The 72,089-nt window shown below is 44.5% G+C and overlaps 1 protein-coding gene and 2 pseudogenes across 1 annotated transcript; all 3 read right to left on the bottom strand.

Annotated features, from left to right (window-relative positions):
- Positions 1-18,281: 18,281 nt before the first annotated feature.
- LOC136507530 (uncharacterized) lies at positions 18,282-20,383 on the bottom strand. Its single transcript, XM_066502222.1, has 2 exons — positions 20,298-20,383; positions 18,282-20,158 (listed from the first exon to the last, which is right to left on the bottom strand). The coding sequence occupies exons 1-2, from the start codon at positions 20,317-20,319 to the stop codon at positions 18,282-18,284; spliced, it is 1,899 nt and encodes a 632-aa protein (XP_066358319.1). The 5' UTR covers positions 20,320-20,383.
- Positions 20,384-27,363: 6,980 nt separating this feature from the next.
- On the bottom strand, positions 27,364-28,637 carry LOC136507531 (uncharacterized; annotated as a pseudogene).
- Positions 28,638-31,023: 2,386 nt separating this feature from the next.
- Positions 31,024-32,710, bottom strand: LOC136507532 (uncharacterized; annotated as a pseudogene).
- Between the last annotated feature and the right edge of the window lie 39,379 nt (positions 32,711-72,089).

Genomic DNA, 72,089 nt, shown 5'->3' on the forward strand with positions numbered 1-72,089 from the left:
ACTAGGACACCTGCTCTGTAGGAGAAGCAAACTATGATGGTGGCTATCCCTGACTTTGAAGCCCACTAGGCTATAACGCTAGAGTCATAGAGGTAGTGGCAGTCTGACTAAGCTAGGGCAAAGGCTGTGGCGGTGGAGCCCTAATAGCTATCACAACATGCTGCATAAATCTAGGTAGCTGCTGCTGCATGAGGATCTACTACTGATGCATGGCCTGCTACTGCTGAATAGCTAGCTGCTGTCGCTAAAACTCATCCTACCGAGTCTAGAACTATGCAAAGGTGGCAGCGGTCTCCTAAGCCTGGCGTGCCTGATCCTGCCTCATCCGCTCAAGTATAGCAAGGAGAGTGGGGTCTGTTTGTGGTGCAGGTAGAGCTGAACTAGAGCTGCCGGCCTCATGATCATGTCGACATGCAGGCATCTGAGGAATGTCCTGGTAGTCCTTGTCTGAGCAGTCACTGGGGTCGGTCTCGACCATCCCCTCCTGCTGAGCAAACTGATCCTCCTCAGTAGTTGCAATATCCCTAATAATAGCATCCTACTGGGCTGCAGTCTCTAGTACATCTGGACAACGGCATGGCTAACTAGGTGCCTGTGGTGTACTATGGTGGATCATCTGAGTTAGGTTGTATGTAGGGAATTCTATAGTAGCACCACTATACTCAGCTAACATCTCAGGCGACCTCACTATAACTGCCCTATGAATAAGAAATGTGATCCAATGGGCATAGGGCAACTGTCGATAACCTCTAAACCCCTCAGCAATAGTATCCTCCATCTCTAAAAGAAGGAGATCCCAAATGTCAAATATGGTCTACTGCATCAGGGAGTTGAGAAGTCATAGCTATAAGCGAGTCAAGCCCTCATGATACCCCATCCTTAGAATCAAGGTCCTCCTCATAATGGCATCCAACACTCTAGCTATAGGAGTGAGATCACCGGGAGTCCTGCTCGACCCCTTGCCAAAAGTCTCCTTGAAGCAGTGGTGAACTAAATATGTGGGAGGAACCATACCACCATGTGGGCGTCTAGGAGGTGCTGTCTATCCATAGCAAACATCATGTAACCTGATAGGCTACTCCTGAAGCCTGAGAATCTCCCTAACCCTAGTGCTCGTTAGCTTGTAATCTCTACCTTTGAATGCAAAGTGAATGTATCTGTGCTATGGGTCAATCCATAGTGTAGCATAGAACTGATGTACCCAAGATGGAACATATAATCCTATCCATCCAATCAAGTCTGTCAGCCCTGGCAGATATGTAAGATAGGGGCGAATGTGCTCTCCAGCTGCAGCAACTATAGACTCAATGTTGCACACCCTCTGAGGTCTTAATATAGCTCCACTGTTAAGATATGCATTGTAGAAATCCTCCTGGAGTGGTGTGTAAAAGTCCTCTAATGCTCTGTCATCCCTCCTCGGTGGGAACCACTGCTCAAACTCCACAAACCTGAGCTACTGCACCTGCTTGGCCGTGGTAGCCCTCAAGTCTAGGTGTGTCATAGGAGGTGGACCCTGTGGTCTGGGCGGTGGATGAGAACCCCTCCGCTATGTATCTGCCCTCAGCGTGACTGGAGCATGGGTATGACTAGAGCAGTGAAGCTATGGCTGAGATGCCTGCTCTGTCTCCTCGGCCAGCTATCCCTCCTGAGTTAGCTCTACTGATGGTGCCTACTACTGTGACTCCCCCTGAGGCTGACCCTCATTGATGGCAACACGCCATCCTCCAATCATGAGAGTCCCAGGTGGACCACCATGAAGGCGCTCAACCTACTCAAGTGTAGCCCTTGCTTCTAGTGAAAGCTGATATGCAATCTGGACTCCACTGCGAGCACCTCCTCTCTCGGCACGCTCTACAGCCTCTGCAACTGCGGCTGCTCTAGCTATCTCTGCATCTGGGTACTAAAGCTTCTTTGTTGCAGTCTTCTTCGTTGCCTTGCCTTTTGGATCTATAGGCAAGCGAGGTGGACACCTTGTATCCTCATCACCCGGACCGCCTCCAACATTCTTGATGCGAACCATCGATTGGATCTGAAAGGAACAACTGCCAACTGTCACTTCTGAGGCTTGGCCTCGATCCATACTCGCGAGCTTAGCCTCGAGTTGACTGATGACTATCACTGAGACCTCAATAGTGCTGACTCACTACATGATGGAATAGATCAGGTTTATAAATAATAACACTAAATCTAGAGATGCGAAACCCTAATAGAGCAAGCAATTGGGTATGAAATTGAATCGTGGGCTTGCTACCTGACGAACCATCAATCCGAGGAGAAGAGAAATGACGCGTGGGGAACCACCGAAATGTGAGGCTAGGGTTAGGTTCAAATGTCACAACTTGGCACTGGATGGATCTGGTGGCATGGGCAGTGATCAATGCGGCTCAAGTGCGTGGAGTAGAGGCAAATCCTAGGGCACGACGGTGGCACTGGAGCATGGGACGATGTCGGTGCTAGGGCAAGAAGTAGTGGTGCTAGAGCACGGGACGACATCGGCGCTAGGGCAAGCGGCGGCGACATTGGAGCATGGGACGACATCGGTGCTAGGGCAAGCGACGACAGCGCTACGGTTGTGGCACGAGTAGGGCGCTGCGGCGACACTGTGTCCTAGGGTAGTAAGCATGGAGATGTGAGGAGATGCGTAGGCATGTGGGGATGGCATCATGGGGTGCGGCGGCGCTGCTAGCATGGCTGTGCGGGAGCAGCGTAGAGGAGCATGGCACGGATGCGACTGCGACGGTGGCTAGGGCTGGATCATGGCGATGACGGCACGGATGCGGAGTTGGCCAAGGTGACGCTGTGATTATAAAGGGTCCCCCACGGGATTGAAAAGGAAACGGAGTGAGAGTCCTGATTATGCACGCTTCCTATTGAGCGGACGCTCCGGTGGCAACGATCAGACGCTACCACCCAGCGTCTGGTTGATTCCAGAGAGGTCCAAATCTTTTGGAATCGTGACTGGACGTGTCCGGTGGACACTGACTGGACGTAGCTAGAGTCCAGTCACCTTGCCTTGAACGCCTTCATGCTCAACTGGACGCTGAAGCTCCATTTGACCAGACACTGAAACACAGAGTCTGGTCACTCCTTCGCAGCGAGTTCACCTCTTGTGAACTCACCAGACGTTGGACATTAGAGTCCGGTGCAGCGTTCGGTCACCCCTTTTCCAGCGAATCTTCAAGGTCCTTCGTGCTGCCTATTCCTAATCAAGTCCCAACTCAAATAAGATCCAAATAAAGACCAATTGGGACTGATGTGAGTGACCTCTCTCAAACCCTCATGTTTTTCAAAAATATTTTGCCTTAGGCTATAATTCTTTTTAAGAAAATAGGCAATAAAAGGGCAATTTGAAGACAAACGACAAAACAACATTCATGCATATGCAATGCAATACTCGTAAGTAAATCAAGTTGCTTGTCAAGTTTGATCCAAGGTTAAGCTTCTTCACACGCTTTTCGGTGGTTATCTTAACCATGTTAGACAAGCCCTGTATGCATTACATAACATTAAACATGTTGTATATTACAATGCAATGCAAGGGACAACATAAGCTCATTTTTTAGTGAAGTTACTAAAATCAAGCACATTTAGCTCATTTCGCAATCTACAAAATGTTGTCTCATCTAGCAGTTTAGTGAAGATATCCGCCAATTGATCCTCGGTCCTTATACCTTCTAGTGATATATCATTTTTAGCAACATGATCTCTAAGAAAGTGATGGCGGATATCTATGTGCTTGGTGCGAGGGTGTTGAACCGGATTATTTGTAAGTTTTACCATACTTTTATTGTCGCGCAAAAGAGGTACTTTATCTAGAACTACACCATAGTCTAGCAAAGTTTGTTTCATGTAAAGTATTTGTGCACAACAAGCACCCGCGTCAATGTATTCCGCTTCGGCGGTGGACAAAGCCACACTATTTTGCTTCTTGGAGGACCAAGACACAAGTGATCTATCAAGCAAATGGCACCCTCCGGATGTGTTTTTTCTATCAACGTTGTAACCGGCATAATCCGAGTCAGAATAGCCAATTAACTCAAATATTGCTCCTTTGGGATACCAAAGGCCAATGCTTGGTGTGTGCTTAAGATACCTAAGGATTCTTTTAACGTCAATCAAATGAGTTTCCTTAGGATTAGCTTGAAATCTAGCACACATACACACACTAAACATGATGTCGGGCCTAGATGCGGTTAAATATAATAAACTACCAATTATAGAGCGGTAGAGAGTTTGATCAACTGGGTTACCTCCCTCATCTAGGTCGAGATGTCCATTAGTTGGCATTGGTGTCTTGATTGGCTTACATTCATCCATCTTGAATCTCTTGAGAAGATCATTAGTATATTTCTCTTGAGAGATGAAAATCCTTTCTCTCATTTGCTTGACTTGAAAACCAAGAAAGAATGTAAGCTCTCCAATCATTGACATCTTAAACTCCTTCGACATCAATTCACCAAACTCTTTGCAAGAATCTTCATTTGATGATCCAAAGATGATATCATCAACATACGCTTGACAAATGAAGATATACCCATTAAGCTTCTTGGTGAATAGTATGGTGTTGACCTTCCCAATGGTGAAGCCCTTCTTAATGAGGAAGTCCCAAAGGCGCTCATACCAAGCTCTTAGGGCTTGCTTAAGCCCATATAATGCCTTGGACAACCTATAAACATGGTTAGGATATCTAGGGTCTTCAAACCTAGGAGGTTGATCAACATAGACTAGTTCATTAATAAAGCCATTTAAAAATGCACTTTTCACATCAATTTGAAGTTTCATTTCATGATGTGATGCATATGCAAGGAGGATACGGATGGCTTCTAATCTTGCAAACGGTGCAAAGGTCTCTCCAAAATCCAAACCTTCAACTTGAGAGAACCCCTTTGCCACTAGTCTTGCCTTATTCCTCACAACAATGCCTTGATCATCTTACTTGTTTCGGAACACCCACTTTGTTCCAATGACTCTTGCACCTTTTGGCCACTCTTCAAGAGTCAAAACTTCATTGCGGGTGAAGTTGTTCAACTCTTCATGCATTGCATTTATCCAATCTAGATTTTGAAGAGCTTCTTCTACCTTAGTAGGCTCAAAGCAAGAGACAAAAGAGTGATGAGCGATAAATGAAGCAAGTTTTTGTGAGCGAGTCATTACACCCTTTGATGGACTCCTTATGATGAGATCTTGTGGATGATCTTGTAGTAGAGGTGTATTTCTTCTATTGACCACTTGATGAGGAGGTTGTGGAGCATCAACATCTTGTGCTTGTACCACCATTTGATCATGGGAGACATGAGTGTCTTCATTTTCTACTCTCCCATCTTTATCACCATCTTATGGCACACTTGATGAAGAAGGTGGATCAATCACTTGTACATCATCTTCATCATCTTTAGGCTTGATGTCTCCAACCAAAATGTTCTTCATAGCCTCCCTCAATGGTTCATCACCTACATCATCAAGATTCTCATGTGCTCCTTGGGAGCTGTTAGATTCATTAAATTCCACATCATATGTTTCTTCAACCAAGCCGGTGGCATGATTAAATACTCTATATGCTTTGGACTTTGATAAGTAACCAACAAGAAAACCAATATCACAACGTCTTTGAAACTTCCCTAAGTGTTGGCGCTTCTTGTAGATGTAGCATTTGCAACCAAACACCCTAAAGAAGGAGACATCTGGCTTCTTCCCATTGAGCAACTCATAAGGTGTCTTGCCAAGGAACTTTTGAAGGAATAAGCGGTTTGATGCATAGCATGCGGTGTTGATAGCTTCCGCCCATAGAGCTTCAGAGGTGTTGTACTCATCAAGCATTGTTCTTGCAAGAGTGATCAATGTCCGGTTCTTCCTCTCAACTACACCATTTTGTTGAGGAGTATATGTTGCGGAGACCTCAAGCTTGATCCCAACTTCATCACAATAGGCTTCTATGTTTGTGTTGTCAAATTCCTTCCCATTGTCACTTCTTATCTTCTTAAGCTTCACTTCAAATTCATTTTGTGCTCTCTTGGCAAACTTCTTGAAACAAGATGCAACTTTGGATTTGTCATGAAGGAAGAATACCCATGTATACCTTGAATAGTCATCAACAATCACAAGATAATAAAGATTTCCTCCCAAACTCTTGTATATTGTTGGTCCAAATAAATCCATATGAAGGAGTTCTAGCACTCTTGCGGTTGACATAAAGGCTTTTGTTGGATGGGTATTTGCAACTTGCTTGCCGGCTTGACATGCACTACAAAGCTTGTCCTTCTCAAACTTCACATCCTTCAACCCTCTCACCAAATCATTCTTCATTAGCTTCTTGAGTGAGCTCATCCCAACATGAGCAAGTCTTCTATGCCATAGCCACCCAAGTGTTATTTTGGTGAATAGGCATGTCTTCAAGTTTGCATCTTTGGAGGTGAAGTCCACTAGATATAGGTTGTTGTATCTAAATCCTTTGAATATCACATGATCATCATCCTTCTTGGATACAACAACCTCCTTCTTGGTAAATAAGCATTAGAAGCCAAGATCACACAATTGTCCAACGGATAGCAAGTTGAAACTCAATGAAGCAACATATAGCACATTGGAGATGGAATGATCATTTGATATAGCCACTTTGCCCAATCCTTTGACCTTGCCCTTTGAGTTATCTCCAAATATGATTCTTTCTTGTCCATCTACTTCTTCATCTAGTGAAGTGAACATATGAGGATCACCGGTCATATGTTGTGTGCAACCACTATCAATAATCTAATGACTTCCACCGGTCTTGTAGTTCACCTACACACACAAGAGATCAAGCTTTAGGAATCCAAACTTGTTGAGGGCCCTTCACCTTCTCAACAAGTGACTTTGCAACCCAAATTTTCTTAGGCCTATTTTTATTGGGAGGTCCTAAGAACATCACTTTCATCTTTCCACTAGAATCCTTTCTAAGCATGTAGTGAGCATTGAAAGCAAAAGGTCTAGCATGCTTGGGCAAGGGTTGTGGTGGTGGAGTTTGACACTCATGAGCAAAGTGGCCTTCTTGTCCACACTCAAAACATCTCTTTGGCTTTGGCTTGGACTTATGTTGTTGTTGAGCTTGAGCCTTCTTTTCTTGGTTTGCCAAGTACCCAATGCCACTTCTATTCATCTTCATGACGGTGTTCATTAGTAGCTCACTTTGAAGATGCTTGCCTCTAGTGAACTTGCTCAATCCAATCTTAAGATGCTCTTTCTCCAACTTGAGCTTCTTGTTTTCTTCCTTGAGAACATCATTGTTTTTCTCTTCCTTGAGCTTCTTGTTCTCATCTTTGAGCTTCTCATTCTCAAGGATCAAACCATCATCATGAACAATAGTTTCTAGCACAATAGACTTGGTGGTTTTGAGTTCTTCAAGATCTTTCTTGAGCTTCTCATTGTCATTCTTGAGCTTGACAAACTCATCATAATCATCGGCTTCAACCACTTGCTTGCCCTTGCTACTAGAACTTTGCTCAATGCTCTCAATAATCAAGTCATCACATGATGTAGCTATATCAATCTTAACAACATTGTTAGTAGCATCATGTGGCTCATTGGATAAGAATTCTTGAGCAATAACAAGATTATCATGATTAACCTTAAGAGTAGTATATTCTTCTCTTAGCTTGTTGTGGCTAGTGATGAGCTCATTATGTGTCCTCTCAAGTTTATCATGTTTTTCTTTAAGCTCTTTCTTAGAAGATTTGAGCTCCTTGAGTTTGGATGATATAGTATCATTTGCTTCTTTAAGCTCAACACTAGCCTTTTCCGCTATATCACATTTGGCTAAAAGAGAATCATTTTTAGCTTCTAGCTTTTCATTTTTAGCTCTAGTTTTTATAATGATCTTAGTGTATTGTTTTAGCAATCTAGCAAGATCATCATAAGAAGGTGATTCATATTCATCATCATCACTATCGCTATCATCGTCACTAGCATGCTCATCATCACTACTATCATCATTATTAGATACCTTGCGGTCACCCTTGGCCATAAGGCATAGGTGTGTAGAGGATGATGGTGGTGGTGGCAGTGAAGATGATGAAGAGTCGATAACAATTGCGGCCACCTTCTCGTTGTCACTATCATCACCGGATGAGGTACTAGATGAATCAATGTCCATGAGCCAATCACCGACAATGTATGCCTTTCCACTCTTCTTCTTCTTGTGGAAGTCCTTCTTACCATCTCTCTTCTTGTATGGCTTGTTCTTCTTCTTCATTACTTGAGTCATCTTTCTTGCCCTTGTATTTGTTCTTGAACTTGTCTTTCTTGGGCTTAGTGCATTGGTGTGCTAGATGACCAAGTTCTCCATAATTGAAGCAACCCATCTCGGAGATTGGCTTCCTTCTAGAGCTAGTGAAGAACTTCTTCTTGCCATCAAACTTGATGCCACTCTTGTTGAGCTTCTTTAGCATCTTGGCGGTCTTTTTCACCATGAGAGCAAGACTTTCATCATCACTTGAGCTCTCATACTCAAGTCTTGCTTTACCCTTCTCTTGGCTAGCTTTGAATGCTAAGTCCTTATCTTTCTTCTTGGTAGAGGATGAGCCATCTTGTGGCGTGATGTGCATGTACATCTCATGAGCATTGATCTTTCCCAAGATTTGTGTCGGTGTAGCGGTGGAAAGATCACCTTGATGAAGCACGGTCACAATATGCCCATATTTATCAATGGGGAAGACACTCAAGATCTTTCTTACAACATCGGATGGTTGCATTTGAGTGAGTCAAAGCCCATTGACTTCCTCTACAAGAACATTCAAACATGAATACATCTCATTAGCACATTTTTTAGGAAGCATTTCAAAAGAGTTGAGCTTTTTCATGACAAGATGATAACGTTCCTCATGCTCACTCTTAGTTCCCTCATGGAGCACACAAACGTCCGACCATAGTGCATGTACGTCTTTGTGGTTCCTCACCCGATTGAACACATCTTTGCAAAGGCCTCTCAAGATGGTGTTTCGAGCCTTTGCATTCCACTTCTTGTAATTAACCTCATCGCCTTGTAGGTGAGTAGCATCCTGAGGTTTTAGGAAGCCTTGTGAGGCGGCTCTAAGAATACCAACATCTAGAGCTTCTAGATATGCCTCCATGTGAATTTTCTAATAAGAAAAATCATCTTCCTCAAAGATAGGAGGAGGTCCATCCCCATGAGACATCATGCTCTAGGCGGTTAAGCCTAAATACGTGAGCACGAGGCTCCGATACCAATTGAAAGGATCAAGTTGCCCAAGAGGGGGGGAGGGTGAATTGGGCTAATTACAAATTTCTTTGCAATAATCAAATCCTATGGTTAGCCCAATTAACCCCTTATGCCTAGAAAGTGTTTCTATTGATCTAATGCATAAAAGTTTAGCACCCTAAGTTCCAATCCTACTCTAGCATGGCAATTCTAGGAATGTAAATGACAAGTATTGAATTGCTCAAAGTAAATGCTTAAAGTAAAGAGAGAAGAAGGAACGCGGTGATGTTTTGCTGAGGTATCGGAGAGTCGCTACTCCCCACTAGTCCTTGTTGGAGCACCCATGCAAGGGTGTAGCTCCCCCTTGATCCGCTCAAGGATCAAGTGCTCTCTACGGGTTGATTCTTTGACACTCCGTCACGATGAATCACCCATAACCGCTCACAACTTGAGTTGGGTCACCCACAAGCTTCGCCGGATGATCACCAAACTCCCAATCACCACCAAGCCATCTAGGTGATGATGATCACTAAGAGTAACAAGCACGAACTCTCACTTGACCATGACAAGCCTAATGAGAAGGGTGGATGCACACTTTGCTACTCTTGCTTCACTAATGAGGGCTCTCTTTGGGATTCTCAAATCTCAATCACCTCACTAGGACCTTGCTCTTCTTGGCACTCTCAAACATGTTTCTCAGCTGTTGGAATGAGCAAAAGTACCCCCCCACATGAATGGAGGTGGTATTTATAACATGGGCTAAAAAATGAACTATTATGTGCCTCTACGGGGTGACCGACACTCCGGTCATGTTGACCAGACGCGCCAGTCAGTTTACCTCAAACTACAGTGTTTACAGTGTAACCGGACGCTGGCCAGCATCTGGTCAGCACTAACCGGACGCGTCTGGTCGAGATTTTCCCTCTCTAGAACCTTATTGGAGTTGACCGGACGCTGGCCTTCAGCGTTCGGTCACTTGGCCTCTCAGCGTCTGGTCACTTCCAGATGACTTCACATTGATCAAATGAATTGACCGGTCTCTGAGCCAGTGTCTGGTCACACCGAAGCCAGCGTCCAATCAGTATTTGACCCTTCATTCACTTCCAACTCTCGATCATACATGAATGAAGTTTGCTCCATTGGATCTAAGGACTATTTTGGAGCTACCTAGCACTAGTTTTAGCAAGTGTGCACCACACCTAACCCACTAGACTTACCTAGGTCAAGCTACCCATCCGTACCCCACTTAATAGTATGGCCAAAGGAAAAACAAAGTCCTAAATTACTCTAAGTGTCACTCCAACTCCAATCGACACTTAGAACTAGTCCATCCTTAATCTTGTAGTCCATCCTTTGAAAACCGAAATAATTTCCATCATAGGGGCATGACCATCATGATAGCCCAATCGATCTCCATTTCTGTGACCTAACTTAATTGCCTCTACAAAACATATGTTAGTCATAGTAATCATGTATTGTCATTAATCACCGAAACCCAACTAGGGGCCTAGATGCTTTTAGGGAGCCGTCTCGCCCAACCTTGAGGGCGCGGGCTCTGTCTCGCCCGACCCGAGGGCGTGGGCTCTGCCTCCCCCAGCAGGGTCCATACCACCCCCAACCACTATGGGGCCAAGCATGTGGGCCTAGGTCAAATCTCTGACACCAGAAGGGCACGGGCACGCCTTGACGTGACTCATGGCCACGATAGGCCACACCCTAGGGGTTTGCATCACCAATAGTGATAGGTGCGTGGGCACTGTGCTGCCTAATCCCCGTACGACTGCTGACAAGCACGTTGGTTCACCACACCGTTCACTGGGATGGGATGGAACACCATGACCAGCTGATGACATCGAGGCATAGCACCAGTGGTGAAGAGGAGCCCAACGTGGAGCCGTCCCCGTCACCATCTATAGTGTTGGCGGTACCCGCATGAAGGAGAAGAAGGATGCGGCGGTTCTAGAGAGCTTCTTCTCCTCAATTTTCTCCCTCTTTCTCTCTCTCTTCTCTTTTTCTGATGTAACCTACATCTTCCCCTTCTTCTATAAAAGGGGAACACAACGCAACACAAACAGAGGCATGAGCACAAGGCTGAGCAGCTAAAAAAACTCTCAGCACTTTTCAATCCTTCCACTAGAGACATGGGATCCGTTCCCTCTCTCGCCCATCTATAACCCGTACTATAGACAGTGCCGGCGACACAAGCAACAGTAGACTGGACATAGGGACGGTCTACCTGAACCACTATAATCCTTGTGTCCTCCGAGCACACCATCCGGGCCAGACATGCAAACTAGAAATTTACTAGTTGGTGATCCAAACCACCGATAGTTGGCGCGTCAGGTAGGGTTTTTGCACGTCTTGATGTCCACATCAGGCCTTGGATGGCTAGTCACAGCGTTAGCTGAGTCCCGAGTGCGCACGTGCGCTTTGAGAGCTTGGACTTCATTGTCACAATGGAGGAAGAGTTGGCACAGGCTCCTGCCGCTGTCTAGCCTCTCCACTCCACCGGCCTTGACGCGATTATCGAGGTGCTTGAGGAGCTGCAGCTACATGCGCCGGAGGCCCGTGTCCTTAGGAGCGACCGGCTCCTCAGCTTCGACTATGGGAGGCTAGAGCACCAACTCAATGCCTTCTTAAGACCCCAACCATCCCAAGAGGAGCTACGCTGCCTTACTTTCTCCTTCACCAATGCCATGATGCAACTCGCTGGAGGGGAACTGCTCTCCCTAGAACACCTCACCCGGGGCACCCCGACAGCATTCCCGTTTGGCCTACGCAATGTTGTGGGGACCATTGGCCACCTCATGGCGCAGTGCATGCACCCATTGAAAGGTCCTACTATGGCTAGAGGGGGGTGAATAGCCTATTAAAAATCTTCAAACCAACTAGAGCAATTTGATTGGTATGACAAATAGCAAAAAACAAACTTGCTCTAGCTCTACAAGGGTTGTAAGCCACCTATCCAATAATTCTAGTTACTATGATCACTAGACACATAATTTACTAAGTCACTACTCACTAAGAGCTCTCACACTTGCTAAACTAAAGAGCTCCACTAGATGAACTTAAGCTACAAAGCAAGCTCTCAATTCTAGCTACACTAAAGAGCTTACTACAACTAGTTTATGGGTATGTAAATGAGAAAGTAAGGTGATTATACCACCATGTAGAGGAGTGAACCAATCATAAGATGAATACTAAATCAATCACCGGGAGAATACCAACAGGCAAGAGACAACCATTTTTTTCTCCCGAGGTTCACGTGCTTGCCGGCACACTAGTCCCCATTGTGTCGACCAACACTTGGTGGTTCGGCAGCTAAGAGGTGTTGCACGAACCTCGTCCACAGAATTGGACACCACAAGAACCTACCCACAAGTGAGGTAACTCAATGACACGAGGTATACACTAGAGTTATCTTTCGACACTCCGCCGGGAAAGGCACAAGACCCCTCACAATCACCGCGATCGAAGCCGGAGACAATCACCGACCTCCGCTCAACAATCCTCGCTGCTCCAAGCCGTCTAGGTGGCGGCAACCACCAAGAGTAACAAGTGAATTCCACAGTGAAACACGAACACCAAGTGCCTCTAGATGTAATCACTCATGCAATGCATTTGGATTCTCTTCCAATCTCACAAAGATGATGAATCAATGGTGAAGATGAGTGGAAGGGCTTTGGCTAATCTCACAAAGTTGCTATGCCAATGCAAATGGCCAAGAGAATGGGCTAGAGCGGGCCAAACGATATTTATAGACACCCCCAAATAATAGAGCCGTTGGCTCAATTATTGGGCTGACTACAGGATGACCGGACGTAGGCCTCCCCTTCCTACCGTGGGAGATAAAGTCCAGACTGATGGCGACCTCCTCTTGGTGGCGTGGTGCCTGCCATGGCCGCGACGAGCGAGGTGGACAGGGGCGTGCCGATGGATAGGGTCGACCTGCAGGATGGTGGCGTGGCACGGCTGGCGATGGGGTGTGATGCGGTAGGGGGAAGGGCGCTGCGTGCGTGGGGGGCGGGTGCGCGGTGGGGGAAGGGGGCGTTGTGTTGTGGATGGGTGGTGATGCTCTGCTAGCCAAATGTGAGTGCGATGGGGATGAGCACACCTATTGGGCTGTCTACTACACAGGCCCATGGAGAAAAGCGTTCGAATGGGGGCGAACGCCCGTGTCCATGTATTAGCGAAAATTTATTCTTATTATTAGAACCTAGTCCGTGGATGGTCCAACTAATAATAAAACTATAATTTGAAATGATGAACAATTTATTATCGATCTAATCTAAATAAATGTATCTGCAAGTTATACGCATATACTAGCGCAATCAAACCAGGGCTACCAAATGAAAATTGGGGTATCCATTATAATCATGAACAGACAGACCAATCCTTGATAGATATGAACTAAGTCCTCACTGACTATAATCCATATTAAAATTACAGATTTTTGTCGATCCTTAGAGAAGGTCAAGGAACTCAATATTTAATATCATCAATACGTGGGTATTATGAAATTTAAAGTTATGATATATTCATGAGTAAATATTTTTCTACCTTACAATATAGGGAAAAAAATCTGTCAAAATTATATTTAGTTCAGTACAACCTTAATAGGATATTGTCATATTAGTACCATCGATATTAATTTATATTGTGGATGCCATGGTCATCATAAAATAAATTATAGATTTTAAATTTTATAGAATGATATAATATAAAAGATAAATAGATATGTAACGTTTTCTTCCTTGCTTCCTATTAACATTGACAACTTTTTTCTTCCGTTGCAATGCACGGGCAATTTTGCTAGTAATACTAAAGAGGTAAAATTTCTGACTTCTTTTTTTTGTCCAACACCGGCTCGGTTTCAACATCTGTTCACGGTTAGGTTAACAATGCTGAGATTAGGAGTGGCTAAGAGAACATAAAGAAATACGACGTTTCAGATGTAAAGATGCTAGAGAGAAAGAAAAGGTGGAATGGCTATAAGCTTATAATAGTTTTTGAAATAGATTGGGGTTCCTGATGCAAAATATCTAGGTCCGAGTGGGCCTCCCCTAGTGGGCTTCTTTTTCAACCTGGGCTAAATCCTTGTAGTTGGGCCGACTTCGTTGTGGGTTGGAACAAGCCTATGCAAGCATGTTTCCTTTTCTTTGTTTTTTCTCCTTTTCTATAAAATTAATGATCTTGCAAAATTCGCCAAAAATCATAGAAAAATCAGAAAAATGACAAACCAATTTTGTTAGCTTCATAAAAATGTGATATATCCATAGATGTTATGAATCTTGTTAGGTTATGCTTTGTCTATAGGTGTGTTAAATCATCCTTGCATATGTTGCATGCATATAGGTTTGTCGATGACCGAGAACGTGCCAGAGGCAGACCCGAAACACGCGGAGGTGGCCGAGGTCGTCATCGGTGTTTCCAAAGACTTCACTAACTTTATGATGGTTTAAGATGGCTGATTCCTACCCAAGACAAGCCCCGGTGCATAACCCCTACTTTTCAGTAATTATTATGATTGTTTGCGCATTAAGTTTTGAGGAGAAAGATTTACACCATCTGATATAGTTTTGATTAGAAACAAAACTTATTTTTATTAAAAATATGGATTAGTCAATGGTACAACTAATTATTTTGTGAACCAGAATCTTGAGTAGATTATTGTCTAATGAAATCTAAACAAATGTATTTATGTAATCCCTAACGATGGCTATCGTGTGAAAAATAGAGGTACGAGATCATTGGCAGACAGACCAATCCTTTACACATCGACATAAAAGTTAAGGAGGTTGATATGATACATCAAAAAAGCTACAGAAGTCAATATTTAGAGTCATAGAAACACATGGGTAATATGGAAAATTAAAGTTATGATATATTTATATCTAAATAATTATGCACTTTGCAATAGAAGAAAAAATATACCAAGGTGTATTTTAATTTTTAATAGGACATTGTTATTTATTGTCAGCATTAACGTATGTTATGGACGTGACGATCATCTCAAAATAAATTTTAAAGCATAAAACATAAGTAGATATTTCACATTATCATTTTGCATGAATGTTTAATAGTTTTTTTCTCCTGTTGTAATGCACGGACATATTTGCTAGTATAGATTAATATATTAACCAAGTGAACGTGATTGGTAGGCTAATCTAATATTTTATATTAACCATCTATTAACGACATTTGTAAGGTGGTTCAATTTTTTTTGTACGACCAAACGTTCTCTCTTTCTTTATAACAAAAAAAGTAAGTTTACTGAAAGATCCATAAACGTGATGGGTCCTCATATTTTATATTAATATTAATACATTAACCAAACGTCTACGTGATAGATAGACCGATCTACTATCTTGTATTAACCAACTATGAAATGCATGTAATGCCATTTTTTTTCTTTTAAAAAAGATTTTATTTACTATAATAACAGAGGTGGGTAATTTTCTATTAAATAAAATAAATCTAATGGTTATGAATGGCTAGAGCCTTTTGATTTAACGGCCGGATATTTCTAATTAATGCGAGATATTCTAGCATTTATCTTTTTTTTTCTAGCACGTCTGATGAGGATTAACGTGGGGCTCCATTGGTTTGTATGACAAATCCAACAAAGAGATGACCCTAGATGAGGATTAATGTGGCCGCCTTCGGAACAGGGGGATGAGTGACGAGCACACAGCAATGGACCCATTGGCAGTCTTTGCTCAGGCGCACGGAGCGCTCGGTCATTGCACGATGTGCAGCATGACCCTATGAAGTCACTACTGAACCCCTCGGTGGGGGTGGGAACTCTAGCGACAACAAGGCTGCGAGCTAGTCACTCAGACCTTGCTAGGTTGGGTAAGCGGAATGCCTCATGAAGGCTCGAACCAGACGCCCTTGGCCGAGGGATTATTTGGGCCCTTCTCAGACTTGACCGGCTTGTGCTCGCCGATAGCGTTGCCTGGCCTCTGAGTTGGGTCCACGACCTTCTTATCCTCCAAAGGAGAACAACCCCAATGATAAGGACCTTGCGCTGGTCGATCGATCAATTGGAAAAAGTAGAAATCCCCTCACTGTCACTCCTAAAGACAAATCGGAGAGACCATGATGATCTCGGGGGGATCATAATGAATTTCTAGCGGTAGGACTACGTAAGCCCTCAGCTAAACATGCTCGCACCTGCATTAACCCCCTGGTTGATTCTACAAATCATCTAGGGGCTCAGGGGCTGCACCTAGCGGGTGTGCTCTCGCACCTAAAAGTCCATGTTTTGTTTTGGTAATTAAGTGACAACCTTGTTGGATTTGGTAATTAACCTTGTTGTTTTGGCTATTATTTGTGCAGTTTCTATTTTTTATGCTGAGCATAATGGCGCTTCAATGTGATTGAAACTGTCGTTTTAAACAGTAATAAGGTGTGTCAGTTTCTGCTATTTGATTGCAACATTTTATGTCATTCAAATGGGCAGTTTCTACTGCTTGATGAGGGGAATTGATGCACTATGAAGTCCTATAAAACCAGGAGATGTCCTAGTTGAAGGGTATGCTATCACACGCTCATCTTCCCACTCGCTGTGCCGAGCTTCTTGCTGTTGCGCCTCGTCGACCTTTGAGTTCGGCGTGCATGGGACTTGAAGATAGCGGGATCTCCGAAACCATTGCTGCGAGACTCCTGCACGGGGTGGCAATCAGGATTTTGGGCAACATCTATACGCGACCGCTTGGTGATCTGCAACATCTACTTCAACACGTTCAGCTACGTTCTGCATGGGATCATTGAGTAATTTCCTTGCGCAATCATGTTCTAGTCAGTATGTTGCCTGTTTACATGTTTTATATGCTTGCATCATTTTTTATCTATGAGTTTTTCATCCAAATAAAATCTGGAATGTATTTTAGGCACATATTTCCAACAAACCTTAGGTGGAATAATGCATCTCATGTGAGATGAATATGTACGTAGTCCACACAAACACACTGAGCAAGATATAGTAGCCATGGTAGAGAGATGGCTTATGCATTTGATGTAAGTGCTCAACTAATGAAGATGAAGGAGCTTATTGAATATATGAGACATGATCACATAGTCTCATATGGCTAGGTGGAGAAGGTCAAGGCAAGGATTGACTATGAAGGACCGGGTTGCAGGAGTGAAGGATAAGCTAGAGGCTCGGTTGCGATGAACTATTGAGGTGGTGAAGTGCAAGTAGATGGCTTGGCGCGGATAGATCAACAGTGAAGAACAAGCAAGGCTATAATCGATGGACCAATAAGGCCATGTGAAGTTATGAAGTGGATCATATTATCCATGGTATTGAACCAAGTGTTGATTTGTGTTGATGATCAAGTGGCTTGATGGAGTGATGATGAAGGAGCTTCTTGGTTTGGGCAAATGGTCAATGTAGCATGGTTGGATAAAATTGATGGATGGACATTATTGATCATTTGATGAAGATGGAGGTTGCATGCTTGTGTGGCATCACTGACATGGAGATGGAGTGGAATGCACAAGGCGAAGGCATATTTGCAAGGCATTTCATTCTGCCGGTCTAAGGTTATATAGAGAAGAGCTTGACTGGGTTTAGGATAGATAGTTGTACTATCAAGAGGGACGTTCTTGTTGGCTAATCAGTTGTCTAGTGCCACCAGGTGAGATCTAACTAGCGATGCATCTAGATTGAGTGGCGTGAAAAGGAACAAGATCAAAACCTTTGAAAGCGAATTTGCAAATGCTAACTTAGTGTTAAAGGAGGTGTTGTCATGTTATACAACATTTGGGAGTTAGTACATTTGAAAACGGTTTTGAAACGAAGATGGGTTTGTTATTTCAGCCATCACCAAAATTTCCCGGTGGTGTCTCGGAGGGCACCGGAGAAAGCGGCCTAGCTCTGAATAGCTGCTCGCTAACTTGGAGTTTCTGGTGATGGTCTCACCATAAAATCCCAATGTGTTAAAAATGCATGTCGTCATAAAATGCATCCGTATTAATAGAACCAGGAGATGTCACATATAGGAAGCAAATCTTTTATTTCATTGCATAGTACCAATCGATCACCATTACATAGTAATGCAACATGAACATGTTAGCAGCTTGATCATTTAGAGATACATGATGGCAGGCACCTAATTGCTGATGAAAATATAGCCCGAATGCCACGTTTCTTCTTCTTCTCCTCTAGTGCCGCCTTCAGTTTTCCAATCTCCCCATCCTTTTCAGCATTGTAGTTCTCAAGTGTCTCAATGTATGACTTCATGAGGGCTACCTCAGCCTTCTTAGTGTCCAGTGCTTTCTGGATTGAATTCTTCTCATCAGTCAAGCCTGAATGCTTGGCATCAAGTTTGTTATAGGATGCTTGCAGCTGTGACATAGTAACATGGAGCTTCTCTAACTCATCTCTCAAGTTATTGACCAAGGCATCCTTGTTGTGTACTGCTTCCTCAGCTAATTCCTTATTAGCTTGGCTTTGCTCTGCCTCTCTCTTAAGATCCTCTAATTCATTCATGATCTTTGTCTTCTCGGCATCAAATACCATTGCAGCTGCCTCCTTGGCCTCAGTCAATGCAACCATTTCCATCTTGAGCTTCTCAATCTCTGTTTCACACAAGCTATGTTTTTGCTCTATAGTGAGAACATCTGACCGAAGCTTATCATTTTCAACCATCACCAACTCCTTGCTGACCTTGATTTCCTCAACTTTTTTGTTGAGGTCCTCCATTTCCTTCATGATTTCTGTCTTTTTAGCATCAAACTCCAAGGTGGCTGCCTCCTTCACGGCTGCTAGGGCATGTAGTTCCATCTTGAGCCTCTCAACCTCTTCTTCAGATAAGCTAAGTTTTTGCTCTGTGGTCACAAACTCCGATCGAAGCTTATCATTTTCACCTATCACCAAATCCTTATGAGCCTGAATTTCCTCCACCTCCCTCTTAAGATCCTCCAATTCCTTCATGATTTCTGCCTTTTCAGCATTAAATGCTTTGGCGCTTGCCTCCTTTGACTCTAATTGTGCACCTAGTTCCATCTTGAGCCTCTCAATCTCTTCTTCAAATAGTCTACATTTTAGCTCCGCGGTCAAGACATCTGACCGAAGCTTATCATTTTCACCCATAACCAAATCCTTGTTGGCCTTGATTTCCTCAACTTTTTCGTTGAGGTCCTCCAGTTCCTTCATGATTTCTGTCTTTTTAGCATCAAACTCCAAGGCGGCTGCCTCCTTCACCGCTGCTAGGGCATCTAGTTCCATCTTGAGCCTCTCAACCTCTTCTTCAGATAAGCTAAGTTTTTGCTCTGTGGTCACAACCTCCGATCGAAGCTTATCATTTTCACCTATCACCAAATCTTTACTGGCTTGGATTTCCTCCACCTTCCACTTGAGGTCCTCCAATTCCTTCATGATTTCGAGCTTCTCAGTTTCAAATGCCTTGGCAGCTTCCTCATTCGCCTCCACTAGTGTAGCCAATTTAGCCAATTCCACCTTGAGCCTCTCAACCTCTCCCTCCGACAGTCTGTGTTTTTGCTCTGTGGTCAGAACCTCTGACCTAAGCTTATCATTTTCAGTGACCACCAAATCCTTGTTGGCCTGAATTTCCTCCATCCTCCTCTTAAGATCCTCTAATTCTAGCATCATTTCTGCCTTCTTAGCATCAAATGCCTTTGTAGCTGCCTCTTTCTCCTCTGCCAGTGCATCTAACTCCATTTTGAGCTTCATAACCTCCGCTTGGGACTGGCTATATTTTTCCTCAGCCGCCGAAACCTCCAACTGAAGTTTATCATTTTCACCCTTCAAGCTCCTCTCCACCTCTTCCTTCTCACTAGACAGCACCTGAGCCGCCTTGTTTGTCTCCTCCAATTGCTTCTCCAGTTTACCCTTCTCGCGGAGCAGCTGGGCGCTTTTGCTCTCCAAGTCCCACACCTTGTCCCGAAGTGCCGAGACCTGGCCGGACAGCGTCTTCACTCTCTCATCCGTGAAGAGATCTGCAGCTCATTGTTTAGAGTGGGTATTAGAGTAGAGGAGAGAAAAGGCACTGGACCATGGCATGCATGCATGCTACGTCCAAGTTGGAGGGAGAAAAGTAAAGAAAGAAAGATGACATCGATGCATGTCTTGGCGCACCTGCAAACCACGACGCCGCCATGTCCTGCTGTTGTCACACTCGTTCAGATATATACTTGGAGAGGCAGAAGAGACGTTCACTGCTGATCCGTCTTCTTTCCTGACACACTGACCCTGATCGATGCAGCTGCCCAGGGGTGCAACACATATATATACACAAAATGTGGAAGAAAGAAAGGACTGAGAGGATGAAGTGTAGATGAGGAAGATGGAAAGAGGAGGGGCGACAAGGGATGGAGTGCGGTAAAGAAGAAATGGGGACAGAGGATGAAGTGTCGGTGAGGAAGTGGGATAAAGGAGGAGCTCGTCAGTACTTGCTGGGGTATTGTGGTGGGTGATTGATGATTCTATGTACTTGATGCACTGGATGAACACTTCGTTACTTGCCATCACCTTTTTTTTCCATTTTTTTTTGCTTATTTAGTCTTTGCTGTACGTGATCCGTGAACTCTGTCCGGAAAATTTTAGTGCTAGCTAATCACTTACTACGTCCGAAGTCTTCTACTGGTTCTCGGCTCGATCTCCGTACCAAGTGTACGTTAAATACGTACGGGTTGTAAATCCAGCTTTTGATCGCATGACAAATACTGTATTTCAAGTGAATGTTCTGTAATTTCCAGTGGAACTTAGCAGAATTTCATGTGCAAACGTTCCATAGAGTTTCGTGTGCAATTGAGTTGAGCCTGTTTGGTCCGTATGGTGAGTTTCCAAACAAGAGGCCTAGTGTTATCTAAAATTAAGCTAACCTCATAAAAATTCTAGACCACACAAGTAAACTAAAGTGGTCAGCCAAGCTTTAGATCAGAGAATTCAAATTGGCCCTCAATGGAGAATGATTTTAGCCAAGGTCATGGATTTACCCGCAGAACAACTTCACTGAAAAATTGCTCTCCCGCTGAACGACTTTGTAAAGTCTTTTTCTCGTAAAGTGACAACAGCTTTTTTATGATATTTATTTAGATGAGACACGATATACTTTTTTAATATAGAGAAAAATTGTATTAAAAAATCCATCACAAAACATTGTTGCTTGCTCTACAAGATGCGGCTGGGAAAAAAACACTCAGAGTAGGAAATAAGAAAAGAAATTCCACGATCTGCGCTGTATTGTTGCACAGGTCAAAAGGACAACTTTTATCAGCACAACACTTAATGTCAGGTTTAAAGTTCATCATACATTTTTTTAAGAATTACAAACATGGTATAAGTTGTTTGGTATAAGGTCTGAAATTCATCTCCTTTGTAAAAAAACAATCACCCAACTCCTATTCCATTTGACAATCTAAACGGAATGCTCAAGGGAAAGTTTACTTCAAATTGTATGATGTACCATGATGTAGTAGAACAAGCACAAAAATCACCAGAACTGCAGCAGCAAAAATAAACGTGCATATTGCAGTCAATTTTTTTTCTCGAAGTGGCAAGAGAGCTGTGTCTTTGTATTGAAGAGAGAAAGAATGATCCCGTACAAACCAACCTCCTTAATCCTAAAAGAGAAATAAGAAGGGGCTGCCATAAAAAACTAGAAAAACAAACAAACCAAACGCAAAAAGTCATAGCACCCCAAAATTTCATAATGGAATTTAAGATTAGTACCTAACCTTGACTATTCTATAGGTTCAGACATGCATCTTCCAAACTATTTTTTTTCTCACAAATCTAGAAAACAAATGTTACACTAGAGATCTATATTGTAGTTTCCAAATATATCTAGTCACACTTTCAAAAATATTTGGCCAACTCTGAATCTAAAGAAACAGGATAAGTGGAATATTACAATCTAGCATGCGGCACAAATATATTAGCAAGCATGTGGCGGGCTACAACTACCTAGATTATATACAAACACTGCCATACCAGACAGAGTACTAATAAACCTATGGTCCTGTTGCCAGGTTAACCCGGCCTTGCTGGATTCTAGGCTAAAAGACAGAAGTAGCAATGGAACAGGGAAAGCACTGGTAATGCATAGAGTGACCACATCGCATTATTCAGCCAAGTGTCTATCTATATCACTTTTGTAAATCAAATTAGTTTCTATCATCTGGAGTTCTTTTAAAGTCCATTCCACTGCCAAAAGATTGTCACAACTGAAAAGATGACAACAGAAACTGAAAATGTCTATTTAACATTTTTCAGATGTACTTGACAGTTTCCATGGAGATCAACTGATATTTTTTTCCAAGCTCAGTGTTTAATCATGTAACCATTTTCTCTCAAGATGTTTATAAAACACACCTGCTAGGAAGAAAAAGTTTTTTTTTCTCTTTTGCCTATTTCTTCTCTGCCCTTTGCCCCCTTGAGTCTAGACCGAAGAACCAGGAAGTAGACATATACTGCTAAACATCCACCATATTCATACCATTTAGGCAAGCAGCTCTCGTCCACAAACACAAAACATTATCCTGTATAACATACAAAATATAGCATTCCGTGGTATATTTATGAGTTTGGTTCAGAGTTCTATGCCAAATCAATACCTGTTTATAATTAACAGTACTTATTCCATTCCTAATCAATAATTACTTCAAGATCTGGGCTCACGCAAATGAATGTCAATTTCGATAAGCAGCACCACACTATGCAGGTCTAAAATCATCAATTATCCGTTCCTCATTTTCCTTACCAAGAGGAGATCCAATGTAGAAGAATCTTGTAGTACCTGGTAATTTTGACAAGCGAGAATTACTATGGCTTCTCTTGATGATCTTCCCCGTTGTCCAATCCACCGTCTTGCAGCTCTGCTCCCCTGCTACCTTCATCTTTGACCACTAAGTCATAATTGTATATGGAGAGTTCAAATTTGGGACGTCCATGATGGATATTGCCTATGTTCAGGATGGCAGGTTCTGTTGCCTCCAGATTGCTTTTAGTCGCGCCATCACAATGAATCCCAACCTGGAGCCGCTCTAGACTTGCAAGGTGATTGAACTTGAACTCAAAATCCAGCTGTGACTCTGCTTTTTTTGCCTTGAAAACAATTAAATGTCTGAGACTTTGCATAGAATCTTGCTCACAGAGAAATCTCAGCCCACCTTCACCCCAGGAGCCAATTTCAAACTCCGCCAGGAAAAAAAATTGTTGGCTTCCAATACTAAGTTTTTCCGATAGTGCTTCCTTTAATATCAGCTAGATATAGAGCGGTATGGGGCATATGCCCTTATGGCAAAAACAACTTCGCAAAAAATTTGCCTTCAAGGGCATATATTCCCATGTGGATTACCACTGGATGTATATAGGGATGCTTGTGCAGCAGGAGAGAGAACGCATCAACTTTTGTAAAACGTGGTTCAAAGTGGGAAAGCTTAATAAGATCTGCTCTGAACCCGACTAATGCAGGTAGTGTATATGAGTTTTTCCAAACGTGGACAGTCTTTGCACAAGTTCTATAGGATGGCAATTAGATCTGTTATGTTGTATGGTGCAGAATGTTGGTCTACAAAAAGACGACATGTTCAACAGAGAGACGGGGATATTGATGAAGATGATAGCCATAGAATCAAAGCAGTGTGGATGAAATGGCGCCAAGCATCTGGTGTTCTATGTGGCAAAATGGTACCACAAAAGCTAAAAGGCAAGTTTTATAGGACGGCGATTAGACCTGCTATGTTGTATGGTGCAGAATGTTGGCCTACAAAAAGGCAACATGTTCAACAGATAAGTATCGCAGAAATGCGTATGTTGCGTTGGATTTGCGGTCATACAAGAAGGGATCGAGTTCGGAACGATGATATACGTGATAGATTAGGGATAGCACCAATTGAAGAAAAGCTTGTCCAACACCGGTTGAGATGGTTTGGACATGTCCAACGGAGACCTCCAGAGGCACCGGTGCATAGTGGAATCCTAAGCTAGGATAGTAACGTGAAGAGAGACAGAGGAAGACCAAAGTTGACTTGGGTAGAGGCAATAAAAGGAGACTTGAAAAGATGGAATATGCCCAAAGACATAGCCTCAGATAGGTGTGCTTGGAAAACAGCTATTCACGTACCTGAACCTTGATTGCTTCTGCTGGGTTTCAACTCTAGTCTACCCAACTTGTTTGGGACTTAAAGGCTTTGTTGTTGTTGTTGTTGTGATGGTGGTGGTGGTGGACAATCTTTGCACATAAGAACTAACAACTCATCTGCAGCCCAGTAATAACCGATGAAGATATCTAGCGATTTAATATTGTGCTTTCCCAATGTAATGAGAAACAATTCCAGTGATTCTCGGTACCTCACACTATCATGATAACCAAGTCCATCTCTGCCATGCCCGTTCCTAGGACTGGTCAACTTTTTTATTGGCTCCAAAAGGAGGGTGTGTTTAGTTGCGTAGCCTGGCTCCAATTTTAAGCTTGGCCAGCTGCAACCTCGCCCAGCAATGCAACCAGGTGTTGTTCGGTTACGCGTATAAGCTTAAGCTAGTATAGCAGAGTTGTTGTTTGGTTGCCTGGCTGCGCTGATAGAATGACCATGTACTAGATGGGGGTGAACGTACCCCCTGCAACCATTGGCCAGTGCCTCTTCACCGAGGAGACAACCTCGCCGCGGCACAGCCGGAGGCCATCTAGGCCTTGCCGCAGCACAATCGATGGCCATCTTTAGCCTCCAGGACGAACATCTCCTTTTCCCCGTGCTTCACTTCCACTAGCATCCATCCTAGCTGCTCCATCACGCCTCTTAGGCCATGAACCAGATCGCCGATGTGCTACTTCCAAGCTCCTCTTATGGTTGAAGACAATCAATTTGGACACCGTCAAGCTTCGATTCGTTGCTGATGAGATCGAATCTGACGATTTGGAGCAAATATTTGACGACATGTGGTTGTCCCTTCCGCACGGAGATGGTGGTGCCATGGGCTCGACGCTGTAGTTGATGCGAGCTCTATCGTCGTCCTCGTACGGCCTATTGCGAGCTCCAGCACGGACAACAACCACAGACGGGCATGGTGACTACAGTGCGGACGGCAACAACGACGTGTGGCCGTAGATGGAGCGGCAGAGGCAGAGCTTGCACGGCAGCCGGTGGTCGCACCGGAGGCTGGCGATGCTCGCCAAGGTGGCCTGAGACGAGCGCACAAAGGGCAGGCGGATCTGGCGTGGTGGTCAAAGATGAGCACGGGAGAGGTGGATCTTGTGCTCAAGGACCCAACGGAGCTTGCACAGGGGCCGCCTCGGACGCGCAGGGTGTAGCGGCCGATGGATCTCACGTAGGGGGCAGTGGAGCTCACGGCGACGAGCGGGAGGCGGAGCTCACGACATCGAGCATGGACACAGATTCGGTGACTTTCCTTCAGTAAGTCACAACGTAACTTTCCCTGCCACATCTACCGTCCGAGCAAGATCGTGAGGTTGGAGATGTTTTCATCCAGTGATTGGCTTGTCTCCTGTTGGGACACAGACAGCGCAGGAGCAGCTCTCCTTTGCGCGCGCCGTTCTGCCCTCGGCTGCATGCCCATCGCACCGGCCACGCATGTAGTGGGCACAGATGGTGGCGAGGCGAGCTCGCGACCAGTACGAAGACCAAAGCTACGAGAATCGGCGTGGGCCTAGAGCACAGCGAGCGTTTGCGGCCACCGTGCAGGGTGGGACGGCTGTTACGGAGGGCAGAGCGGTGAGTGTGCGACCCACGCTCCGAGCGGGCGTGGCTAGTGCGGAGGGTGGCATGGCCGGCACGGGCTCTAAGTTTTCACGATGCGGGAGCGTTCCAGACAGAGCATGCGAGAACGGGCCATGGAGCTACTCTTCTCCTCCATGACGCCGGTCGCTGGGGCATGCAAAGAACAGGCATGCTGCTACGCGGGATAATGACGGCGACCCGGAGCTAGAGTGGCACTCGCACAGGGCCACCAAGCTCATGCTGCTGGCCGAGACGATAGACGAAGCCGACGCCTGCCGGATGTTTGATGAAATGATGATCAAAGACCACGAACGCGACGGGCCTGGCCGCCTCCACGGACGAAGTCCCACGCGGTCGTGTTGGCGGCGAAGGCGCCACAGCCCGTAGCTCTACATCTACTCCGGTGAATTCTACTTCGGCGGAGGCGACATGGACCCTGGACCCTGCATGCTGGATTCTAGAATGCGAATGCATGGAATGTGCGGGGTGCCAACTGGAACGTGCGAGGAGCAGAGGCATTAGCCGATGCCGAATGCGAACTGGAGCGCGACCATGCGGACGCAGACTGGCCGATGGAGTGGGGCAGCGCGTCTCCTTCTCCCGCAGCTGCCTAGACACTGGGGCTGCCCCATGCCTCGACAACCCCCATTGGAGAGCAGGAGGAGCTGGCAGCGTCACCTCTGGCCACGTCGAGGCTGCCTCCACTGCGCTGCTCCCTTCGTCTCACGGGCGACCTACGCGGCGCCGCAGTGGCCGCAACCGACCTGGGCGGCTTGGCCTATGCCGACCTATGATCGGGGCTACTCTACTCCTCTCGTCTCCAAAGCTGCAACGCGTCGCCCCCTCGGTGCTCCTCTGCGTCGCGCTGCACGCGGCCCCCGATGCTACCACACACCTTCCGCATCCACACCTCCGCGCTCCGTCATGCCTGTCGGCCCTTCGCCGCCGTGGACCTCCTCTTCCGCATGTCGACGCTCCTCCTCGCGTTCCTAGACAATATGCGCGATGCGCCTGTGGGACGTCCCCTCATGTCTTTGGCGCCAGTTTAGTTCCCCAAAAATTTTGCCAAATACATGAAAGCCAAAATGGGGTAGCAGCACACCAAAATGCTGACACTAAAAGTTTTTGCATTTTGCTGTTTAGTTGCTAAGAATTTTGCATCGAGATCAGCATTGAATAGTAGATTTCAGTTGCATTAATTGTGTTCCATACAAACTGCTGGTGCAGACTCCATGCAAATTGTACGCATGGTACTTTCATGCAGTTACAAACTGGTTGCATGCAGATTATTGAACAGAATTTTCTCATTCAACAATTATTCAAACACATATAATGAACAGACTTTTCTCATCCAACATTCACAACAATTATTCATCCTTATTACATCATAGACTGTGCTCAAGCATTCACAGAAGCCGTAACACACTGTACTATAGAAACATGTACTGAACCACACAAAACTATCAATTACGATCCATCAGAGCATTAGCAAGCGAATCACGGATGGCATTCATGCATGACCACTCCTCATCCTCCACTACCTCGGGTTCAGGTTGATTTTCATAAGCTTGTCTCGACACAAAGTTCTCATTTCGGTCACACCTACCGAAATGCTTATCTGCTAAGCCACTAGTCCTCACAAAATTATGAAGAGCCATACATGCACAAATGATTTGGGCTTGCTTCTCAGGTGAATAAGGAGGGATCTTTTGCAAGATCTGCCACTTTATTTTCAGTACCCTGAATGACCTCTCAATAACATTCCTAAGAGAAGAGTGTGTTTAATTGAAGAGCTCTTCTTTACGTTGTGGCTCGGGCCGGTCGCGGAACTCCTGGAGATGGTACTTGGTTCCCTTGTATGGAGCAAGATAACCCAGCCGGTTAGGATACCCGAAGTCCACTAGATAGTATTTGCCTACAGCAGCAAACAAATTATGAGCAACAGGTACACAACCAACAAGGAACAATTGCACTCATGTGTACCTACGTACCATTTGGTGGATGTGGAAAGACTGCGGAGTATGTTGTTGTTGAATCATTGAACACTCTCATGTCATGAACAGATCCAGGCCAGCCAGCATTAACAAATGTAAACCTCATGTCGAAGTCACAACAGGCCATTACATTTTGTGTAGTGATGCTCTTGCGGCACAAGTGCTGAATAAACAAATGGTTTGGCACGACACAAGGGATATGAGTCCCATCTATAGCCCCTATGCAGTTCTTGAAGTAGGGATAACATCTAGTACTTCTTAGTCTAGGATGCATTGTTCTGAACTGTGGATCTACTGACTTAATAATGTCTGCAGCAAGTCTGACCAGACACCTCAAAACTTTGGTAAACATTGTTGAAACAGTGCCCAATGACCTCTCAAACATGTCCTCTGCTTGCCTAACAGACTGTGGTGCTCCTACCATCCAAAGAAACATCCCTAAAGCCTCAACAGATGTGGACTTAGTGGTAGACTTGAGCCCATATTTGTCCACTAAAAAAGTTATGAAGGCTATGGAACATTGTTGGGGTCATTCTAAACATGTTGTAACAAGACTTAATGTTGTCAAGCTTATCATGCACCCACTGCAAACCACTAACTCTTGGAGTCCTATACTGAGCCCAATTCATATACTTGTCAATGTGCATAGCAAACTGGTACATACCATGGAGAAACTCATCATCCTCGTCATCATTCATTAGCTCTTCCATCAACTCATCATCATCATCATCATCCAATATCATCTACAGCAACTGTTGTCTTCTTGAATCTTGATCATCATCACTAACCTATCATGGACAGAGACAATAGCAAGTTAGTCATTTGATCAAACAGCCCATGAATCCCATGCATCACTCCCTGTCATCCCACATGATCAAGTTTCAAAACAGCACATATATCCAATCCACAAGTTAATATAGGAAAACAACAAATAAACCCATCATACTGCATAACAAGTTCAAATTTAACTGACACACCACAACAGGACACAACAAATTCATACGCCCTGCACCAAATGCCCTACATGCAAATAAGGCTAAGTTTTCTAGTTGTCCACCGGGCCAGTCTGCGGGATATTCAGCTCGATGACGTGCATCTTCCCTTCCTTAGTGTCCTGGGCAAGGAAGAAGTCCATTTCAGTTTCTGATTGCACTAGCTTATGCAACCCAGAAAACAAAGTCTTTGTTGTAGTACTGATGCCCAGCTCTTGTAGAGCTATCCTGGTGCACTCTGTTATCTTCCAGGACTTGTCCTTAACTAATCTCTACAGCACTTCCTCCTTTCTGCTCTCTCTCTCCTTCAAGAACTGTAGCCTCTCTCTGCTTAAGTCATTGTGTGTGGTCATTTGGATGGTCATTGACCTCACTGCTGGGCTCTTTGACCTCTTGCTGGGGCTGGATGCAGTTGTGCTTGTACTGCTGGTCCTCTTGTTTCCAACACTCACAGGGGTCAGTTCATCCTCCTACTCTTGTCCTGCTTCTTCATCAGAATCATCATCATTCAAGTCAGTGGTCTCTCTTGCAATAGGAACAAAGGAGGTTGTCCCATCAACTGTGTTTCCTTTGAACATGCCATGCAGCTGGTCCAAGTATGCAGGCACACCATCCCTTCTAATCTTCAGCAAATCATTGTCACCCTGTACAATATAGACCGATGTAGTTGTCAAGCAATTAAGGAATTAACATTTGTTAATAACAGAGCAACCTATAGAACAAATTACCTGAGCATTGTCATTCCACCATTGGTCCGAAGCATGAATCTTTCCATCCGCATCTATACCTTAACCAGTGTGGTTTTGTGCTTTGTCACACAATGTCCATATTTTCCTGAGTGTCCTCAGCTTGCCTTGCAGCTGTTCTCTGTCATGCATCAAGCCTGATGCTAAATAGTACCTCCAAGTGACGTTCTTCCACCCAAATTTGTTCATCTGTCCTCCTGGACAGTTCCCAGCATGTATCTCGGCAAGGTAGGAGTCACAGAACTTCTCTATGTTCTCTCGGGCCAGCCTAACCACCGCATCGTCGTGGGCGTGCTCCTCCCTCTCCTAAGTCTCGTCCAGGGCGGCGCGGTGCTCAGGACATTGATGCCCACAGCGCACGGTAGAATGGCGCGCGCAAAGGAGAGCTGCTCCCGCGCTGTCTCTGTCCCTATGGGAGAGAAGCCAATCACTGGATGAAAACATCTCCAACCTCACGATCTTGCTTGGACGGTAGATGTGGCAGGGAAAGTTACGTTGTGACTTGCTGAAGGAAAGTCACCGAATCTGTGTCCATCGAGCATGGTGGCGGTGTGAATCCACTCGGTGGTGAGGCGACACGGATGGGTGGCTGGCCAAGCCTGGCTTCCTGGAAACGACCGCTCGACTCGTTTCCAGCAAGCCAGCCTCTTCCGCCTGGAGCCTGGCTTAGCACTTATGCGGCCATCCAAACACGAAAAAGTTGTATCGTGGAAGCTCCCTAAACTACCGAATCAAACGCACCCATAAAATATAAGATAAGACAGCACCTCTAAGCTCTACGGAAAATAGATTTAACAATCTATCTAATGATACTAGTTATATTATATACTTTAAATACTAATATTTTTTTGGTCAAAGTTAAAAATCTTTGACTCATCAGAATGCAAAAGGATAAAGATCGGATAGATTCGAACAACAATTGCAAAGGAAGAATGACACATTTTGGGACAGAGCAACCCCGTAGTACAAATAAATATTCAACACATTTGCAACAAAGGAGTAGGTTAATGTAATAGGTAAGTTTTTCTGGCATGAGAATGAATAAAAGGAGACTCTTAATAGCAGCGAAAACGAGGAATAAATTCAGATCCAAATTCGTACCGCTGCGCATTAAGTAGGTTAATTCACGCACCAACGCAATATTGAGCATGAGCACATGACACAAGGTTCGTGCAAGCTGGCCACGGCAACTGAAACTGAAAGTAACGGTGACTAAACTATTCAGGTTACAGTCACCACAATTAGTGGCTAAAGCAACCCATCGGTACGACACTGTCGTAAGAACTGCAGGCTGCAAGTTTGTGCAAAACTGAATTTTCACAACATTAGACTAAGGAACCTTACAGCAGAAAGATCTATACTAGATTTGGTCTTTGGCGCCAGTTTAGTTCCCCAAAAATTTTGCCAAATACATGAAAGCCAAAATGGGGTAGCAGCACACCAAAATGCTGACACCAAAAGTTTTTGCATTTTGCTGTTTAGTTGCCAAGAATTTTGCATCGAGATCAGCATTGAATAGTAGATTTTGGTTGCATTAATTATGTTCCATGCAAACTGCTGGTGCAGACTCCATGCAAATTGTACGCATGGTACTTTCATGCAGTTACAAACTGGTTGCATGCAGATTATTGAACAGAATTTTCTCATTCAACAATTATTCAAACACATATAATGAACAGACTTTTCTCATCCAACATTCACAACAATTATTCATCCCTATTACATCACAGACTGTGCTCAAGCATTCACAGAAGCCGTAACACACTGTACTATAGAAACATGTACTGAACCACACAAAACTGTCAATTACGATCCATCAGAGCATTAGCAAGCGAATCACGGATGGCATTCATGCATGACCACTCCTCATCCTCCACTACCTCGGGTTCAGGTTGATTTTCATAAGCTTGTCTCGACACAAAGTTCTCATTTCGGTCACACCTACCAAAATGCTTATCTGCTAAACCACTAGTCCTCACAAAATTATGAAGAGCCATACATGCACAAATGATTTGAGCTTGCTTCTCAGGTGAATAAGGAGGGATCTTTTGCAAGATCCACCACTTTATTTTTAGTACCCTGAATGACCTCTCAATAACATTCCTAAGAGAAGAGTGTGTGTAATTGAAGAGCTCTTCTTTACGTTGTGGCTCGGGCCCATCGCGGAACTCCTAGAGATGGTACTTGGTTCCCTTGTATGGAGCAAGATAACCCAGCCGGTTAGGATACCCGAAGTCCACTAGATAGTATTTGCCTACAGCAGCAAAAAAATTATGAGCAACAGGTACATAACCAACAAGGAACAATTGCACTCATGTGTACCTATGTACCATTTGGTGGATGTGGAAAGACTGCGGAGTATGTTGTTGTTGAATCATTGAACACTCTCATGTCATGAACAGATCTAGGCCAGCCAGCATTAACAAATGTAAACCTCATGTCGAAGTCACAATAGGCCATTACATTTTGTGTAGTGATGCTCTTGCGGCACAAGTGCTGAATAAACAAATGGTTTGGCACGACACAAGGGATATGAGTCCCATCTATAGCCCCTATGCAGTTCTTGAAGTAGGGATAACATCTAGTACTTCTTAGTCTAGGATGCATTGTTCTGAACTGTGGATCTACTGGCTTAATAATGTCTGTAGCAAGCCTGACCAAACACCTCAAAACTTTGGTAAACATTGTTGAAACAGTGCCCAATGACCTCGCAAACATGTCCTCTGCTTGCCTAACAGACTGTGGTGCTCCTACCATCCAAAGAAACATCCCTAAAGCCTCAACAGATGTGGACTTAGTGGTAGACTTGAGCCCATATTTGTCCACTAACAAGTTATGAAGGCTATGGAACATTGTTGGGGTCATTCTAAACATATTGTAACAAGACTTAATGTTGTCAAGCTTATCATGCACCCACTGCAAACCACTAACTCTTGGAGTCCTATACTGAGCCCTATTCATATACTTGTCAATGTGCACAGCAAACTGGTACATACCATGGAGAAACTCATCATCGTCATCATCATTCATTAGCTCTTCCATCAACTCATCATCATCATCATCATCATCCAATATCATCTGCAGCAACTATTGTCTTCTTACATCTTGATCATCATCACCAACCTATCATGGACAGAGACAATAGCAAGTTAGTCATTTGATCAAACAGCCCATGAATCCCATGCATCACTCCCTGTCATCCCACATGATCAAGTTTCAAAATAGCACATATATCCATTCCACAAGTTAATATAGGAAAACAGCAAATAAACCCATCATACTGCATAACAAGTTCAAATTTAACTGACACACCACAACAGGACACAAAAAATTCATACGCCCTGCACCAAATGCCCTACGTGCAAATAAGGCTAAGTTTTCTAGTTGTCCACTGCGCCAGTCTACGGGATATTCAACTCGATGACGTGCATCTTCCCTTCCTTAGTGTCCTGGGCAAGGAAGAAGTCCATTTCAGTTTCTGATTGCACTAGCTTATGCAACCCAGAAAACAAAGTCTTTGTTGTAGTACTGATGCCCAGCTCTTGTAGAGCTATCCTGGTGCACTCTGTTATCTTCCAGGACTTGTCCTTAACTAATCTCTGCAGCACTTCCTCCTTTCTGCTCTCTCTCTCCTTCAAGAACTGTAGCCTCTCTCTGCTTAAGTCATTGTGTGTGGTCATTTGGATGGTCATTGACCTCACTGCTGGGCTCTTTGACCTCTTGCTGGGGCTAGATGCAGTTGTGCTTGTACTGCTGGTCCTCTTGTTTCCAACACTCATAGGGGTCAGTTCATCCTCCTGCTCTTGTCTTGCTTCTTCATCAGAATCATCATCATTCAAGTCAATGGTCTCTCTTGCAATAGGAACAAAGGAGGTTGTCCCATCAACTGTGTTTCCTTTGAACATGCCATGCAGCTGGTCCAAGTATGCAAGCACACCATCCCTTCTAATCTTCAGCAAATCATTGTCACCCTGTACAATATAGACCGATGTAGTTGTCAAGCAATTAGGGAATTAACATTTGTTAATAACAGAGCAACCTATAGAACAAATTACCTGAGCATTGTCATTCCACCATTGGTCAGAAGCATGAATCTTTCCATCTGCATCTATACCTAAGCCAGTGTGGTTTTGTGCTTTGTCACACAATGTCCATATTTTTCTAAGTGTCCTCAGCTTGCCTTGTAGCTGTTCTCTATCATGCATCAAGCCTGATGCTAAATAGTACCTCCAAGCGATGTTCTTCCACCCAAATTTGTTCATCTGTCCTCCTGGATAGTTCCTAGCATGTATCTCGACAAGGTAGGAGTCATAGAACTTCTCTATGTTCTCTCAGGCTAGCCTAACCACCGCATCGTCGTGGGCGTGCTCCTCCCTCTCCTGAGTCTCGTCTAGGGCGGCGTGGTGCTCAGGACATTGATGCCCACAGCGCACGGCAGAACGACGCGCGCAAAGGAGAGCTGCTCCCGCGCTGTCTCTGTCCCTACGGGAGAGAAGCCAATCACTGGATGAAAACATCTCCAACGTCACGATCTTGCTTGGACGGTAGATGTGGCAGGGAAAGTTACGTTGTGACTTGCTGAAGGAAAGTCACCGAATCTGTGTCCGTCGAGCATGGTGGCGGTGTGAATCCACTCGATGGTGAGGCGACACGGATGGGTGGCTGGCGAAGCCTGGCTTCCTAGAAACGACCGCTCGACTCGTTTCCAGCAAGCCAGCCTCTTCCGCCTGGAGCCTGGCTTAGCACTTATGCGGCCATCCAAACACGAAAAAGTTGTATCGTGGAAACCCCCTAAACTACCGAATCAAACGCACCCATAAAATATAAGATAAGACAGCACCTCTAAGCTCTACAGAAAATAGATTTAACAATATATCTAATGATACTAGTTATATTATATACTTTAAATACTAATATTTTTTTGGTCAAAGTTAAAAATCTTTGACTCCTCAGAATGCAAGAATGACACATTTTGGGACAGAGCAACCCCAAAGCACAAATAAATATTCAACACATTTGCATCAAAGGAGTAGGTTAATGTAATAGGTAAGTTTTTCCTGCATGAGAATGAATAAAAGGACTCTTAATAGCAGCGAAAACAAGGAATAAATTCAGATCCAAATTCGTACCGCTGCGCATTAAGTAGGTTAATTCACGCACCAACGCAATACATTGAGCATGAGCGCATGACACAAGGTCACGGCGTCGAGCATGGTGGCGGTGTGAATCCACTTGGTGGTGAGGGGACACGGAGATAATTGGAATTTTGCCCTCACAAAAAGTGGTTTCGCTCGTTTGCCATCCCGCAAAAGGGATTCTGGACACACATGTTAAAATGTCATTTCAATTTTTTTCGCCAAATTTAATCATTTTTTCACGGCCTCTTTTCTTTCCTGTTTTGCCCCTGCTCACCAGCTTTCTCATCCAATCCATTCGAAGTCCCGTGAGAACGAATGGAGAAGAGGGCGAATGGTGAGGGAGAGGAGGGACCGCTTCGACGACGACCTGATCTGGAGAAAGGAGGAGGGACCGCCCAGATCTAGAGCATCCGTGGGGGAGGAGGAGGCGGCAGTGGCGTTGGGAGAAGGCACGGGTGGGGGGGGGGGGGCGGGGGCGATGAAGTTGTAGGGAAGGAGGGGCACAAGAAGGGGGCTGTGAGGGGACGGAGAGAGAGAGGGGGGGGGGGGGGGGGGCTAGGGGCCAAAAGGGAGAGTGGGGAGAGAGGGGGGGGGGGTGGCGACCGTGCTAGGGTTTGTTGTATATATATAAAAATAGAGTTGGGAAAAATGGTTTCTATAGAGTAGTGTTAATTTAGGAGGGAGTATCAAGTCTAGTGGCAGTAGGCTTCAGAAATATTATATACTACTAATAATAGCTACTTGTCCATTTAAAATTATAAGACGTTTTAACTTTCTTAGACACATTGCTTTTATTATATGTGTAGGCACAGTGTATAACGAAAAACTATGTATAAAAAAAAACAATCTTATAATTTGGATTGGAGCGAGCAGTATGCTAGATTTAGCAACAAGAGATCCAAACATGGAGTGCCAATGTCTAGTTTTTTAATTATCCTCTGTACCAGGAATCTATTAGCAAGAGAAATTTTTTTTAATTAGTAATTGCTAAGTATTTTAGCAAGGTGACTACTGAATAAGGGATGCAACTATGACCATGATCTCGACGGGATTAACACACAGCCAGCAATTTCCTGGTCAATTCATTCATCTGACTTTTGACAGCTCCACATCTACTGTATATATGAACACCAGAGTAATGTACTGTATATATGAACAGCAGAGTAATGTACTACCATGAGGACGTACAACAGCAAGAACCAATCCAAGGTAAAAAAAAACACCTCCAGTTATACATGTATATATGTATGTATACTAATTACCACCCAGTAGTGACCCATTCCCCTAAATATAATATATACCTAATAATAAAGAGGTAAAATTTCTTATCACAATTTTTTTCGTCCAACTTTGATCTCTATTCGAATTCTGTTTTTTTTTGTCTGGCGTATCCGTATATTTTCTTCTCTTTTTTATCTTTTTTCTTCTTTCCCGTATTCACGTTGGGCCCGTCCACCTCTCTTCGTATGAGAAATCTGGCCCACTCGTAGGCACGCGCAAGCGCAGGGCCCCACCCATTGCATGCGTGCGCGCAGCGAAGAAGCAAGCAGCCTCATGTGTGCCTCACTCCAATGGTCCTTATTAGCTTGATGACATCATCCTTATGTCAAGCCTAAATTAGTCCATTTCTTTTAGAAAAATAAATCAAGATATACCATCTAAATACAGATATAAATAAAGGCATACTTAGCCGTCCGTCCTAAGATCTATGCCCATGATTAAAAGAACTCATAACCCTTCGAGGTGGACATGGTCCGTGGTGGACCGCACCCTCATCCCCTCGCTAGTCCACGGCCCGTGGATGCCCATTTCTAAATCTAGCCCCTACCTATATTATATATGCACATACTAAGCTATTCTTTGAGTCTGGTACAACTAGCCAACAACCTCTGCCATCTATAGTGAACTACAAATAGACCCTCACCAGATTAAGAATACATCAAAATAATGTTCTAAGTATTTTATTTTTACAAAAAGTACTACTAATTTCATAATTACTTTATATGACAATATAAATAAGTTTCCACTAACAAAAAAAACACTTCCAAAAAAATTTAATGTTTGATTTTTGTGAGCAGATTGCAAATCTGTTGTTGTCGGGTATAAGTAATAGGGATACCTGAAGAAGGGATCTGAGGACCGCGGACGACAACTCGCCAAGATAATTATGGACGTATTTTAGTCTCGACCGACCCCGAAAGGACGGTTTCAGCCTCGCCAGACCCCTCGGGCACGGGCCCCGTGTCGCCTGACTTCGAGGGTACGGGAGCCATCTCGCCCGACCATGAGGGTGCGGGCTCCGTCTCTTCCGACCCCTCGGGCACGGGCTCCGTCTTGTCCAATCCCTCAGGCACGAGCTCCACCTCGCCCGACGGGGTCCGTACCATCCCCAACCACTACGGGTCCAAGCGTGTGGACCTGGGTCAAACCTCTGATCCCAGAAGGGGCGCGGGCATGCCTTGATGTGACCCGTGGCCACGACAGGCCACGCCTGGGGGTTCGTATCGCCAATAGTGATGGGTGCATGGGCATTGTGCTGCCTAATCCCTGTATGACCGCTGACAAGCACGTCGGTTCACCACGCCGTTCATCGGAACGGGATGGAACGCCATGACCAGCTGATGACGTCAAGGCAAAGCACCAGTGGTGAATAGGAGCCCGACGTGGAGCCGTCCCCATCACCATCTATAGCATTGGCGGTACCCGCATGAAGGAGAAGAAAGATGCGGCAGTTCCAGAGGGCTTCTTCTCCTAGATTTTCTCCCTCTTTCTCTCTCTCTCTTCTCTGGTTCTGATGTAACTTGCATCTTTCCGTTCTTCTATAAAAGGGGGAACACAACGCAACACAAACAGAGGCACGAGCACAAGGCTGAGCAGCTGAAAAAACTCTCAGCACTTTTCAATCCTTCCACTAGAGACCTGGGATTCGCTACCTCTCTCGCCCATCTGTAACCCCTACTACAGATAGTGCCGGTAACACGAGCAACAACAGACTGGACGTAGGGATGTTCTGCCCGAACTAGTATAATCCTTGTATCCTCCGAGCACACCATCCAGGCTAGACACGCAAACTAAAAATTTACTAGCCGATGATCCGAAACACCGATAGTTGGTGTGCCAGGTAGGGGGGTTTTTGCACGTCTCGATGTCCACATCAGGCCTCGGATGGCTAGTCATAGCGTTAGCTGGGTCCCGAGTGCGCATGTGCCCTTCAGGACCTAGACCTCATCATCACAATGGAGGAAGAGTTGGCGCAGGCTCCCGCCGGTGTCCAGCCTCTCCACTCCACCAGCCTCAACGCGATCGTCGAGGTGCTTGAGGAGCTACAGCTGCACGCGCCAAAGGCCCGTGTCCCCTAGAGCGACTAGCTCCTCGGCTTCGACTACGGGAGACTGGAGCGCCAACTCGATGCCTTCCTGAGACCCCGACCGTCCTGAGAGGAGCTGCGTTGCCTTACTTTCTCCTTTGCCAACTCCATGATGCATCTCGCAGGAGGGGAACCGCTCTCCCCGGAACACCTCTCCCAGGGCACCCCAACAACGTTCCTATTTGGTTTGCGCAATGCTGCATGGACTGTTGGCCACCTCATGGCGTAGCGCATGCACTCATCCCATGTGAACGTCGAGTTCATGGGGATGATCGAATACGTCACGGAATCTTTCCATGACCTTCTTGCAGGATATTCAGAGTCGCTCTTCGACTCTGACTCCAGTAGGGGAGCCATCACCCCTCATGAGAATATTTTATGACAGGTACTCCCAAGGGACGCATCAAAAGCATCCACGAGGGAGGGGTTACCCCACCGAACGACCTCAACGATGAGGTCATGGAAGATGCAGGGGCCCTTCCTCGCATGTGGGTGGAACAACTAAGGTCGTGGCACTAGGAGATCAAGGATGCATGACTCCAACTCAAGTAGGAGCGCGTATAGCTCGAGCGAGAGATTGAGCGCCACCGAGATGGTGGACGTGCACGTGCCATGGCTCGCGATGTGAACCGGGGGATCATCGAAGATGATGGAGCCCTCACACACTTTGCCCGGGCAAGCCAGAACATCGCTATCGCGGCGGCCTTGCTCCGAGCGCATGGTGGTGCAGCAGGCGGAGAGCTCACTATCTCGGCGATGTGAGCTCAACACCAGTCAATGGGTGCCCTCAGGATGACATGTCAGGGACATGTTTGTCCACCAGGCGCCGTGCGGCGGTGAGGGGTGCGCTATGGCCCTGGTGCATGAGCATCTCGTCCTCCACCATGATGCACGTAACACCCTAGATGCCTGTAGGCATGGATGAAGCGACGAGAGAGAGGAAGTCGGCCGTGGCTACCACCCTCATCGCGGTGAACGCTATAATAGCGATAAGGAATAGAGCCCAAGCTCTGACCTGCCGGGACCTCAGGCCTTCGGCCGACACATCCTCAACGCCACCTTCTCACCATGGTACTGACCTCCAACCAACATCCTGAAATACTCCAAGGAAACAAACCCTGGACTATGGCTTGAGGATTACTGGCTTGCTTGCCAAGCCGATGGAGCGGATAGTGATAGTTTCATTATCTGCAACCTCCTATTATTCCTGGCCAATTTGGCGCAAACATGATTAGAGCACCTTCCGCCCAACAGGATTCAAAGTTGGATGGATCTAAAGGAGATTTTTGTGGGAAACTTCTAGGGTACCTGCACGCATCCTAGGAACCTGTGGGATCTAAAAAACTACCAACAGAAGTCTAGGCAAACTCTTTGTGAGTAGATCCGACGCTTGTCCTGGTAGTGCAACGAGCTGCCCGACGTCGCCGATGCTGACGTTATAGGAGCCTTCTTATCCAGAACCACCTACAAATCCCTAGCTCACAAGCTGGGATGCAAGGGCTTGCAAACCACTAAGGAGCTTCTCGGCATCACCACCAGCCATGCCTTGGGCGAGGAGGCGGTCGGAGCGATTTTTGACCATCCCAAGGGTAAGGTGAAGGAGGATGAGAACATTGGCGAAGGCACCTCCAACCGCCCCAACAAGAAGAAGAACAAGCAGCGGCATGAGGGCTCGCTCATGGTCGCTGCCGATAGCAAGGAGTGTCGGAAGCCCGCTGATGGTACCCCATACCACTTTGAGAGGCTGCTCGATGGGCCATGCCCGAACCATGCCTTCTCCATCAAGCACCTATACAAAGACTGCGCCCTCATGAAGCGATTCCTGTCCGGTGGCTCCAATAAGGGGGTGCTCTATAAGTGAAGCCACACCAGGATCCTATAGCGCTGCATCTCCATTGAACAAGGGAAGTAGTTGCAGAGAGATATCCACGGTGGGGTCTATGGGCACCATGCCACACCTAGGACCCTGGTGGGAAATGTGTTCCTATAGGGATTCTACTAGCCAACCACAATAGCCAGCACTGAACAGATTATGCACACCTGCGAAGGGTGTCAATACTATGCTCGATTGACCCACCTGCCGGCCTACGCACTCCAAACGATCCTATCATGTGGCCGTTCATGGTCTGAGGGCTTGATATGGTTGGACCTCTCAAGAGAGCGCTCGAGGGATATACGCACTTGCTTGTCGCCGTAGACAAGTTTACAAAGTGGATAGAGGCTTAGCCGATCTCCGTGATGTTCTTCCTTGACATCATCCATCACTTTGGACTCCCGAACTCCATTATTACGGACAACGGCACGTAGTTCACCAGAAAAAAGTTGCTCCAATTCTGCGATGAATACCACATTCGTGTCTATTGGGCTGTCGTGGCATACCCCTGCACGAACGAGTAGGTTGAGCGCATGAACGGCATGGTCCTACAAGGCCTCAAGCCTAGGATCTTCAATTGGTTGAATAAGTTTGGTGGATGATGGGTCATGGAGCTCCCTACGGTGCTCTGGAGCCTAAGGATGACCACCAGCCGGGCCACCGGCTACACACCCTTTTTCATGGTCTACGGTTCTGAGGCTATCCTCCTGACCGACCTTGACTATGAAGTGCCGAGGGTTAGGGCGTACAATGAGCAGGGAGCCGAGGCGTCCCTCGAGGATGCCATGGAATAGCTCGACGAGGTGCGCGACATTGCCCTCCTCCGCTCGGCTAAGTACCAGTAGGCATTGTGCCGGTACCACAGCCATCAGGTGCGGGGTCGGGCCTTCAACGTCGGGGACTTGGTACTCTGCCTCATCTAGAGCAACAAAAACCATCATAAGCTCTCTCCGTAGTGGGAGGGACCATACATCATCGTAGAAGTGCTCCGACCTGGCACCTACAAGCTCAAGACCATCGACGGCAAGGTCTTCATCAATGCATGGAACATCGAGCAACTACATCCTTTTTACCCTTAGCATATGCATGTACCCATGAAAACTAAGAACGGTGTTTCTGAAATACAAAAATACTTTCTTTATCGCTATCTCATCCTCGATCCTTAGTGACACCTGACCCCAGCAACAGCATAGGGCTAGGCCTCACTCAGGGGCTAATAAGAGCATACCTATTTAGAAACAATCATTGTGTCCGACCCCTTCCCACATTAATATCTAAAAGCAAGAGCTGTTGAAATGGACACTAAGTAAAGTTGGTCAGAATACAAGGAACCTATGCCCCAGCGGCTATGATGTTCTTGCTCACCAGCGTGATCAGGGTTCTTTCGTCTACACCTTAAGCTTTATAGCCTTAACAACAGAAAAGGGTCAGAATGTGTCAGGTATTGATATTAGGGATACCCAAAGCAAGGAAGTTAGCACACACGCTGACTTCCCCAGAAGGGGCAAGGCGTATTAAAAAGTCTTGCCTGACCCCTAGGACACGGGCTCCATCTCGCCCGACCACAAGGTCGCGGGCTCCATCTCGCCCGACCTCTTGGGTGTGGGCTCCGTCTCGCCTGACCTCAAGGCTGTGGGCTCTGTCTCGCCCGACCCCTTGGGTGCGGGCTCTGTCTCGCCTGACCCCTCGGGTGTGGGCTCTATCTCGCTCGACCCCAAGGACGCGGGTTCAGTCTTGCCCAACCCTTTGGGTGCGAGCTCTGTCTCGCTCGACCCTAAGGATGTGGGTTTTGTCTTGTAACACCCCAGGTGTTTGTCACCAGTTAAGCAATGGGTTTAAACTCAACCATGGCATGTTAAGTGGTGATGGAGATGTTAGGTCGAACATATGAAAATGAGGCACCACTTAAACTTGGACCATGCACTATTGCTTACATGCTGCCTTTCTAAAAAGTATGCTTGAGTAATGCGGGATGTACTTGTTTCATGTGTCTCGCATCAATATCCATCTATATTGATCCATGGAAAAGTTTTGTGAAGTTTGGAATCGAGAAGTCACATGAAATGACAAGTTATGTCCTTGCTTGAATTGTTTTATAAAGTGAACAGAATTCTAGATCATCAACCAAACCTTGAAACCTTGCCCAAATGACTCTAATTGAACTCTACAACAAAAGTCATGAAGGGTTCATGTTGAGTGGAGGACAAGAAAATACCTCAATTGGTCTAAAACTCGGATTTAAGCCTTACCGTGATGCTACTTTGACCTGGTTTGAACTATGGTTTAGATGAATTTCATGGTAGTGGAACCTAAACAAAAGTTAAAGTTTGAGGGGAGTAGAACAAACTTTGTTTTTGTACCAAGAGCCAGATCAGCTTGTAAGAAAGTCAAACCGAGGCTCAAACTTTGAATCTGCTGCTGTTTTTAGAGTCCAAAAATATTCTAAGTCTGAGTTAACTGAAACCTGAATTTTTAGTTTCGTGTACCCCGCTTTGGAGCCTTGTATCTCTCCAACCAGGCCGAATTAGACTTTGGCACTTTAATCAAAGTTGGAGATCTCACGTAACTCTACAATATTGGTTACTACCTCTTGTGCCAAAACTAAACAAATTCGGAGTTACGAAGGGACGAAGTTTGAGTTTTAGCTTGTATTTGTGAGGTGGTATTTAATCCATTCATTTAGTTTGGAACACGATGTGGCTGACAGTGCTCGCTGGCGCTCTGCAGGTCGCGTGGCGCCTTCGCTGCTTGCATGGCCGCCAGCTCGCCTCCGCCTACTCAAGTAAAGGGCCGTCACCCTCCTCTCCACTCTCTCTCTCCCTCATTTCCCCTTCCCTCTCCTGCTCTCTTCAAGCCGACACCATGTCGTCGCCTTGAACGCTGCTGCTGCTGGACTCCTTCCTAGACACGCCATCGAGCGAAGCTCGCTGCCGCCAGCGCTGCTGCCCCTCGGCCTCCCCATGCCCAGCCCCATGCTCGTGCCGTACAACGCTACTACCGTGTCGCCTCGCCACTGCCATAACCGGCTGCCGCCGCAGCACGCCGCCCGCACACGTGGCCAGGAGGGCCACGGGCTACAGCTGGCCATGCCGTTGGCCAGGCGTGGCCGCAGCCATGCCCGGCCAACCCCTCCCTGTCGCTGCCGGCTCTCTCGGCCGAGCCCGGCCAGCCCAAGCCGTGATTTGATTCATTCTATGAAGAAGAGAACGCCAGGGACCTTGGGTTAAAATTCAAAGGAAAGCAGGGGCCCCAATGCACATCTATGACTCATTTGAATAGTTCTCGTAAGGACCTCTTCGATGGATTTTTATTTGTGTTAACTATAGGGACCCTGATGCAAGATTTATAATTCCTTTTCTCTGGTTTTTACAGATTTGAATGATCAACTTTAAAAAATCGTAGTAAATTGTAGAAAAATCCAAAAGTAGCAAATGAGAACTTTTTGGAATTCTTGTGAAATTCTCTATGCACTAGATCTATAATATAGCATTATTTAGTTAAAGTTTGTGCTGTAAAAATCAATTTATGCAGTTAGGTTTGTAATACTAGTTGTGTATTGTCTTTTTCATAACTGTAGTTATTTTGCTCAAATAATTGTAAAATGTTTATGCAGTGCTCACCAGGTGATTTTTGTTGTCTGGTAAAAATTTCAGGAGTTTAGGATTTATATTTTAAGAGTTATAAAAATAACAAATGCCCTGTATTGCTTTGCTCCTACTCTGAATAGTCCTGCATGTTTGAATTAATTGGCTTAGTTAAGTTATGAATCATGACTTTATGATAATACATGAGTTTTAGTACTTTCCTTAAGCTTTTCAAAAAGCTAAATATCATGATTTTTGGTTAAGTAGATCTTGAGTTATACTTGCTTAAATCTCTGTTGTTGTTTCTGCCCAAACCCAGAGAGGGTTTCCTTGTTCTTATTGTGGAGCCTTCTTAATAGTAGAATTAGCTTGAGGTGTTTACAACAAAGTTGTTTAGAATTTGCTAAGCTTTCTAAAAAGTCTAGAACCACATTTATTGAACATGTAGAACTCCAGTTACAGCTGTTGTCTAGAACTCCATTTATAAGTGTTATCTGTGCTGCTGTCTAGATTTCTATACATGTGCTAGGTGATTGCCTTAGCTTGCTCTTGTTTTGGCTAAACATATTGGTTAGTTCTTGATTAATGCATGTGTGCAATGTCTGAACTTAAGTTCACTTATGTACTATGCCTAATATGTTTACTATCCCTTTATAATAGGTTGTGTGATGTTTAGTTAAATAACTCTAGGTGCCTATGTCTTGCATGGTCTTATGTTTGCCTTGAATGCTATTATGTGATGCATCTCATATTACCATTCTTCATATTCATGCACTTGCATCGTGCATCTCAATTAGGTACGCTAGATGAACCACGTGCCGGATGGGATGTTGGAACCTAACCCGAAGATGGTGCATGGTGAACCTATCTCGAAGATGGAAGGACTTCGCGAGTGTCGTCTAACAAACACTAACCTAGTTTTGGATTCTAGGCAAGCCCTGGAGCATTCTAAGTCTCTCATGTTTTTACAAATATCTTGAGTATCTTTTATTGTTGATGATGCATTAAGTATAGGAATTGGTTGGAACCAATTGTTGCATTATATCCTTACCTTGTCTAGATAAAATCCTATGAATCCTAATTAAGTGTAGGATCGAATGATGCTTAGCTATGCTTAGATCGGTAGAAGTCGGGTGATTTCATGTCACCTGTGAGATGTAGGATGAGCTCTGGTCACGGTTGGCTATATTTGCTATCATGGAAAAGAACCATGTGTTAATAATGAAAAGAGACCGGACGGGATGACGGTAGTGCAGCAACAAGGCATGGAGGTCTTGGGTGTGCATCTATCCCCGTCTGTGTCGTTTAAGGTCCGATTTGTTGTACGTCCTCATGTCATGTTGAACGTAGCCTAACACTTAGCTGGCCGGATAACTCATTCTAACCGCAAAGCCTAGTAGCTCGACTCAGGCCAAGAACGTGAGTAGTGGCGTGCATTCTGGAGTTAGTAAGGATGTGCGGAGAGCCATTGGCGTAAGCCCAAGGTGGGTTAGAGTACCGATCACCCTTGGCAGAGTGGTTCTCTGAGAATGCCGATCTGTTCATACTCGCAACTCCTGAGTTGTGCCAAAGGTGACTTGATTGTGACCCTAATGGGGAAAGCAGGGTTTGTGTTAGGAATACCCCTCCAGCTTGATAGGAATCGATTTGAATCGTCGTCTCTCCCGGATAGTGAGAACTTGACTGAGCAGCGGCAACATAGATTCACTAAATTTAAAGATATGGTTAAATGATGATGATGATGATGATAATGATAATGTGCCATGAAATACCTGATATGGTTATTATTGTTTGCAACTTAATCAAGTGATTGATTAGTACAGGTGCTAATATAGATGGTAGGTAATGGCTAAAAGTCACTGCTAGTACAGGTGAATAATGCTAATGGTTACTCAAGCTTTTATGCAAAAAGGTTGTATAGCTAGATCCACTGATAAAGCCTTGCATAATCCTTGGTGTCACTTTATTTCTAGTTTATGACGGGTAAGTCTAGCTGAGTACATTCGAGTACTCAGGGTTTATCCCACCATGTTGCAGGTGGAGTCCTCGGCCTGCTGAAGATGGTGGCTAACCACCGGTGGGCTCGGTGATTCTATATTTAGTTCTCATCTATATGCTTTTGTCTGAGGATGTCACTTATGCTAGCAATGTATTTGGAACTTATATTAATGTAATCATTTGAAAGCTATGTTGTTTTCAATAATCGGTTTTGAAACCCAAACTTATACTATTATTTGTGAACCCCTTTTGTAATATTATTTCCGCTGCAACTCTGCGTATGTGATGTGTATTTGCTTAATCACGCGATCTTGGTTGTGATGTTGATTTACCGAGGTCTTTCAGGACACTCGGTGGACTTCTAGGTTTATATAAGTGAAAGTATGTGCGTGTCAACGTGTTAGCGGGGACAGCCGTACTTGATCTTGTATAAATTGGGCGGTTCTATCACAGCTGGCATCAGAGCAAGATTAAGCATAATACTGTCATGTACATCATTTTAAAAACATAGTTTTTGTTTTAAAAAGCCTATTTTGACTAAAACTTTAGCTATAGGAAAATTTGTCAAAACTTATTTGCAAAACTATGCTAGCGACATCCTCCTTTATGCCTAGTTAAGGACTATTAGGTGGCTATCTAAGTACTAACATAGGGGTTTTTACTTTCGTCGTCCATATGTCGTGCTATTGTATGGATGTCATTCGCTTGAATGGTAATGTATGGATCAATTGCCTCTACGCCCAGGTAAGTGTGAGTTGTGAGAGCATGACCGTCCAACTATCGGTCTAGGGGAGAGTTAGCTGTGGTTACTAGAATATTTACATGTTATACGCATGTATATATAAAGGTACTTAATTGTGGGTATATCTGTCGGGTAGCTATGGATACCAAAGTATATACATCTGGGGATGTATATATGGAGAGTATCTTAGTTTACTACTTTTATTGTGTGCTTATTTATCTCTTGTGGGGATGGGTTGTAATGAATTTGCCTGCAAGTACGCTAACCACGAATGCGTAGATTGAATGTAGCTGACGACTAGCTATACATCGAGAGAGTACGTGTTATGCCACCGACATAGAACGTGATTGCCACCTTAGGCTGGCAATTTTGTGAGGACGAATAGGACGAGCATACATCATGATTGTGCTTGTGCATAAATATGCTTCCCTCACCTAGTTCTAATACTAAGTAACTTGTGATCAATGTGATGTTACTATCTTCCCTATGTGAAGCTAGACAAAATGTCTTCTTCCATGCCGCTTGAATAGCTATGCTTGAAGATAGTGTGTGATTAGCTTTACCTTGTATGTTGCTTCCAAAGGAAATAAAAGATAACAGTACCTTACCACCAGGTTCATATGTTTATGTGTAGTGGTGTTGCTGTAGGTGACTGCTTGTTATGTATGAGCTTTGTGCTTCGTAATAGTCATTTAAGCTAATTGGATTGAGTGTTTTGAAATGCTCGCTTAAGACCATGATGTAGGTGTGGATGCTCATTATCTAGTTAGTGTCGTAGTTGTCACCCCTTTTGTCCTCGGTAAGCATACGAGTGTTGAAGAGCGCTATCCTGGAACAGCGTCCAAGTTTTGATAATCTCATGGTTGTCGTTTCCAATTGAGTTCTCTTTTAGGAGCCTGAGCCTGTACACGAGGTTGCTAGCCTTGAATGTTGCGCTACGAAGACCTTTATCCATGCCTTTGCTTGACCTTAGGCCCAAGCTTAGTTCCCTTGATTTCTTGCATGTTTTGTGGTTGTCCCGCTCCTGTGTGGGAGGACCCTGCTCAAAAATCCTTATTAGATCTCATTGCTCCTTCTTCTACAGATGATCTGGTGCAATGCTAATTGCTATCTATCCTGGCTTTGGAACCTTTTCCTCGTAGATCATGGCATTGCTTTATCAACTCAATCCCTAGTCAGTGCATTGGCTCTGGCCCTCGAATCTCATTTATTTTGCCTCCAACCCTTTCAAGTCTCTGGATGTTTATCAGTCTTGATCTCATGTTGTTGCTCGGCAAGACGAAATCTCATGTTAATCTTTACCTGGTAATCACCTTGGTGGACACAAGGCGTTTATGGAAATTAAGCAAGAGTCTCCTGCTTAGTTGCCTTCGGCAATTAGGCTATGTTCTTTTGCGCTATGTTTGGATCTTCTGATCGCCTCCTTGTTGGCTCCTAACCTTGTGACTAGCTTTGTTTGCTATCCTTCCTTCGCATAGTGCTTGCTCCTATGCAACCAAATTTGTGCCACGTGAAAATTCTTGTGGGTTGTAGGTTCAGTAATGGTGCCACGATTAGTGATCTACGGTGCCGTGATGAAACCGAGAGCCTCCTGTGGGTGCGCACACAAGGTTGTGCTGCTCGGCACGTGCTGGTATCGAGGTTCCTAGTCATGATCCATTACTAAACTGCACCGATGTGTTATTTTCACGTGAGCTCTTCCTTGGTTATCTGTCCTTATCATGTCAGAAGATCTGTATGCCGAACTAGATACCATAGGACTTCCTTCTGGAGTCATCCAAAGGATAACCTTTGAAGAGCAGGTCACTGACATAAACAATAATAGACTGCAAGAGATGGTAGACAAGTGACTCTACTTGACGGTCCCTGTAATGATGTCCGTCATCTAGTGAGCAACTTATGTCATTCTCATTGGATCAGACAGGCACACAACACTTAATGTTGGACAAGTTGTTAGTCAGATAAGAATCGAACATCACATTATGATTATGACCTGGCTATCCAAGTCTTGATCATTATGTGCATGCGGATCGCACAGTCGAGATCAACCATCTCTAGTGTGACCCCTTGCCTGCTGACTTCGATGGCGACCATCTATTACGCATCAATCACAACTATTGTTGGCAAGAGTGAAGATTTAGAACTTTTAGTGTTGAGAGACAACTGATTAGTTACTAATTGGAAGCTTAACCTCCAGCTAGGTGACAACTTTTTGCTAATTATGAAAGCACATCCCTAGTTTCAGTCAGCATCATTGTGCCCCTAGGTGCCACTAACATATGTGTCCAGACTCTATTGGACGAAGTGTTGAAGGTTATATAGGAATGGTTCCTTATCTCTGTAGGACAGTCCCTCCATGTAGAGTATGCTTTGTGTCCCGAAAACATAGCCACAAGTCCAATGCTTGTGCATCATCAAGTTGGTGTCTAAATCAAATGATTTAAGTTGTTTCCTGAGAACCACATATGGAAAACCTTAGTCTACATCCTCAGAGAAAAGAGCTGCTGCTGCTGCTATACAAAGAGATCGAGAGTATAGAACACACACCACAACGTGTGAAGCAAAGAAAGAGAAGAACGAGAAATCTGTCCAGATTTTAGGGTACAAAACCGAACATCTTCAAGCCAACGATTAGTGACTCAAACATTGTTGGAATGGCCTCAAACTTTGGTGACCTCATTCCTCACTTAGGACACATCGATGCCTTAAGTTTGTTTGAGGATTGGTTGAGTGAAACATCGGATTTGAGAGATGTTTTGTCAATTCGGTACGCTATAATTATAGAATAGAGCAGTTTTGGTAGCCACATTGTTTGGATAGTCAAACAGTGTCCGTTTGAGCTGAATTTTGGTGAGCAGTTAGGGGACTCATGGATCTATATTTCTACCTAAATTCATGCACAATGGAGCACTAGTTTGTGAAATATGAACAAAAAACCGAAGAGTACAGAATCTATAATTTCTTTGTGACTGCGATCATCCTTCGCATTCTAAAGTTGTGTTTGCAATTGATGTCAAGGTATGTAACACGGTCAATAATTGTTGCTAGATTATCCTTTAGATGCCCTAAAGAAGACTCCTTGTACCCCTTTGTACCTTGTTCTTGGCCTCTTCTATCAACAATGTTCGAGCAATCGAGGTGTTCTACGAGTCAATTTGTACCCTTGCAAATCGGAAGCAATTTGAAAGGTGTCAAACAATAGATTTCAAAATTGTGATTTGGAGATATTGACTGACATTATAAATGAAGCCCCAATGTGAAAAGTAGTTCCACAAAGATACTTTTGATATAGTGCAAGTCAACTCAACGTACTGAGCAACTGCACCGTGAAGGAGAATCATGCTCAAAATGCATGGTAGTGAACTATTTCCCTAGTTTGAGGAAATACTTGCAACTTTTATTGTACTATAGGCCTCGCTATCCATCTTCCTTGGCAATGTTTTTCAATGCTACCTTGTCATTTGGTGCCTTCCATGTGTTTTTACCCAAGAGGTTGCATCAAATTTAACCTAGATTCCTGTTGCCACTTAGATTCTAAGGTTCCCTTAGCTAATGAGCATCGAAATTGCTGGGTAGTCAGAGTCAGCTATCACATTCATCTTCACTCAATAGACTCAGATAATGCAGTGTTGTTATCAGAGAAAGAGCACTGCACACATGGAACATTATGTAGCTTTCCATCAGTTAACATCTGAGTGATTGCACTGCTAGAACCAGCTTGGATATTGGTTAGCAAGCTTCTCATACCCTCAAAGGATGTTTACCTTGTCTACGATCACATCCTTTATGAAAAGTTGTGCTCAAGACACTTTAGTAGAGAACTGCTTTTCAAACCTTGTGAACAAATATAGTACCGTTGCGAGGAATATCTGTCAATAGACTGCGGTCTAGTGCAAAGTCCATATGGTCTGTGCTATATCCACTAGGGAAGTAGATATTACAAGTATTTAGTCTATGCTTGAATCACTCTTCGTACATCGAGGACAAAGTACGCAGGACAATGCTATCTTGGATTCCTCCCAATGTAACAATGTTTTATGAAAGCCAATGAACGAAATTCTTTTGACAAAAATTTACTACAGCAAACAAGTATAGAAGGTCGTCTCGACCAATTTGGTCCCTCTGGTGCTTGAAGCTATGTAGCCTAAAGCTATCGCTGATATTGGAAACTGGTAACATGTCTCTCTTCCATAAAAGTCTTTTGTCCTGAATCTCAGGACGCGATTCCTTTAAGGGGGAAGGCTGTAACACCCTAGGTGTTTGTCACTAGTTAAGCAATGGGTTTAAACTCAACCATGACATGTTAAGTGGTGATGGAGATGTTAGGTCAAACATATGAAAATGAACCACCACTTAAACTTGGACCATGCACTATTGCTTACATGCTGCCTTTCTAAAAAGTATGCTTGAGTAATGCTGGATGTACTTGTTTCATGTGTCTCGCATCAATATCCATCTATATTGATCCATGGAAAAGTTTCGTGAAGTTTGGAATCAAGAAGTCACATGAAATGACAAGTTATGTCCTTGCTTGAATTGTTTTATAAAGTGAATGGAATTCTAGATCATCAACCAAACCTTGAAACCTTGCCCAAATGACTCTAATTGAACTCTACAACAAAAGTCATGAAGGGTTCATGTTGAGCGGAGGACAAGAAAATACCCCAATCGGTCTAAAACTCGGATTTAAGCCTTACCGTGATGCTACTTTGACCTGGTTTGAACTATGGCTTAGATGAATTGCATGGCAGTGGAACCTAAACAAAAGTTGAAGTTCGAGGGTTGTAGAACAAACTTTATTTTTGTACCAAGAGCCAGATCAGCTTGTAAGAAAGTCAAACCGAGTCTCAAACTTTGAATCTGCTGCTGTTTTCAGAGTCCAAAAATATTCTAAGTCTGAGTTAACTGAAACCTGAATTTTTAGTTTCGTGTACCCCGCTTCGGAGCCTTGTATCTCTCCAACCAGGCCAAATTAGACTTTGGCACTTTAATCAAAGTTGGAGATCTCGCGTAACTCTACAACATTGGTTACTACCTCTTGTGCCAAAACTAAACGGATTTGGAGTTACGAAGGGACGAAGTTTGAGTTTTAGCTTGTATTTTTGAGGTGGTATTTAATCCATTCATTCAGTTTGGAACATGACGTGGCCGACAGTGCTCGCTGGCGCTCTGTAGGTCGCGTGGCGCCTTCGCTGCTTGCATGGCCGCCAGCTCGCCTCCGCCTGCTCAAGTAAAGGGCCGTCACCCTCCTCTCCACTCTCTCTCTCTCTCATTTCCCCTTCCCTCTCCTGCTGTCTTTAAGTCGGCACCATGCCGCCGCCTTGAACGCTGCTGCTGCCGGTGCTGCTGGACTCCTTCCTGGACATGCAACCGAGCGAAGCTCGCTGCCGCCAGCGCTGCTGCCCCTCGGCCTCCCCATGCCCAGCCCCACGCTCGTGCTGTACAATGCCACTGCCGCATCGCCTCGCCACTGCCATAGCTGGCCGCCGCTATGGTGCTCATCAGGTGATTGTTGTGGTCTGGTAAAAAATTCAGGAGTTTAGGATTTATATTTTAAGAGTTATAAAAATAACAAATGCCCTGTATTGCTTTGCTCCTACTCTGAATAGTCCTGCATGTTTAAATTAATTGGCTTAGTTAAGTTATGAATCATGACTTTATGATAATACATGAGTTTTAGTACTTTCCTTAAGCTTTTCAAAAAGCTAAATATCATGATTTTTGGTTAAGTAGATCTTGAGTTATACTTGCTTAAATCTCTGTTGCTGTTTCTGCCCAAACCCAGAGAGGGTTTCCTTGCTCTTACTGTGGGGCCTTCTTAATAGTAGAATTAGCTTGAGGTTTTTATAACAAAGTTGTTTAGAATTTGCTAATCTTTCTAAAAAGTCTAGAACCACATTTATTGGACATGTAGAACTCTAGTTATAGCTGTTTAAATTGACATATCAGTTTCTGTCTATGTTTTGGACAGAGATGCAATTATTGGATTAATTGACCCTTCCAACTGTAGAATCATCTTAATACGAGAATAAGAAAGTTGTAGGTAACTTCCTAGGATTTTCAAAAAGTTATGGTTCATGTTTGTTGGAGGTCTAGAACTCCAGTTATGCTCCTCTGAAGTTTCTATCAGTTTTCTGTACCACTGCTGTTGGGCTGCATTTGCAGTTTTGCTTGTGCAATCATTTTTGTGGTGGAAATGATGTTTGCTGTGGTTATAGTGAGTACCAAATTTGTAGCTAATTTCATAATCTTGCTTGTGTTCAAATTGCATGGACATAGGCCTGATAATTTAGGAGCTATAGATTTTCTAAGTTCATTGTCAGATATTGCATGCTCTCTGTAGAGATCTGAATGATTGTCTTGTTTGACTTAGCTATGCTTTGAATCATGTCTTAGAGATAATAGGACAAGTGTAGTTACTTTCATGAGCTTTCCAAATTGTTAAAGATCATCCATTTTGGTGTTGTAGAGCTCCAGTTATAAGCTTGCGAAGTTGCATGGCAAAATCTGTCCAAGTCTGGACAGAGGTGCTCAATTGTGCTTGATTGACCTTGTTAATGGTGGAATCACCTTGTGATGATAATAAACATGTTTTAGATAATTTAATAAGCTTTCTATAAAGCTAAGGTTCATGCTTGTTTGATGTCTGTAACTCTAGTTATGCCATTTGGAAACTACTACTACTTTTCTGTCCTAGTTCGGTGCAGATCTAAAACATTGGCATGTTTGACCTAGTTAGATTTGGCATAAGCTTTTGGTGATAATAACAATATTGTAGGAAATTTCATTATCTTTCCAGAAAGTCTAGGATCACCTTCTTTGGATGTTTGGATCTCCAGTTATGGGTGAAACAAGTGTTATCTGTGCTGCTGTCTAGATTTCTATACATGTGCTAGGTGATTGCCTTAGCTTGCTCTTATTTTGGCTAAACATGTTGGTTAGTTCCTGATTAATGCATGTGTGCAATGTCTGAACTTAAGTTCACTTATGTACTATGTCTAATATGTTTATTATCCCTTTATAATAGGTTGTGTGATGTTTAGTTAAATAACTCTAGGTGCCTATGTCTTGCATGGTCTTATGTTTGCCTTGAATGCTATTATGTGATGCATCTCATATTACCATTCTTCATATTCATGCACTTGCATCGTGCATCTCAATTAGGTACGCTAGATGAACCACGTGCTGGATGGGATGTTGGAACCCAACCCGAAGACGGTGCATGGTGAACCTATCCCAAAGATGGAAGGACTTTGCGAGTGTCGTCTAACAAACACTAACCTAGTGTTGGATTCCAGGCAAGCCCCGAAGCATTCTAAGTCTCCCATGTTTTTATAAATATCTTGAGTATCTTTTATTGTTGATGATGCATTAAGTATAGGAATTGGTTGGAACCAATTGTTGCATTATATCCTTACCTTGTCCAGATAAAATCCTATGAATCCTAATTAAGTGTAGGATCGAATGATGCTTAGCTATGCTTAGACCGATAGAAGTCTGGCGATTTCCTGTCACCTGCAAGATGTAGGATGAGCTATGGTCACGGTTGGCTATATTTGCTATCATGGAAAAGATCCATGTGTTAATAATGAAAAGAGACCGAATAGGATGACGGTAATGTAGCAACAAGGCATGGAGATCTTGGGTGTGAATCTATCCCCATTTGTGTCGTTTAAGGATCGATTCGCTGTACGTCCTCATGTCATGTTGAACGCAGCCTGACACTTAGCTGGCCGGATAACTCATTCCGACCGCAAAGCCTAGTAGCTCGACTCAGGCCGGGAACATGAGTAGTGGCGCGCATTCTAGAGGTAGTAAGGATGTGCGGAGAGCCATTGGCATAAGCCCAAGGCGGGTTAGAGTCCTAATCACCCTTGGTAGAGTGGTTCTCTAAGAATGCCAATCTATTCGGACTCATGACTCCTGAGTTGTGCCAAAGGTGACTTGATTGCGACCCTAATGGGGGAAGCAGGGTTTATGTTAGGAATACCCCTCCAGCTGGATAGGAATCGATTTGAATCGTCGTCTCTCCCAGATAGTGAGAACTTGACTGAGCAGCGGCAACGTAGATTCACTAAATTTAAAGATATGGTTAAATGATGATGATGATGATGATAATGATAATGATAATGAGCCATGAAATACCTGATATGGTTATTATTGTTTGCAACTTAATCAAGTGATTGATTAGTACTGGTGCTAATATAGATGGTAGGTAATGGCTAAAAGTCACTGCTAGTATAGGTGAATAATGCTAATGGTTACTCAAGCTTTTACGCAAAAAGGTTGTCTAGCTAGATCCACTGATAAAGCCTTGCATAATCCTTGGTGTCACTTTATTTCTGGTTTATGACCGGTAAGTCTAGCTAAGTACATTCGAGTACTCAGGGTTTATCCCACCATGTTGTAGGTGGAGTTCTCGGCCTACTGAAGATGGTGGCTAACCGCTGGTGGGCTCGATGATTCTATAGTTAGTTCTCATCTATATGCTTTTGTCTGAGGATGTCACTTATGCTAGCAATGTATTTGGAACTTATATTAATGTAATCATTTGAAAGCTATGTTGTTTTCAATAATCAGTTTTGAAACCCAAACTTGTACTATTATTTGTGAACCCCTTTTGTAATATTATTTTTGCTGCAACTCTGCGTATGTGATGTGTATTTGCTTAATCACACGATCTTGGTTGTGTTGTTGATTTACCGAAGTCTTTCGGGACACTCGGTGGACTACCGAGTTTATATAAGTGAAAGTATGCGCGTGTCAACATGTTAGCGGGGACAACCATACTTGATCTTGTATAAATTGGGTGGTTCTATCACATGTCTCGTCCGATGGGGACCCATACCGCCACCAACTACTCTAGGTCTATTCGTATGGGCCTAGGTCAAAGCTCTGACACCAGGGAAGAGACTGGCATGCCTCGATCTAACTCGTGGCCATGATAGGCCATACCTGAGGATTCATATCAAGAATAGCATTGGGCATGCTGGTGCTATTCTGCCTAACCCTCGTACGAATGACGATAGGCATGTTAGTTCACCGCAATGTCTGCTAGGACAGAGTGGGAAGCCATGACCGGTGGATGACGCATGTGCATGGCACCAGTGACGAATAGGGCCATGATGTGGAGCCATCCCTGTTGACATCTATAGGATCAGTGGGACCCGCATGAAGGAGAAGGACCCACTAATCCTAGAAGCCTTCATCTCTCTCTCTCTCTCATTCTTCCCCTTTTCCTCCGCTGTAACCCATGCTTTCCCTTCACCTATAAAAGGGGAAGTAGGGCACCCCATGAGGGGGAGGGGGATCTAGATCCACACGAGACTGAACCATGAGATAAAAATACAAGAGCATGATAGGAGCACATGGCTGAGCAGCGATCAAGCTCTCAGTACCCGTTCACTCCTTTTCACTAGAGACTTTGGATCCTTTCCCTCTCTTACCTGTTTGTAACCCCTACTACAAACTAAGTGCCGGTAACATGAGCAGCAACAAACTAGATGTAGGGATGTTCCGCCCAAACTTGTATAAACCCTTGTGTTCTCCGAGCACACCATCCGAGCCAGACGTGAAAATACAAATTTACTCGGTGGTCCAAAAACACTAATAGTTTGCATGCCAGGTAGGGGCTTTTTGCGTGTCTCGACATCAACACCAGGCCTCAGATGGCTAGTCATGGTGTCAGTTAGGTCCTGAGCATGCACATGCGCTTCGAGAAACTGGACTTCATCGTCACAATAGAGGGAGAGTTGGTGCAGGCTTCCGTCACTGTCCAACCTCTCCACTCCGCCAACCTCGATGTGATCACCGAGGCACTTGAGGAGCTGTAGCTGCACGCACCAGAGGCCTACGCCCCCAGGAGTGACTAGCTCCTCGGCTTTGATTATGGGAGGCTAAAGCGCTAGCTCAGTGCCTTCCTAGGACCCCGACCATCCTGGGAGGATCTGGGCTGCCTCACCTTCTCGTTCACCAATGTCATGACACAGCTTGCTGGAGAAGAGCTGCTCTCCCTAGAATACCTCATCCGGAGCACCCCGACATCGCTCTTGTTTGGTCTACGCAGCGCCGCAGAGGCCGTCAGCCACCTTGTGGCACAACGCATGCCCCCATGACTAAATATGTCATGGAATCTTTCTATGACCTCCTCGTAGGAGAATCAGAGTCATCCTCTGACTTTGACTCTAGTAGGGGGAGCCATCACCCCTCGCATGAATGTTTCATGGCAGGTACCCCAGAGGGATACATTGAAAGCATCCACGAGGGAGAGGCTACCCCAAGAAATGACCTCGATGATGAGGTCGAGGGGGATGCAAGGGCCCTACCTCACCTGTGGGTAGAGCAGTTGATGGCCCAGCACCAAGAGCTCGAGGAAGCATGACTCCAGGTCAAGTAGGAACATGCGGAGCCAGTGGGCATGCACGTGCCATGGCCCATGACATGAGCCAGAGGAATATTGAGGACAATGAATCCCTCCCACACTTCACCCGGGCAAGCCAGTACATTGCTGCTGTGATGGCCTTGCTCTAGGGGCTTCTAGGGCCTGCGATGCTCGAGGATTATTGGGCCCATCATGAGATTCACATGCTACTCGAGCGTGCGGCAGCGTAGCAGACCGAGAGCTCACTGTCCCGATGATGCAAGCTCGACGCCAGCCAGTGCATGCCCTCAGAGTGACTTGATAGGGATGTGTCAATTCACTAGGCGTAGCAAGGCGGCAGGCCCACGCCATGGTCCCATTGCATGAACATCTCATCCTCCACTATGATGCGTGCAACACCCTCGACGCCTATAGGTATACCCGTGGCGATGCGAGGGAGGAGATTAATCATGGCTACCACCCTCGACGTGGCAGACGCTATGACAGCAGCGAGGACCAAAGCCCGAGCCCTGACCTATCGAGACCTCAGGCCTTTGGTCGACACATCCTCAACACCATCTTCCCACCGTGGTACCGACCGCTGACCAACATCCTGAAATACTCTAGGGAAACAAACCTCGGACTGTGGCTCGAGGATTATTGGCTTGCTTGCCAAGCTAGTGGAGCGGATAATTGAAAGTGCAATCAAGCCTTAATTGTGGGTTTTAGTGATAATAACCACGCAATTAGAGAACTAACGAGATTTATCGAGATGACAAGCAGGGAATTTATATTCGAGGATGCTACACGGAACGGAGGCGCCCCCAATTATAAATGTCGATGGCATCAAACTCAAAGGAGGATTAAATTCTTTTATATATTGAAATTGAGTATAGGAAAAGCCATACTATAAAGGGGGGCACAAGGCTTAAGCTAATACTTCCTCCAGTTCTCTAAAGCAAGTCATTTTGAGGTTGTCTTAAGACAACCATTTTAAACTTTGACTACAAATAACTTATTTTGGGTTGAGTTTGAAAATATGAAAGTGATGTAAGTAGATTCATCTTGAAATGTAGTTTCATAAAAGTATATATTGACTATATTTTATAAATATTTTATTGCAAAAAGTTGCAGTCAAAGTCATTTCTTAAAGACCGTGTCGATGTCCAAAATGACTTGCTTTAGAGAACCGGAGGGAGTATGTGCTACCAAGTGCTCAAACAACCACAAGCATCCTTAGATTCATAGCCAAGACAGTCTACATTTCACTTTTACCCTTGCTGTCTTGCGTGGTGCGAGCTCCGACTCGCCCGACCCATTGGGTGCGAGCTCTGACTCACCCGACCCCTTGGGCGCAGGCTTCGGTTCACCTGACCCTTTGGTCGTGGCCTTGTCTCACCTGACCCCAAGGTTGTGGGCTCTAGCTCATCCGACCCTTTGGTTGTGGGCTCTGGCTCGCCCGACCCTTTGTTCATGGGCTCCATCTCGCCCGACCCTTTGGTCGCATCCTCGTCTCACCCGACCTCTTGGGTGCAGTGTACGTTGAGGGCTAAGGGTATATATACCTTTCCCTTTCCTCGCCAATGGCTATCTATGATTTAAAGTGACCGTTGGGGGCTGGGGGTATATATATACCTTTCCCCTTTCTTCCCAATGGTAATGAACCAACCTGCTCTCTTCTTCCTCACTTTAGCACACCCAAAATAGAGCAGGAGCTCTCTCTCTCTCACTACATTGTTGACCTAAAGCCCCCAAGCAAATCCATTTATTTCCCCATCAATCCTTGAGGGAAAAAGGGTCCAAAACTTGATTAGAGAGCAACTCCATTGATTCCTAAATTCTAAAGAGCACTTGGTTCATGTTTTAGCCGATGGTTGTGTTTGTTACTCTTGGAGCTTGGCTCCTAGCCAACTAGAGCGTCGCCCATGGAGCTTGCCAACTTGTGTGGTAGCCCCGGGATGTTTGTAACCACATCTTGCAGCAAGTAAAATCATCCCTCATCTCAAGAGTTCACTCTCTTGACTTAAGAACGAGGTAGGGTTGCACATCCCTAACACCTTAGTGGTATACCTCAACAACATGGACTTAGGCAAGCCTTGGTGGTGAGCTAAACCATGGGATAAGTCATTATGTCATCTTGTGCTTGTGTTGCTACACTTGTGTTCTCGTTGTTGTTGAGGTGATTTCTAGGATTGAGGCCGATCTACTTGTGTGTGGTGTTCCCACCACTTTCAGCTATCAATCTATGATCTACTACCCTGTAGGATGCTAAGAAATTTACACGATCTAAATTTCGTTGGGAAGATTTTGAACTATGAACTAATCTCTCCTGTAGGTGTGGTAGTGCCACGCTCATAGAGCGGCAGTGCCGTGGGTGAATTTAACTTCGGTTTGAGTTGAATTTTTATAGGCCTATTCACCCCCCCTCTAGGCGTACTAGAGATCCTACAAGTGGTATCAGAGCTAGATTACCTCGTGTGTGTTTCACCGCATGAGGTATGGGGCCCAGGGGGGGATCCGGTGTTGTGAAGCCCATCAACATCAATCCGGAGGATGTTGGGCTGCATGACACCGACAACAGTGAGCTTAGTGCCTCTACGACATGCAACTCCACGCTCCCACAGCTAGAGGCAACCGATGCTGAAAAAGCTCAAAATGAAGAAGAAAGAAGAAGAAGAAGGGCAGCTAGAAAAGAGAAGCAAGAGAGAAGAAGAAGAAGGAGCAGCAACGGTTAGAAGAGAAGAAAGCAAGAAAAGAAGAAAGAAGACTCTAGAGAGAAGCTAGAAGAAAAAGAAGAGAAGCAAGAAAGAAGAAGGAACAAGAAGCAAAAGCCTCCAATGCATCTTCAAGTGAGCTATCTAGCAGATCCAAAGATGGTGATGATGAGTCCTACCAAGTGCATAGCAAGAAGGACAAGAAAGGAAAGGGCAAGAAGAATGATGACAACAAATATGCTACCATATCCTTTACTATTCTTCTATGTCTATGACTAACCATGATTGCAAGTCTTTCATCAATGTGCCTATGGGCAAGTTACCTCATTTCGATGGGACTAACTTTGCCAAGTGAAAGCACTTGATGAGAGCTTATCTTATAGGTCTTCATCCTAGCATTTGGGAGGTTGTTTGCAATGGATTTGAGCCACCAGTTGATCCCAAGAATCCAACCATGGAAGAAATGAGAATCATCCACCTTAACGGTCAAGATACTAGTGTGCTACTTAGTGCCTTGAATGGTGATGAGTACAATAGAGTGATTGGTGTGGATGTTGCCAAGCAAATTTGGGATACTTTGCATCTTACACATGAAGGGGTTAACAAAGTGATAAAAGCAAGAATTGATTTATTGATGTCCAAGCTCAACCAATTTGTTATCTTGGATGGAGAAGGGCCATAAGAGATGTTTGATAGGTTGATGACCATGGTGGGCAAGATTAGAGGCTATGGTTGTGATGAGCTAGATGATCACAAAGTTGTCAAGATTATGTTGGAAGCTTATTCACCGAGAAATGATACCGTAGTAACTCTAATTAGAGACAAGAAGAAGTTTGAGTACTTCACACCAAAAGATGTACTTGGGAGGATCTTGACCTTTGACATGGAAAGAGAAGAAGCAAATGAGAGGAAGAAGCTTAGAGAATTGGAAGCAAAGCTAGAAGGCATCAAGATCAACAAGGATGTAGCTCTCAAGGCCAACAAATCAAGCAAGCAAGGCTCTACAATCAAGTCTAAGACCAACAAGCAAGCTTCAATTAGCAAGCCCAAAGCAATCAAGCAAGTTCAAGAAAAAGTAGAGACCACCTCATCATCTAGTGAGAGTGAACATGATGATGACCAATATGAGAAAGTGGATGATGTTGCTCTCTTTATGAAGAGGTATCACAAGGGGCTAAAGAAGCAAGAGTACAAGGTAGTAAAGAGGAAGTTTCCAAACAAGAAGAAGAGGACATGCTATAATTGTGGAAGCACTGATCACTTCATTGCCAAGTGCCCACATGAGATCAAGGAGAACAAGTATAAAAATGAGAAGAACGAGGACAAGGCTGACTAGATAAAGAGCAAGGAAAACATGGGAGAAGCTCACATTGGGCATGAATGGGATTCATCTATTGAAAGCTCAAGTGAAGAAGATGAGAAAGTTGCAACCATTGCTATCCATGAGCCATCTTCTTCACCAAGACTCTTCACCAACATGTCTGATGATGACTACTACTCCCCTCACATTTTTCTTATGGCAAAGGGTGAGAAGGTAAAATCTAAATCCAAGGCCAAAGCTCCTCTACCTCCACCTCCTAGTGATATCTCTAGTAGTGATATTAGTGATAGCTCTAGTGATGAAGAAATTGATAAATTAACTAAGAACTTTGATGGAAAGACCAAACTATTCATCACTAAACTAATGGAGGACTTAGAGAGTGTCCAAGCCGAGCTAGAATCTAGAGATGAAACTCTTATCCAACAAGAGGATCTCTACATTGCTAGCAAGGAAGCTCTTGCATTAGAGAGAAGTGAGGTGGAATCCTTGCGCAAGGCCTTGGCCAAAGAACAAGGGGGCCATGCTATCATAAAGAAAGAAAATATTGCTCTCAAGAAAAAGTTTTGTGACTTAGATGAAAAGCACAAAGAACTTGAGCTGCAATATAACATTCTTTGGGATAGCAACTCACATCCCTCTAAGGCAAAGGATGCCTCTACTACCTCCACTAGTCAAGGTTATGGAAAATATTATAATATTGATTTGAATGCTTATTTTACTAACCTTGCAAACATGGAGGCAATGAGAAAAGAAATTGCTAGACTCAATGAGATCATTGGCAAGGGTTGCTTGAGTGGTAAGGCTCAAGTAAGTGACAAGAAGGCAAATGATTCAAAAGTGACTCAATTCAAGCAAGAAAGACACCCCTCAATCAAGCATGGGCTTGGGCACACTATAGGAACCAAGACAAATGGAAGAAAGATCATAAATGGCTATGAGTGTCAAGTTTGAGAGGAAGGAAAGAGTTGGTACAGATTAGCCTACATAGACAGCGGCAGTTCCACAGTCTAGAGCGGCGGTGCTGCACCACGACCGTGCCACAGTGAAGGCCAGCTATGTCACTCCTCGCAAAAATTAGAAGGCTACCAATTCTACTCCTAATCAAACTAAGCCCAAGAAGAAGGTGTCTCAGCAGAAACAGGTTTAGCAGAAGCCAAAGGAATCAGTGTGGGGGCACTATGAACAAGTATGCCTACCAACCAAAGTTTCAACCACCTCGACAAATCTTGACTTCGTGTTTTATTTTAAGGAACAACAGCAGTGAAAAAGTGGTTGCCAAATATGTTGGAAAGGAAGCCAACACATATAGAAATACTTCTATTTGGGTTCCTAAATTTCTTGTGACTAACATGCAAGGCCCCAAGTCAAATTGGGGACCTAAATCAAGCAACTAAATCTGTTTTGCAGGCATACTCCTCCTGTGGGTCAAGTTGGGTGCTTGATAGTGGATGTACAAATCATATGACCGGAGAAAGGAGTATGTTCTCATCATATACCCCAAAGATGGACTCAAATGAAAATATTCTCTTTGGAGACAACTCTAAGGGGGATGTGATTGGTCTCGGTAAAGTTGCTATAACCCTTGAGCATTCAATTACAAATGTTTTATATGTTGATTCATTAGGTTACAATTTGTTGTCCGTCTCTCAATTATGCGAGATGGGCTTCAATTGTCTCTTTACGGATAAGGGTGTGGAAGTCTTTAGAAGGGATGTTTCCTCTATTGTCTTTATGGGTCATTTGAAGAACAAGCTTTACCTAGTTGATTTCAACAAAAGTAAAGCTAATCTTGAGACTTATTTAGTGGTAAAATCTTGCATGGGGTGGCTTTGGCATCGCTGACTCACCCATGTTGGGATTGGGAACTTGACTAAACTTCAAAAGGATGAACACATCTTTGGGCTAACAAATGTTCACTTTGAGAAAGATAGGATATGTAGCGCTTGTCAAGCCAAAAAGCAAGTTGGCGTACCTCACCCACCAAAGAGCATCATGACCACGACACAACCATTGGAGCTCATACACAGGATCTCTTTGGACTAGTTGCCTACCTAAGTATCAGGGGTAACAAATATAGTATTGTTATTGTTGATGATTATTCCTGTTTCTCTTGGGTATTTTTCTTGTTTGATAAGTGTCAAGTTAGAGACAAAGTGAAGACTTTTGTTAGAAGAGCTCAAAAGGAGTTTGGTCTCCCCATCAAGAAAACGAGAAGCGACAATGGGACCAAATTCAAGAATACTCTAGTTGAGGAGTTTCTTGATTTTTTGGGCATTAAGCATGAGTTTTCAACTTCATACATCCCTCAACAATGCTAAATGACTACAAGACACCGGACCTCTTTTGGTGAAAAGCCATCAACATCGCTTGCCATGCCATCAACTGCCTCTACCTATACAAGAAGTTGAAGAAAACTTCATATGAGCTTCTAACCGATAACAAAACCAAAGGTGTCCTACTTTAGAGTGTTTGGGTGCAAGTGTTTCATACTTAATAAGAAACTCAAAACCTCTAAGTTTGTACCTAAAGTTGATGAAGGTTTTCTTCTTGGTTATGGATCAAATGAGCATGCCTATCTTGTTTTCCACAAAACCTCTAGGAGAGTTGAAATAGTGGTAGACGTGACATTTAATGAATCTAATGGCTCTCAAGTGGAGCAAGTTGATTCAAGTGTTATAGGAAAGGTGGATCCACCATGTGAAGCAATCAAGCATTTGGCTATTGGTGATATAAGACCACAAGAAGACAAAGTCACTGAAGTGGAGGTTCCTCAAGCTACTGATGAACAAAGTTCCACTGACATACCTGATTCTGAGGGCGAGCCGACCCATGCTACAAATCAGCAGAGCGACAGTGCCACACTCCCTCTGACAGCAGCAGCAAATCCAACTCCAATTCAAGGATAGAACCTACAAACCATATTCGAGCAAGAAGATAATGAAGATCCAGAAGATGGACAAGAGGCCATTGATCATCCAATGCTAAGGCAAACAATACAACAACAACATCTCGTTGACAACATCCTTGGGAGTCTTCAAAAGGGGGTAACAACTCGTTCACATTTAGCAAACTTTTGCCAATATTACTCATTTATTTCCTCATTGGAGCCTCTTAAGGTAGAACAAGCACTTGGAGACCCAGATTGGGTGATGGCCATGCAAGAAGAGCTCAATAACTTCGAAAGAAACCAAGTGTGGACTTTGGTGGAACGACCCAATACCAATGTCATTGGTACCAAGTGGGTCTTCCGCAACAAGCAAGATGAGAATGGAGTGGTGACAAGGAATAAGGCAAGGTTGGTTGCTTAAGGTTTCACTCAAGTAGAGGGCTTGGACTTTGAAGAAACATATGCACCGGTGGTAAGACTTGAAGCAATTCGAATGCTTCTAGCCTATGCTGCTCATCACAACTTTAAGCTATATCAATGGATGTGAAGAGTGCATTTCTCAATGGCCCTATTCAAGAACTTGTCTATGTTGAGCAACCACTAGGCTTTGAATATCATAAGTTCCCCAACCACGTCTACAAACTCCAAAAGGCGCTATATGGGCTTTAGCAAGCACTAAGAGCATGGTATGAATGCCTTAAGGAATTCTTGCTTAAACAAGGCTTTGAAATAGGTAAAGCCGAACCCACCATTTTCACTCATAAAGTTGGTAAAGATATATTTGTGTGCCAAATATATGTCGATGACATAATATTTGGTAGTACTAATCATACTTTTTGTGAGGAATTTAGTAGGATCATGATGAAGAGATTTGAGATGTCCATGATGGGTGAGTTGAAGTTGTTCCTCGGATTTCAAATCAAGCAAGTGAAGGATGGAACTTTTATTAGTCAAACCAAGTACACCCATGATATACTCAAGAAGTTTGACATGGTGAATGCCAAGCCTATCAAAACTCCCATGCCAACCAATGGACATCTTGATCTCAACATTGAAGGGAAAGCCATGGATACCAAGGTATATCATTCCATGATCAGCTCTCTACTTTATTTGTTTGCATCTAGGACCGATATTATGCTTAGTGTGTGCATGTGTGCTAGATTTCAAGCCAACCCAAAAGAGTGTCACTTGATGGCCGTTAAGAGAATCTTGAGATATTTAGTACACACTCCTAACCTTGGTTTGTGGTATCCTAAGGGCTCTCAATTTGATCTACTTGGGTATTCGGATTTTGATTACGCCGATTGCAAAGTAGATTGAAAAAGCATTTTGGGGACATGTCAATTCCTTGGATGGTCCCTAGTGTCTTGGAGTTCTAAAAAGCAAAATTGTGTAGCCCTTTCCACTGCCAAGTCCAGTGCCTGTTGTGACCAACTACTTTGGATGAGGCAAACTCTTCAAGATTTCGGATGTCACTTCATAAAAATCCCACTCTTGTGTGACAATGAAAGTGCTATAAAGTTAGCCAACAATCTCATAAGCCACTCAAGAACTAAGCACATAGACATCCAACATGATTTCTTGAGAGACCACAAAGCCAAAGAAGATATCAAAATTTGCCATGTGAGCACTGAAAAACAACTAGCCGATATCTTCACTAAGCCTCTTGATGAGTCAAGGTTTTGTGCTTTGCATAATGAGCTAAATATACTTGATTCTCGTAACATGGTTTGAATTTTTGCATGCCTCTATTTGATAAACTAGTATCTAGGCAAAAGAGTTGAAAAATTCTTATTGTGCATGAAAATGATCTCTAAAAGGCAATTTATGTATCATGATCATGGTTTGTGTTGATTATTTGTTTCTGGTTAGGGTATATAGGCGATATGTGTCCATATCTTATAAAGAGAGAGTCATATAGATTATAGCAAACTCCCACTATTTTGGAGAGTGCGGCAGTGCCGCACTTTGAATCTCAATTGAGATTCGACCCAAACGGTTTTACTATGGGGCCCATTTATTCTTTCTCTTATCCTTAGGTCCATAGTAACTTCTTTCCCCCTCTCTCTCTTTTACCCGACACCAACGCTCGTGCCTCTCTCTCCTCTCACACCCATGCCATCACCGTCGCTTGGCCACGCGTTGCCGATCTCTAGCAGTGCCATGGTAGCTACTAGCACTCCCTCAACATTGCTGATGGCTGCTACTACCCCTAGCTTGAGCAGTTTCTTCCCTCTCCTCTCCATTCCTCGTTTGAGAAGATGGAGCATGGAGATAATGACCAAAGGGGGAAAAGGAAGATGAATGAGCAAAAAGACAAGGATCCACCTTGCCGTGGTTGAGGGAGATCAACAGTAGCAGGCAGTAGTGCAGCTCCAAGGGGACTTGGTGACAGGGGGAGGCACGAGCAATACATTGAAGATGAGGAGAGGCTAGAGATGATAGGTCGTACCACTGATGTCATTCCTGACACCCCACAACATCTCTCTGAGTTTGATGGTAGATACATGACAAAATTTGAGGGTGAGATCATCATGAGACCTCCATGACTCCCGCTGGCATGTAGTTGTCAACTATTCCAAGAGTTGGAAGCTAGTGGAAGAGGCAAGGGGGATCAATCCCTATGCTGTGTGCAAGGATTTGGGCATTGATTATAGATTCTAAAATGAGTTTCATTCCAACTTTTATGCCACTGCCATTCTTGCATCCAAGAAAACCAAGATCATCAAGATGCAGTATATTGATTGGGATGAGATGTAGGAGAAGGAGGAGCCTGAGTTTGACAAGGTAATCGAAATTTGTGACAGGTTTCAACTTTCAGACATCATGGGTTTCTAGTATAATTGGAATAAGGAGGTCCTTGCATAGTTTCATGCCACATACTTCTATGACCAGACCTCTGATGAGATTCACTAGATGACTGATGGTCGGCACTACCGAGTTGACTTTGTCACTTTCAGCCGGATTCTTGGCTTTGGGGAGAAGCATAGAGGTTACACTTACATTCATGATGAGCCTCAAGCTGAGATCCGTTACATCAGTTACATGTGGAGAGATAGAAGGATTGCAGATGGCAAGAGGAGTGGTCTACATAGCTTCTATTACATCCTCAACAACCTCATCAGGAACACCATCAACCCAAAGGATGGAGCAGCCTCAGATATTAATGGCTTTACGAGAAATGTGTTGGCTAGATTTGCTCTAGGTGGGGATAGGTTCAATGTCCCTAGATTCATGTGGACTGAGTTAAGATTTGTAGTGGAGGATGGGATGAGGGGGCGGCCCTATGCCCCTTACCTCATGTTCATGATTGAGAGGGTCACTAGATTTTATTTTCCGAAGGATGTCATGCACACCATCTACAAAATTGAGAAGACCTAGCCAGCTATAGCTACTCAGGGAGCGGGGAGCTCTCATGCTCATGTAGACATCCTTGAATCTTCCTGCTCTAGGTCTCGTAGAGGAGGCAAGATGAAGTTTGGCAAGTGGTTGAAGGCAATCTTCAGCAAATGCACCTATGCAGCTGACAGAGCATATGAGACACAGCTTGAGCAGTGTCAGCATCGTGGACAGGACCTTCCACCACTTCCTCCTATTCCACCTCCTCTATAGTATGACCTTCTGAGTCTCTCCAACATAGATTTAGATGATGAGGATGATGATGATGAGGAGGAGGAGCAGGGACGACCAGTAGATTGGGATGGGACCCTAGAGGGATACCGTCAAAGACCAGAGCCGAGGCGTTCCAATCGTTCCACTTGCTACACCACCACTACTCACCATTAGGGCCATGTACGTATTGACTCTGATGACGATGATGGTGATGCCAGGACTGTTGTAGAAGGTAATGATATTGATTGGACGAACATCCAGGGACATGATGAGTAGGTGTTGATATTTCTTCTTTTCTTCTCTTTTTGGTGCTCTATGCCAAAGGAGGAGAAAATTAGAGGGGTCAACAACTTTTCGCAGCTACTGCACTTCATGTCCTATTTGATGAGTGTTAGTCTTCGCTAGGTGGAAAGTTTGAGAGTCGCTAAAAACTCTAAATTGTGAAATAATGCTACTATTTGACTTTTTGTGTGGGATATGGACATATATTAATATATGTTGTCGCTTGTGGTATAATTATGCTAGAATGTATATCTTTATATGTATCACATGCTGAGTGGCGTCTGTTCTAATCTATGCTGTTACAGCAAGTGCGATAGTGCCGCACCCAGCTGCAACAACAAACCATGTTGTGCATAAACTGACATTTGCATCACATTTTACATACTTGACATAGTATGCAGCACCCCATAGGAGCATGGATGTAGGGGGAGCCCCATCACTTCCACTAAAATGTGAATCTTGGCTTCTTATGCCAATTTGAGAATTCAATTCTCTATTCACATACTTAGGGAGACGCTCTACACCCATGTCTCAAAAGTCTCAGTATTTATTTTATATCTTTTGTAAGCTCTAATTGGGTTGTCATCAATCACCAAAAAGGGGGAGATTAAAAGTGCAATCAAGCCTTAATTGTCAGTTTTGGTGATAATGACCATGCAATTAGAGAACTAACAAGATTTATCGAGATGACAAGCAGGGAATTTATATTTGAGGATGCTACAAAGAAGGGAGGAGCCCCCAATTATAAATGTAGATGGCATCAAACTCAAAGGAGGATTAAATTCTTTTATATATTGAATTCAAGTATAGGAAAAGTCGTACTATAAAGGGGGCATAATGCTTAAGCTAATATATGCTACCAAGTGCTCAAATAACCACAAGCATTCTCAGATTCATAGCCAAGACAGTCTACACTTCACTTTTACCCTTGCTATCTTGCGTAGTGCAAGCTCTAACTTGCCCAACCCCTTAGGTGTGAGCTCCGACTCGCCTGACCCCTTGGGTGTGGGCTTCGGTTCGGCCGACCCTTTTGTCACAGCCTTGTCTCACCCGACCCTAAGGTCGTGGGCTTCGGCTCGCTCAACCCTTTGGCCGTGGCCTCTGTCTCGCCTGATCCCAAGGTCATGGGCTCTGGCTCACCTGACCCTTTGGTCATGGGCTCCGTCTCGCCCGACCCTTTGGTCATGGTCCCATCTCACCTGACATCTTAGGTGTAGTGTCCATTGAGGACTGGGGGTATATATACCTTTTCCTTTCCTCACCAATGGCTATCTGCGATTTAAAGTGATTGTTGGGGACTGGGGTATATATATATCGCCTTCCTTCCCAATGGTAATGAACCAACCTGCTCTCTTCTTCCTCACTTTAGCATGCCCAAAACAGAGCAGGAGCTCTCTATCTATCACTCCATTATTGACCTAGAGCCCCCAAGCAAATCCATTTATTTCCCCATCAATCCTTGAGGGAAAAAGGGTCCAAAACTTGATTAGAGAGCAACTCCATTGATTCCTAAATTCTAAAGAGCACTTGGTTCACATTTTAGCCAACGGTTGTTTTTGTTACTCTTGGAGCTTGGCTCCTAGCTGGCTAGAGCATCGCTCGTGGAGCTTGCCAACTTGTGTGGCATCCCCGGGAGGTTTGTAACCACCTCTTGTAGCAAGTAAAATCACCCCTCATCTCAAGAGTTCACTCTCTTAACTTGACAATGAGGTAGGGTTGCATAGCCCTAACACCTTAGTGGTATATCTCAACAATGTGGACTTAGGCAAGCCTTGGTGGCGAGCAGAACCATGGAATAAATCCTTGTGTCATCTTGTGCTTATGTTGGTACACTTGTGTTCTTGTTGTTGTTGAGGTGATTTCTAGGATTGAGGCTGATCTACTTGTGTGTGGTGTTCCCACCACTTTTAGCTGTCGATCTATGATCTACTACTCTGTGTGGTGAATTTGACTTTAGTTTGAGTTGAATTTTTATAGGCTTATTCACTCCCCTCTAGGTGTACCAGAGATCCAACAATAATAATGATTTTATTATCCACAACCATCCATTGTTCCTGGCCGATTCGGCGTGAACGTGCTTGGAACACCTTTTGCCCAACCTAATCCAAAGTTGGACGGACCTAAAAGAGATCTTTGTGGAAAACTTTTAGGGCACATACGCACGTGTCCTAGGAACCCATGGAATCTCAAAAACTACCGATAGAAGTCCGAGGAAACTCTTTGTGGGTACATCCGACGCTTCTCCCGATAGTGCAATGAGCTGCCCAACGTCATCGATGCCGACGTCATAGGAGCTTTCATGTCTGGGACCATCTATGAGTGCCTAGTTCACAAGCTGAGATGTAAGGGCCCATGAACCACCAAGGAGCTCCTCGACATTGTGACCAGCCATGTCTCAGGCGAGGAGGCAGTCAGGGCGATTTTCGACCGCCTTAAAGGCAAGGCAAAGCGGGATGAGATCGCCGATGAAGGCGCCTCCAACCACCCCAACAAGAAGAAGACCAAGCACCAGTGCGAGGTCTCGCTCATGGCCACTACCGACCTCAAGGGGGGTCAGAAGCCCATCGAGGGTACCACAAACCATTTTGAGAAGTTGCTCGAAGGGCCATGCCCAAACCATGCTTTCCCCATCGAGCACCTATACAAGGACTACAGCCTCATGAAGTGGTTCTCGTGGTGCTCTAGAGCCTAAGGATGACCCCCAGCCAAGCTGCCAGCTACACACCATTCTTCATGATCTACGGTTTCGAGGCTATCCTCCCAACTGATCTCAACTATGGAGCGCCAAGGGTCAGGGCATATGATGAATAGGGAGCCAAGGCATCCCTCGAGGAAGCCATGGGCCAGCTAGATGAAAGCGTGACATTGCCCTCCTTCGCTCGGCCAAGTACCATCAAGCATTGCATTAGTACCACAACCGTTGAGTGCGGGGTTGGGCCTTCAACGTCGAGGACCTAGTGCTCCACCTCATCTAGAGCAACAAGAACTGCCACAAGCTCTCTTCACCATGGGAGGGACCGTACGTCATCGTGGAGGTGCTCCAACCAGGCACCTACAAGCTCAGGACCATAGACGGCAAAAGTCTTCATCAATGCCTGAAACATCGAACAGCTATGTCGCTTTTACCCTTAATTTACACACTCTTTCTTTTATTAGGTTCACTATCAACTCCTCAATCTTTAGTGACATCCGACCCTAGCAACGGCAGGGGGTCAGGCCTCACTCGGGGGCTGATAAGAGCATATCTATTCGGTAGACAATCTCTATGTCTGACTCTTTCTCACATTAAGACCTAGAAGCGAGGGTCGCGAAAACAAACACTGAGTAAAACTGGTCAGACTGTAAGAAACCTACACCCCAGTGGCTATGTCGTTTTTGCTCACCGGCATGATTAGAGTTTTTTCCCTCACCCCGAGCTTCTTAAGCCTTAACTATGGAAAGAGTCGAAACGCATTTAAGAGTATGTCGAGTTGGCAAACATTCTCTATGCCCGACCCTCTCTCACGTTAAGATCTAGAAGTAAGGGTTGTAGAATCGAACACTGAGTAAAATTGGTCGGACTGCAAGAAACCTATGCCCTAGCAGCTACGGTGTTTTAGCTCACCAGCATGATCAGAATTTGTTCACCTGCACTCTGAGCTTTACGGCCTTAATGACGGAAATGGTCGGAACGCATTAACCTTTTATACAAAAAGGGGAGAAGGGCTAAAAATCTATTTGGCCATAATGAAATTTAAGAGGTTGTCCATTTATTACAAGTTTGTCATGTAGCTTATGTGCCTAACCAATTTCTTAGGCGGGATGATCACATCCTCTATCTCCACAGGTAAGTCCAGTGCTAGTGGGTCACCCAAGTCGATCGGATGGCTCAGCCCACTGTGGAGAGACAGGTAAGGAGCAATAGGATGCCCCATGCGAGTTATGCCAACTCTGTCATGAATGATGGACCCGGATTCCACTCAGACATATCTAGTAAAAGATCCTCGAACCCATCACTCGAGCCATTAAGGTGAGTCCTATGCCAACGGGTCACCCAAGTCAATCGGATGGCTTGGCCCACTGTCGAGAGATGGGTAAGGAGTAGCAAGATGTCCCATGCGGGTTATGCCGACTTTGTCATGAACGGCGGACCCAGATTCCACTCAGACATATCCGATAAAAGCTCCCTGAACCCATCACTTGAGCCATCGAGGTAAGTCCCTTATCAGTTTTGCTATCAACTCCTCGATCTTTAGTGACACCTGACCCCAGCAGTGGCAAGGGATCGAGTCACACTCGGGGGCTGATAAGAGTATATTTGTTCGGTAGACATTCTCTATGCTCGACCCTTTCTGACATTAAGATCTAGAAGCAAGGGTTGCGGAAACAAATGTTGAGTAAAACTGGTCGGACCGCAAGAAACCTATGTGAAAGGATCTAACAATGCCTAGAGGGGGTGAATAGGCGTATCTAAAAATTTACTATAAATGCTAAGTTCAAATCTATCAGAGAATGTCGGAAGTCCCGGCGTTTGGGTTGAAACTCCTGACATTGTCAGAAGTTCCGGCGTAAACGTTAGCAGTTCCGATGCCTACGTGAA

Source organism: Miscanthus floridulus, chromosome 15 (assembly GCF_019320115.1).
Source record: "Miscanthus floridulus cultivar M001 chromosome 15, ASM1932011v1, whole genome shotgun sequence".
Taxonomy (NCBI): domain Eukaryota; kingdom Viridiplantae; phylum Streptophyta; class Magnoliopsida; order Poales; family Poaceae; genus Miscanthus; species Miscanthus floridulus.

Bases quoted from the DNA above. Each gene is read 5' to 3' on its own strand.
- LOC136507530 (XM_066502222.1), bottom strand. From the start codon at position 20,319: ATGGCGGCGTCGTGGTTTGCAG. The intron at 20,159-20,297 runs GTGCGCCAAGAC...AATGAGCTGCAG, and splicing joins GGCGGCGTCGTGGTTTGCAG to ATCTCTTCACGGATGAGAGA.